Genomic DNA, 72,089 nt, shown 5'->3' on the forward strand with positions numbered 1-72,089 from the left:
TACCCCGTTTCAACTCAATAACTCAAAATCAATTTTAAAATGTAATGTCATCCTGGATCCAATCCAGATGAAATTCGGTAATGAGGTAGAGAGACCCCCCCCCTACATGACTGTCAAATTCCATAAACATCAGTCAATAATCAACCAAGATATTGAGGAACACATTTTGAAGCTCCATTGACGGCAATGTTACCAAAAATCTCAAACTGATCCATAATCCAAAATTGAATCATTTGTTCCGGTTAATATTCACAACATTCCATTAGTCCGGCGGCTTAGCAAAATTATGGGAACACGGCGGATAAAAGCACCAAATTTTTTTTATGTGCTCTACATCACCATAGCTCTCAATTTTTGGTGGGAGCCGCCTCATCAAGATGGCGGAGGGCAGCCATATTGGATTTCCGCCATGTAAAATCTGTAAATGCCAATATCTCGGCTTCCAAGCCACTTAGAAAGTCAAGCTTGGTGTCAAAGAATACATATTCTGAGTCAGGGAATGCATTAAAGCTATTGAGAATACCACTAGATGATTATTTCTGCAGAGATCAAATAAATTATGTTCATTCTGGCAATGTATGCATCGTTTTCAACTGGATTCCTAAGCAGCTGGACATAAATGGATGACATGCATGGATTGAACTTGATTTACTTCACTTTTTAACATAAGTATTATTACATGTATAATCAAATTATCTGTTAGGCCAGGGGTCAGGAACCTCTGGCTCTTTTGATGGTTGCATCTGGCTCGCGGACAAATCTTCAATTATAAAAAATATTTTTTCGTTACACTCCTTTGCGCAAACCGGCGACTAGAAAGCCGGTTCGCTATGAGGCAGTGATCAGAGGAAGTCCGGTTTATATACGGCGTTCTGCTCACTGGGAAAGGGACAAACGCCGATTGATAGCGGGTCGATCTGCGTTCAAAAACAGTCAAACCAGTAATTACATGTTGTTGTGTCTATCTATCTATCTATCTATCGCCTAGGCAACGCAGATGAGGCAGAGACACTGTTCAAGTGGGGCTGCTGTATTTTGCTGTCGAAAATAGCGGTCGATGTGAGCACCTGCAAAAGGGTCCGCACAACGGCTGGTTGTGAGATCAGGAAGTAAACTTCCCTCGTTTTAATCGCGTTGTCGGCTCGCTAATTTTAGAAACCCTTTTGAGAAGATGGCTGAAAGAAAAAAAGACGAGGAGAATCGTACTTTTCACTTTGTAGTCACGAAGCCATCAGCAAAACCACGCAGCACCAGAAGTCGCATTAATGGTAAGAAATATCCATCATTGATTAGCAACAGCATAACAATGTTATTCAAAATAATTCAGAGACTTGTATTTAGTTTTAAACATATTGTAGGGCTCTCACGGAATGACATTTAATAATATGTGGTGTTCATGGCTCTCTCGGCCAAAAAGGTTCCCGACCCCTGTGTTAGACCGTGCTTGTTTTCAGACCCAAATGCACGACACAGGAGGCAGTGGAACAGTTCAAAACCTGGAGGGGATTTAATTAGAAAAGGTGAGGTACAGAAGGGGCAGAGCAAATATCTGAGTTGTGAGACAGGCAAGGGTCAGGAGCCGTAACATTATATGTCACATTTGCAACTGCAAAGCTCTGTGCATTTCCAGTGTGCCTTCCTACATGAGCACCTTGCACCACAGCCACATTTGATCAGTTCAGCGCAGGCTTTTGAAGCCATTGGTAGAATGCTCCACACTGGAAGCCAGACCTGGCTGTCTCCATTCAATGTCCATCCACATCCTTCTGGATTGGGTGTGGCTGCTGGGCCAGTTCAGATGTTGCCCAGATCCCAGACTGGTAGGCAACTCGCTTCAAGTGCTGCAGCATTGAATCCTGTGTTCCATCGTTCTGTTCTTCTGGCAGAACAACTCTGTCCTTGCTTCGTTGACAGATTCTCAGTGGATGCAATCTTCATGGAGAGGAAGGTGAAGAGTTCCTGCTTGTTCCTCGGGTCACGCAGGAAATCTGGCCAATTCCCTGGCAGCTTGTTCTGACCAGCCACCTTCCGTCGTATCCCTTTGCCTCGCTTCTCCCTTATTGACTATTTTATGCTGCTGGTGATGTAAGTGTCCCAAACCACGTCAATGCTTTTGGAGGTCTCCAAGTGCTTCATGATGTGGGGAACAAAGACACACACAACTGGCATATTCGTTGAATGTGGTAATGGACAGGAAGTGCACAACAGTGGCACCGTCGAGTACTTTGACATCCAAAGTACCTGGAGGTTCCTGTTGTGTCTTCTGTGTCAGAACAATTAGCAGATCTGACTTCTTTCCCAGCCGTAGTTTCCCTCTGTCAGATAGAGAGGGAGGGTTTGGATGGTTTTCGTGCTTAAAGAAGGTGCTCATGTCCCCCTCTCTATGTTGCATGGCTGTATATAATTGGGAGAAGAGTGCCTCATCATCCTTCAATATTGATATCTGCCCTGCCTGCTTGGTCTTGATCTTGGGTGTTGGGCATCTAAAGAGAGGCAGTGAGTTCGTTTTGATGGGCTCGTGAATGGAGTGTGTGCAGTCCCTGATCACTGTGTCATGCATTTGGGTCTGAAAACAAGCACGGTCTAACAGATAATTTGATTATACATGTAATAATACTTGTGTTAAAAAGTTAAGCAAATCAAGTTCAATCCATGCATGTTATCCATTTGTCCAGCTGCTTAGGAATCCAGTTGAAAATGATGCATCCATTGCCAGAATGAACATTATTTATTTGATCTCTGCAGAAATAATCATCTAGTGGTATTCTCAATAGCTTTAATGCATTCCCTGACTCAGAAAATGTATACAGTGGTACCTCAGCTTACGAATGTCCCTACATCCGAAATTTTCAGGTTACGAAGTTTCTGAATGGGAAAATATTGCCTCACGTTACGAAGGCGTTTCAGGCTACGAAGTCAAAAATAGCTGCTCGTAGCTGCTCTGCCATTGGCTATCGCCTAACATCTGCCTGGCAACCCGTTGCGTATGCGTGTATCCCAGCACGCTATTCGTGTCCCCCTCGTGTCACCCGGAAAAAGTGTTGACAAGTCGGGCTATTGCTCATTATGATGACGTCTGCCTCGCACATTTCCGACGGATTGTCAAAAGCCGGCAAAAGCAGACGTCATTGGATCAGTTTTTCAAGAAACGCGAGGCAGAAAACACCGCAAAGGACCAGTAAACAAAGAGGACAAAAAGTAACAGCTAACAGGTAGATTAATATTTTAAAAAAATATCATAATGTAGCGTCCGTCGGACGCTGGAATAAGCACACGACGGGTAACTCTCTGTGTGTGTGGGTGCCGCGGGGAGGAGGAGGGGAACGGGAGAGCTGCCGCAGCTCTCCCGTTCCCCTCCTCCTCCCCGCGGCACCCACACACACACACCGCCCCTCCTCCCTGGATGCCTTTGCGGACTCTCTGCAGCGTAGGAATAATGAACACTCCTAAAACATGAACCGTTACAATACTTTTGCGGGGCTTGGAACGGATTAGTGCATTTACATTCAAAACGCGGCTCTACTTACGAAGTTTTCACGTTACGAAGCTAGTCCCGGAACGGATTAAATTCGTAAGCTGAGGTACCACTGTACTTTGACACCAAGATTGACCTTCTAAGTGGCTTGGAAGCCGAGATATTGGCATTTATAGATTTTACATGGCGGAAATCTAATATGGCCGCCATCCGCCATCTTGATGAGGCGGCTCCCACCAAAAATTGAAAGCTATGGTGATGTAGAGCACATAAATTTTTTTTGGTGCTTTTATCCGCCGTGTCCCCATTTTACTCTGGTTCTCAGCCACCGGACTACATGAAGATCAAGATCTTTTTGAGTTCTCTTGCTAGCAGTCGGATGGAAGGACAAATAAACGCCAGCAATTACATGACATTCGCTCGACGGAGTGCAAAGCATTCTGAAAATGATCATATCTTTTCAGATTAGTAAACTTCTCATGAAATATTTTGTCTTATTTTAAGTGTATTTTGTTTTTTTTATAATTTCACTTTTGATTGGTTATAAATAGGGGTGTCAAATTATTGTTTTAATTGCGATTAATTAATTTCAGTCCTATTTAGCGCGTTATGTTTTTTAATCTTGTCTATCAATTTCTTTTCTTTTGAAAAGGCAGTGACACTGAACTGGATGCTGATTGGCTGTCATCCTTTGTAAGAAGGAGTTTGTCTACCACCGAAGCAGCTCAAGTTTAACACATCAACGCAAAGCACCCAGTCGCGAGTGCAGCTGCAGCTAACGTTGGTAGACATTGGCAATTTAGCGTGTTGCAGCAAAGCTCTTCAGTGAAGAGTCTTCACCAAACCAAACTGGAGGAGAACGGCCCGCGTACGAGCAAGTCTGCGACCAACAAGAGGAATGAACTTGCCAGGTGGCTAGCGATGGCCTGCAGGTTAACGGAGGCGTTTCAAACTGCATCCAGTGAGGGTTAGGGTGCAGGAAGGCAGTGATGAACAAAATGAGCAAAAATAAACACATTCTGCAAATACAGCAGATTGTAAATGATCTGTTGAATGGAATTTCCCTCGCGGATTAACAAAGTTTTCTGATTCAAGTGAAACACTAATTGACTTTATCAATCAATCAAATCTTTATTACAGACACAATGGTCCAATCAAAGCAACACAACATTGAGACAAATAAACACAGTAGTACTATAATAAGATCGTGTACCACGTGGCTGGGCGGAGTCAGCAGCCTGATGATGTCATTCCCTGAATCACTCAGCCGACATATAAACCTGTAAGACAAGCGTCTCAGCTGAGCATTAAGGGCGTTAACCCCGACACCACAGAACATCTCACTGGAACTGGACCGTCTTGGCTTCATGAGAAGTATCCGCATGCAGTCATTGTATGGAACCTTTAACTTCTGGAGAAGGCTGCAGTATGGTCCTTTAACTTCTGTAGGCTGGCCTGTTTGTACCTGACCCACAAGGGTGCAGTATGGTCCTTTAACTTCTGTAGGTTGGCCTGTTTGTACCTGACCCACAGGGGTGCAGTATAGACCTTTAACTTCTTAGGTTGGCCTGTTTGTACCTGACCCACAGGGGTGCAGTATAGACCTATAACGTCTTAGGATGGCCTGTTTGTACCTGACCCACAAGGGTGCAGTATAGACCTTTAACTTCTTAGGTTGGCCTGTTTGTACCTGACCCACAAGGGTGCAGTATAGACCTTTAACTTCTGTAGGCTGGCCTGTTTGTACCTGACCCACAAGGCTGCAGTATAGACCTTTAACTTCTTAGGTTGGCCTGTTTGTACCTGACCCACAGGGGTGCAGTATAGACCTATAACGTCTTAGGATGGCCTGTTTGTACCTGACCCACAAGGGTGCAGTATAGACCTTTAACTTCTTAGGTTGGCCTGTTTGTACCTGACCCACAAGGGTGCAGTATAGACCTTTAACTTCTGTAGGCTGGCCTGTTTGTACCTGACCCACAAGGCTGCAGTATAGACCTTTAACTTCTTAGGTTGGCCTGTTTGTACCTGACCCACAAGGGTGCAGTATAGACCTAGAACTTCTTAGGTTGGCCTGTTTGTACCTGACCCACAAGGCTGCAGTATAGACCTTTAACTTCTGTAGGCTGGCCTGTTTGTACCTGACCCACAAGGGTGCAGTATAGACCTTTAACTTCTGTAGGCTGGCCTGTTTGTACCTGACCCACAAGGCTGCAGTATAGACCTTTAACTTCTGTAGGCTGGCCTGTTTGTACCTGACCCACAAGGGTGCAGTATAGACCTTTAACTTCTGTAGGCTGGCCTGTTTGTACCTGACCCACAAGGCTGCAGTATAGACCTATAACTTCTTAGGTTGGTCTGTTTGTACCTGACCCACAAGGGTGCAGTATACAGTGGAGTACAATCAGCCCTGAAGAGGGTGACCTTAACCTTAACCAAATACGACATTTCCTCCTCAGCATGTTGGCCACGCCACTGTCTATACATATGGCGGGCTGGGCCTCAGGATTGGTGGGCCGGCCTCTTGCTCCCCCCTCTCCATCCCAGGGTGTTAATACCCCCCCCCCCCAAATGGCTGGATATGGGTCAGGTTGAGCTGAAGCCCCTGCGTTGCCTACGCCCGTTCCCCAGATGAATAATGGACAAAAGTCCATTATTCTTGGATCTAGATATAAACAGTTATCGATGCAAACTTTGAATCTTCATTTGGAGCGTAAACCTATACAGCAGGTGGACAAGGTCAAATTACGAGGCCTGGAAGTAGATAGTCATTTGTCATGGGTGGAGCACATTGACTCAATCGTTAGGAAAATGGGATATGGTATATCTATGGCAAGAAAATGTCTTTCTTTTGTTCCATCACACGTTCTGGGACAAGTTGTTAAATGTATAATTTTAAGCCACCTGGACTATTGCTCACCTGTCTGGTCATCAGCATCAAAAAGTATTCTGAAGAAATTACAAACAGCCCAAAACAGAACAGCAAGGCTAGTTTTACATTGCCCTACGAGAACGAGCATAGACAGCATGCATCGTAAATTACCATGGTTACCAGTTGAGGAAAGACTTGCAATAAACACAGTTACATTCTTCAGCAACAGCATTTATTCTGGTAAACCTGAGTTTTTACGTAGTCAAGTCATCAATCGTCCACAGTCGTTGTAGTAGAATAGCAGGAGATGGCCAAATCATGTTACCTCACCCAAAATCTAATAATAAATAATGCGTTTATTAAAGAATAACAAAAATATATTTCATAATATTACCTTATTTTACAATTTAATGGCCATATTATATATTTGTATATAAATAATGTGTATACATTTATCAAAATGGTATTTATTTCAAAATTATGTTTTTATTTATTTACATTTATATCTTTTGGGCTTCCAAATTGAACTCATCACAATCGGCCATCTGTCTTGCGAGTCACGGCTTCCTTGAACAAAAGTTTATAGAGTTCTATAATTTCAATAATTCTGGGCGGCTCGGTGGCGCAGTGGTAAGCACATAGAACAGGTGGAGGGAAAGGAGGGAGGGAAGATAACAGACTTTGTAGGGATAGCTGAAAGGGTTGAGGAATTTTATAGGGAACTATTCAGGAAAGAAGAGACAGATGAGGCAAGCACGGAACAGGTTCTAGAGCAGGTGAAAGGTAGGCTGAGCGAGGAACATAGGGTAATGTGTGAGGGGGAGATAGGGACAGGAGAGATAGAGGCAGCGATAGCAGGACTAGGGAGGAATAAGAGTCCAGGGATAGATGGGATAATAGGGGAATTTTATTTAGAATTTAGGGAAGAATTAGTGCCAGTGCTAGATAGGTTGTTTAGGAGGATAGAAGAGCAGGGAGAGATGCCAATTAGCATGACGACAGGGTTAGTAATGATCATTCACAAGAAGGGAAGTAGGGATAAGCTGGAAAACTACAGGCCACTTAGTATGCTAAATGGAGATTATAAGATATTAGCGAGGGTATTGGCGAGCAGGATAAAAAGTGTGATAGGGACAGTGGTGGGGAGCACACAGGCTTATAGCATACTGGGCAGGGATATAGCAGACACGATTAGCAGCATCAGGGACACCATAGACTACACGAAGAGGGACAAAGGAGGGATAGTACTGAGTTTAGATCTGAACAAAGCATTTGATAGAGTAGATCACACATATTTGTACAGGGTGCTAGAACGAGTGGGCTTCGGGCATAGGATGATAGGATGGATAAGGAGGATGTATGATAGGGCAGTGAGCTGTGTAAAGATTAACGGTATAGTGACCAGCACGTTCAGGTTAGAGAGGTCAGTCAGGCAGGGGTGCCCGCTATCGGCTCTGCTGTACTCGCTGTCGGCAGAGCCGCTAGCGGCACTGATGCAGCACAACGATAAGATTAGGGGTGTAGAGCTACCGGGTGGTCAGATTAGTTTATTATATCAGTATGCGGATGACACAACAGTTACAGTGAGGGATACGGAGAGCGTAGTAGAGGTGTTGGAAAGTGTAGAAATGTATGGCAGGGCGTCAGGAGCCAGGGTCAACATAGAAAAGTCAGAAATAATGTATGTAGGGGCAGACAGGATAGGGAGGGTGGACATAGGGCTGAACGAGAGGAAGGATTATTTTAGGGTGTTAGGAGTCAACTTAGGGATAGCGGATAGAGAAGGGAGAGACATGCAGTACGAAGGGATAGTCAACAGCATCAGGAAGTCATTGAGGTTTTGGAAGAGGAGAGGGTTGAAACTGAGGGGGAAAGTGGTTGTGGTGAATGGGTTGGTGATGAGTAAGCTTGTGTATGCGATGGCTGTGTTGGATGTGCCGGAGAGAGTGATGCGAGATGTGGATGAGCTAGTTAAGGATTTTCTATGGGGAGGGAAGGGAGTCAGGATAGCTAGGGAGGTACTGGAAAACGATTATGTGGACGGGGGATTGAAGCTGATTAATTTACGGGATAAGGTGAAGGCACTCAGAGTTAAAACGGTGATTAGATATTTGGATAAGAGTAGGGACCATGGGTGGAAGGTTTTTTTGAGGGAGGCGATAAATAAATGTGGGGGGTGCGGGGAGAGCGGAGTGTACATGGCACTGAAGAAGGCAAGAATGGACGGAGTGAGCGAGTTTTATAAGGAAGTACTGGCAGCATGGGGAGAGTTTGTGAAGCATGTGAAGTATGAGTGTGCGAACGTGAAGCAGGTATGGGAGCAACCACTGTTCTTTAACCCACAAATAACACACGAGGGGAACACAATGTACAACAGGGTCATGTGGAAGGCGGGGTTTAGGAAGATCAGGGATATAGTCTATGAACATGTACCGGGGTTCATGAGGGCACAGGTGATAGTGGATGAGGTGAGGGAAAGGGAGGGAGAGATTTGGCGGGGCACGGCGGAAGGAGTGATGGAGAGAATGAAGAGTGGAATGCCGTGCGAATGGGTGAGAATGATTGAGGAGGAGGCCGGAGCGTGTGAAGGAGAGATCGAGATGTATGTGGGTGAGGGTGAACGGAGGGTGAGGCTGGAGAATGTCAAGACGAGAATGGTGTATAAATGCTTGAGGGCGAATGAGGTGAGGAGACCGGCTGCGGAGAGAGTGTGGGTGAGAGTAGTGAACGAAGTGAGGGTGGAAACAATATGGAAGAACCTGAGGGTGAAATGGAACAGCCATGAATGTGAGGATTTTGATTTTCTTTTATGTCACAATAGGGTGTTCAATAATGTAATAATTAGTAGGTTTGATGCGAATGTGAAGAAAGAATGTGATGTGTGTCGCGTGAGTGTAGAAACGTGTATGCATGAGTTTGTTGAATGTAGAGAGCTTCAGGGGTATTTTGAGAGGATGAGGGAGATGATTGACAGATGCTGGAGAGGACGGTATGTGGTGGAGATGGAGTGGAAGGCGTTGTGGCTGTTCGGAGTGACTGGGAAGAAGAAGGGGGAGAACATCAATCTGCTAAACCTGGTCTTGAGCCATGCAAGGTACGCGGTAAAATTCAGGAGGAATCTGGCCCACTATGACAATAATGTAACGGACGTCTGGAGGTTATTCAGGAACACGGTGAGGAGGACAATAACGACACTTCATAAAAACATTGATCACGAAGACTTTCTGCAGGGGTTTATTGAGGGGAGCACTTTGGTTCAAATGCACGGTGAAGCACTGAAATTTAATTTTGACTGAGTTACTGATGTTTGGTTTTATTGATTTGTTTTGATTTGGTGGGAGGCCAAGTGTCTGTCCACCATTATGTTTCCTGAGTTTATGTGTTTATGATTTGGTGAGAGGCCTCGTGTCTACTCACCCTTATGTTTTGCTGTGTTTATGGTTTTATGATTTCGGTGCCGGTTTGGAGTACGTATGAGTATGCATGTATGGACTGCTGCCACCCGTTTTTATCACTGTATATATTGTAAAATTGTAAATAATATGACATTTTTGATAATAAAAGATAAAAAAAAAAAAAGTAAGCACTGTTGCCTCACAGCGAGATGGTCGCAGGTTCGTCTCCGGCTTGTGGCCATTCTGTGAGGAGTTCGCATGTTCTCTCTGGGTTCTCCCCGTGTCTGCGTGGGTTCTCTCCGGGTTCTCCCCGTGTCTGCGTGGGTTCTCTCTGGGTTCTCCCCGTGTCTGCGTGGGTTCTCTCTGGGTTCTCCCCGTGTCTGCGTGGGTTCTCCCCGTGTCTGCGTGGGTTCTCTCCGGGTTCTCCCCGTGTCTGCGTGGGTTCTCCCCGTGTCTGCGTGGGTTCTCTCTGGGTTCTCCCCGTGTCTGCGTGGGTTCTCTCTGGGTTCTCCCCGTGTCTGCGTGGGTTCTCTCTGGGTTCTCCCCGTGTCTGCGTGGGTTCTCTCTGGGTTCTCCCCGTGTCTGCGTGGGTTCTCTCCGGGTTCTCCCCGTGTCTGCGTGGGTTCTCCCCGTGTCTGCGTGGGTTCTCTCCGGGTTCTCCCCGTGTCTGCGTGGGTTCTCTCCGGGTTCTCCGGCTTCCTCCCACTAGGCTGATTGGTGACGCTAAATTGTCCGTAGGTGTGAGTGTGTGTGTGGCTGATTGTCTGTCTCTGTGTTGCCCTGCGATGAACTGGCGGCTTGTCCAGGGTGTAGCCCCGCCTCTCGCCCATTGACTGCTGGGATTGGCTCCAGCTTGGCCCGCGACCCGATAGCGGAATAAGCGGTTAGAAAATGAAAAAAAAAAAAAGTACCTAATTCTATTTTTATTTTTCATGAAACGTGCTATGACTTTCAGTTTACTACGATGCGGCGGCAGGAGGGAGGGAATTATCTCATGCTTACACGAGTTTGTTTATCTTTGTTCGTCACGTGAGAACACTTTTGATTGGCTGCACGCATTCTTGCTGTGACGTCACCGGTATGGGTCTGCGCTGTTTACTTCTTTACTATCTGGGCTCAACTTAAGTAACTAGGAGGTTTCTGCTCAGATATTATCTCTTTGCCTGTTTTTTCCGCCACATATGACAGCTAGCATAAAGCTAGCACACGGGCGCCATTTTATGAATAGCAGTTTAAATAAGGGGGTTCGCGTAGGTCGGTGTTCAAACCTCTATCGCTCCTCCTCGCGTTCACTCAGTCAGCTGATCTTCTGAGGAAGAGGAGCCCGTCCTCCGTGGAATGACTAACATGTGATGCGTTTAATGACGGGACGAGTCAGACCTAATCCCAGGGAAGAGAATCCGGCTGAAAGGTGAGATGACGGACCCGGAGCGGCCTCTAGCAGCCCCCAAGAAGCTGAGCTACGCGGTGGGACACTTCCTGAACGACCTCTGCGCGTCCATGTGGTTCACCTACCTGCTGGTGTTCTACCACTCAGTCCTGGGCTTCCAGAGCACGCACGCAGGTCTGCCGCCAATCACAAGAGAGATGTTCTAACGCTGCTGGTTTACGGGATGTATCGATATTTCAGTCAGTAATTTAGTGCACGTTAAGTCAGGACAGGATCGCTGCTCTAATCTGTGTCAAATTAGGGTCCTTGAATATAAAATGTGGAATGAATGATTATCACAAAGCCCATGTCTGGATGGTGCAGGTGTGCTGCTGCTGGTCGGGCAGGTAGCCGACGCCATCTCCACGCCGCTCGTCGGCTACGAGTCGGACCAGACCCCTGGCTGTGGCGCCTACGGGAAGAGGAAGTCGTGGCATTTAGTGGGTGAGAGATCGACTCCCGGGCCGCGGGCGGGAGGTGGGAGTCGGAAATAATTTCACCCTAATGGGTGAGGTGTGAATTATTCACAGGTGAAAGCAACACTCACACACCTGTCCTTCATGCTGGTGAGGAAAACGAGACCGATTATATCGAGGAGGCGGGTTGTTGGTTCGGTGCAGACAAAACCAAAATGTGTTTATGAACAGAAGATTGATTGGGAGTTAAAAAACATGAATAATGAAGTCATTAGCGGTGACTAGCGGTGACTAGCGGTGACTAGCGGTGACTCGTGCTGACTAGCGGTGACTCGTGGTGTATGAGGACTCACAGGCCGTTCAATGTAACGACACGTGCACTTTACAGGATTAGCAGGGAGAGACAGAACCCAACCTGACCCACAAGAGCAAGAACTTTGGAGGCAAGGAAGAACTCCCCTTTAACAGGCAGAAACCTTGGACAGAACCTAATGCTCATGGTGGATAGGCTGAAGCTTTTTCAGTATAAAACTAAAATAATGTCATATATTGTTATGAGGGATAATGGTCTGTCCCCCAGAGAGCCGGCAGCAAGGGCGGCTAATGCCTCGGCTAACTAGCTTCCGTGCCGCTTGGACGTCTATTTGGCCCCGCGTGTCGCTCCAGATTCTCCTTCCTCCATGTGAACGATCCCTGAAGGCTGAATCTGAAGCAAATGGAATTCTGCTCATCTTTTTAAGACGTTCCACCTCTTATCCAGAATCCTTGGGTTCTAGCTGGGTGGCGGATGTACACTTATCTGAATAGATATTTAAACTCTTCTTGGGCCGCTCACACAATGCTAATCATTTTAGTTGGATTGTTAGTAAAGCAAACAAAGGACATGTGACTCCAGTTGATTTGGAGATCAAAGAGAGAGGAAGGAAAGATTAGATGCAGGTCTGTAGTTGGCTCGGCTCTCTGGATCTAGAGTGGATTTAATTCCCAGACTATTTCAAGGATTGTGGTACATAGTCTGTTGATAAAGACAGATTAGTCACATCTAATAGAGGTTGTTGGTTTAGATGACGTCGGGTCTATGTGTTCTAGTTTATACCATCACATGACCTCATCAGATAGACTTGTAGTAACGGTGTGTTTCCTGTTTCTACTTGAAGAACTGTAAATGTAGAGCAGGAGTGCTGCACACCTTAACAGATACCAAAGGCTTTCAGATTAGGTGTAATCAGATTAAAGTTTTCATTGATGGTCTCAATACCACTGGAAGCGATGCAGAGTCGTCATTGAAGGTTGAGTATTTCCTGAATTCCGCTTTGGATGGTTGAGCTCATTTCATTTTGGTTCATTCTGAATTGGGAACAAATGTTTATGCTTGTTCTCCAGGTACGCTAAGTGTGCTGCTGTCCTTCGCCTTCGTCTTCAACCAGTGTCTGGGCTGCAGCTCCTCCACCCCTCAGTGGGTCAGCGTGATCTTCTTCGTTCCGTTCATCGTCATCTTTCAGTTCGGCTGGGCCGCTGTTCAGATCTCACACCTGTCTCTGATTCCGGAGCTGGTCACCTGCGAGCATGCTAAAGTTGAACTTACTGCCTACAGGTATGCGTTGTAAACACGCAGACACACGATGCGGCGTTCTACAGACCCCAGTGACCCCCCCCCTGTGTGTGTGCAGGTATGCGTTCACAGTGCTGGCCAACATCACGGTGTACGGAATGGCTTGGCTGCTGTTTCACTTCCAGGCTGGTGAGGATGAAAGCCCAGTTAGTGATGCGCTCGGACCCGCGGACGTCACCGTCTTCAGGGTGAGTTGGGTCACACGGCCCCCGTTCAGGTGCCTCGTGTGAAGAACCCGAGCAGAGAAGCTAGAATAACATGTAAAAACAGTGGAACCGGGCAGCTGGGTGGGGGCGTGGCCCCAGGCCTCGCCACGCAGCACTCTGACGAGCCCCGTGACGGCCATGAAATCAGAAAGAAAAAAATCATCTTAATGTGTCGACTGATGATTTTATTTCTTGACATGTTGTTGATTTTTGACTGATTTAAAAAGTAGAAATGTTTCTACAATGGCCAACAATACATTTCAGAAACTGGAAAGGTCCGTCCACCGTGAGCCTAGGTTCTGTCCAAGGTTTCTGCCTGTTAAAGGGAAGTTTTTCCTTGCCCTTGTGGGTCGGGTTGGGTTCTGTCTCTCCCTGCTGATCCTGTAAAGCCCTTGAGATGACTTCCTGTTCTGATCTGGCGCTGGAGAAATAAAACTGAATGGACTAGAGCAGCACAGATTAGAGCACAGTCCTCTATCAGGGCTGGACGGTCTTACACTGTCCGGCAGCCATTTGGCCCTCTGACCTTTGATGTGCTCGCTAACAGAATCTGGCCTTATTGGTGCTGGGCATCGGCGCGCTCTTCTCCATCGTCTTCCACCTTGGAACCACAGAGAAGAGAATGGATGACGAAGAGAGAGAAGGGGAGCAGGGTCCCCCACTTCTTCGCCCTAAGACCCCAGCAGGTGTTCTGCAGTGGAAGTGTTGGCTGCAGCAACCTTCCTTTTACCAGGTAGGAGGATTCCACAGATGGTCGAGCGTCTCTGCTTCTCCGGCTGATCCGTGAGTGTCTGTCCCCTCTAGATGGCCTTTCTCTACATGCTCACCAGGCTGATCGTCAACCTGTCTCAGACCTACATCTCCATGTATCTTGTGAACACCTTACAGCTGCCGAAGGTAACAGGATCCCCGTTCGCTGTCAGCGCTGCTGCAGGCCCTTCGTTGTTGTTCACCTTTCTCCTCCTCCGTCCAACAGAAATTTATTGCAACGATCCCTTTGGTGATGTGCCTGAGTGGCTTCGTTTTCTCTTTCATCATGAAGCCTCTCAGTAAACTTATTGGGAAAAATGTAAGTAAAAACACAATTGACTGAGCTGGTACCCAAAGGTTCACGTTTGGCCCTCCTGATGAAGAAGACATGAGAGGGCAGGGCTGGCATGCCTTCTTTCACTCTTAATCCGGACCTCACCTGATATCACGCAGAAATAGTACAACGAAAAAAGACACGAACTAGTTCTAGAGCTGTTCCTCACTCAGCTACGGCGTTACGGTCCTGAAGCGGTCTGTCGTTGAAAGCCCCCGTTTATCCTGTACTTACGATGTACTCACTCACTACTCCGCAGCCAGGGCATCCGAGTCGTCGGTGAGCAAGGACCAGCTCGATTTCTTTTACATTTATCTTCACATCCAGCGTTTGATCAGCGCAGCGCTTGCCTCTAAATGACTCTAAGCCAGATCATTGGTTCTATATTGGCAAACTGCAAGAGGAGAATATCTAACATACATGTCCAGTATTTTTTTAAAGATTTCAAAGAGGTGACTGAAGTAGCTCTCCTCTGATTGGTCCAGGTCACCTACTTTGTGGGCCTGTTGCTGATCCTGGCCTTTGCCACCTGGGTGCTGCTGGATGAAAATATGGGTCAGCGGGTGTACGCGGCCGGCGTGCTGCTGGGCGCCGGCTCTGCCACCGTTACGATCATGTCGCTCGCCATGACCGCCGAGCTGATTGGCGATCAGACGGTGAGGAGTCTTGTGTGAGGCGTGTGACGCGCGCTGATCGCACATTGACCCGTTTTCATACCTGTCTGCAGCAAAGTGGAGCATTCGTGTACGGAGCCATGAGTTTCACTGACAAGATGGCCAACGGCGTGGCTGTGATGATCATCCAGGTCCTACATCCTTGCCAGTTAGTATGCAAAAACCCGACTCAGACTCTGATGTGTCTCGGTTCGGTTCGCTGGACCACAAATCTGTTGAAAGGTCAGATAAACAAACAAGGTCAACCAATAAAAAAAGACAATGCCTCAGTTCTGGCAGACAGATAAATATATTCCTATTATATTTATGTAATTATCATAATACTCTTTCTCTGCACCATATGTGTCAAACTCAAGGCCCGGGGGCCAAATGTGGCCCATCCCGTCATTCTTTGCGGCCCGTGAGAGCTGGTGCAGACATTTGTTTTTGTAAAATGCTGCATCTGTCACGTGTTCTCAGCAGCTCGCTTTGCTGGTTGTTCTGCAGTTCTGCCGCTCTCAACTGTGACAAAAGAGCAAAGTGAACTTTTGCCGGATGATATTTTTAGTAATGTGGTTTTCTCAACCCGATGTTACGGAAGCTTATTGCATTCACTGAAAAAAAAAAAAGTTTTGGTTTTCCTGAATTTATGAGAACTTAAAGAAAGAAAAAAAAGTTTCGGTTTTCCTGAATTTATGAGATAACTTCAAGCCCTATTTTCCGAAGAAGCATGTCGATGCTGCATGCAGCCTTCGCCCTCGTTTGCCCACAGATTGGATATTTTGAGCAGTGTAGCAGGTGAACACAAATGCCTAATTGTTTCCTGAGTAACAACAAAGCCATGTTGAAGGCATTTCTGGTGCATCATCTTATATCCATGGAGCATGCCATGTTGATCCATCTGTTCCTGAAGAAACAGCGCAGTATCCAGCAAATCAGAATGGCACTTTCTTCTGAACAACCGCATAGACTTGAGGTGATACGCAAAGTCGATAAACTGAGAACAATCCCTTCAAGGTTACTCAGACAGCAGAGTATTTCCCAGTGTCTTAAACCAAGATGAAAATAAAAGCGAATAGAACAAGCAAGATCTACGGCAGCCATTACTAGACCTAAAATAAATAGGCCTACAGAATTATTTCAACATTTCAGAAAAACTGAAAAAATTACCTTCAAAAACCGGAATAAATTACCGCTAAAAACAGAAAAAAAAATATTTGCTCTAAAAACTGGGAAAAAATTACCTCTAAAAACTGAAAATAATTACCACTAAAAACAGAAAAGAAAAAATTTGCTCTAAAAACCGAAAAATAATTACCACTAAAAACAGAAAAGAAAAAATTTGCTCTAAAAACCGAAAAATAATTACCACTAAAAACAGAAAAGAAAACATTTGCTCTAAAAACCGAAAAATAATTACCACTAAAAACCGGGAAAGAAAATTACCTCTAAAAACAGAAAAATATTACCTCTAATAACATTAAAAAAAAACATTTAGCATTAATTTATCTCATTATTTCAGAAAAACAGAAAAAAATACCTCTAAAAACAGGAAAGAAAGGATTTATCTCATTAATTCAGAAATTCAGGAAAACCGAATTCTTTTTTTTCTTCAGTGAATGCAATGAGCTTCCGTACGGTGTTGATCTTTCTTGCCGAACTTGGTTTCAGTATTTCACCATTCATGATGGCTCTCCTCTTCCTCAGTGCCGTGGCCTGCTGCGCTGCCTGCGTCTGGTTCTATCACGACGCCATGGTCATCGTAACAGGAGGCGTAGCTTTCGTGGCTGCTTTCGCCATGTGCTCCATCTTCATTTGGCCAATCAGGATTAGACCAAGTGAGCCAAATACAATGTTTTGTCTGACTAATTATATCTGCTCGGATCAGGCCCACAACTCAACTCGTTCCTTCTGTGTGTTTAGGAGCTCTTCCAGCCATCGCTGAGGTTGAAGGCAGATTGAATTAACACAACAGTGAAAACGACCTCGGCTGGATGGGAAGTCCAGTTCCTTTTTATTTACTCAGGGAAACGCACGGATGCACAGCACATTTAAAACGTATAAGCTAAGGACTTAGAACGGCCAAAGAATCTGGGGATGGAACATTTTATTTATGTATCTGATAGTTTTCAGTTTTTTCTCATCACTTTCCAAAATGTATGTAATCTGGTGGCTAAGAACCGGGTGAATCGACAATAGGTTCCTGTCAGCGCAGCGATGTGGTCGACAGGTGTCGAGTCCATGTTCCTGAGATGAAAGACTGTCACACGTGTGGCCTTCGCGCCACGTGACCCACATGTCACGGTGCTGGTCTATCCGTTTACCAGGATGGAGAAAGGGAATCAGATCCACGATGAGGTGGAGCCAAGCGATTCATCCCAGGAACAGCAAATGAAGCTTGGCCCATTTTAGGCTCCATCTGCTGACCCCCCAGGAAGCAATCCTTTCTTTCATGGAATGACAGCAGACCAAAGTGTACAGTCCAAAGGGACAGCATCGAGACAGCAATTCATTTTACACTTCAACTTAACTCGGGGTGTATCCAGAGTGTTTTTTTTAGTGCCCGACATTCCTTATGTGGTTTTATTTATTCTCTTTTTACATTGCATTACTTATACTGACGCTGGCTAAGCTGCTCGATGTGAAAGTTATACAAATCACAACAAAATGTGACCAAACTAATCCTAGTATAAACTATTCAAACTCCTTAAAACCAAAAGAAACCCCCAAACAAAAACAAAAAACAACGCATTCCAGAATGCTGATTCAAATCTTGGTTCTGCCTCTCTCTACGCAGATACTTTCAGACTTGAGGGTTATGAGGTGTCATTTGGGGGTCGGGGTGTTCTGGACACGCCACTGGTTGTATCCCAGTGACGTCTCTGGGAGGAACTGTGCGGTGTCCCATACGCGGCCGAGGTTCATGTGGGGTACAGCCCCAACCTCTGTTTTTATGTCATTCATTATATTTCTATTTTAATCAATCACAGGGAGCGGTGCTCTGTGTCTAGCTGTATATACATGTATATATATATGTATATACAGTATACCAATATAAGGGAATCATGCTGGTGAAATACGACGTCGTCTCGTATGTTAATGTGACCTTGACCTTCAACTGTGCTTTTAGTTTTGCTGTCTTTGTAACTTCAATGGATGTGTGTTGGGGCTGTTTTTATAGCGACGTTCATTAAACAGGTTTCATGAGGGAAGTAAAAATGTGTCGAACTTCATGCGGAACGAGCGACGGAGCCGCGAGACGCAGCACGGGACCAGTGGGTGTGTTTACGGCCGTCACACGGCCCGGCCCGCTGGCTGAGCAGAACGGTGCTTTGTGAAGTCGCTGCATGTTGGAGGACGCGAGCACTTTCTCCCGTCCCACGGTCAGACGAGGTTGGATTGTAGATTAACTAGAAAATATAATTAGACGAGGCCGAAGACGAGGTGATTACCGATTGTCTCGTCTCTCATATTGTCCGATTCGAGTGTTTTGAAAGCAGGAAAGCCGATTATCTGGTCAGAACGGTAACCACTGACCTAAACTAGTCCTCGTCCACCTGACTCCGGACATGACGGCGAGTCACGATAGATCAGCCACTGAACGTAACGGCTTCAGGTATAAACCTGCACTCTTCCTCCGGGTTCGGTTCCTCAGTCCGGGTTTAGGCCCGGGTCGAATCCACACGTGTGAACGTGCCACGTCGGCCTCGCTATTCTTAACCGGCGATTCGGCTGTTCATGCAGAAGCCAGACGACGGTTCACCGGGTGTACAGAAACGCAGTCAGGTCCAGGAGGCTGGATCAGCACGAGGAAACATTCTCGGGTTTTATTGGTTACAAAGGACAAGTGCCTTGAAAACCAGTTTCGGTCTCTGCGCAGCGCCAAAGCAGCATGAGACCGAAGCAGCAGTCGTCACGCACGTCTCCCGTCAAGGAGCGCTGGCGTTCATCTTCTCCTGGCAGCCGTCCCAGAAGCTGAGCAGTCTGTTGTCCTTGTTGGCACAGAACTCCGTGACGTCCCTGAGGAGACGATCGGCGAGCCTCTCGTCACCCAACAGTCCCGTCCTCCAGGCCTTGGTCAGCATGGTGTTGTAGGCCCAGTAATACCCGACCCGCTCCTCGCCTCCGAACGGCCCCTGACTGTTGGAGGTGGTGGAGTTCCTGCGTCTGCGCTGCTGGCAGCTCGAGTACTTCCTCTTGGAGTAGGGAAGCTGCAGGAACACTGTGCCTTGGGAGGAGGAGGAGGAAGAGGAGGCGAATGAGAACTATGTTCACATCACAGAGGGGCGGTTTGACTTTTGAGGATGCTGTGATGGGACAAACCTGTTACGTGGATGTACTGGGGTTTATTCTCAGACGGGAAATTAAAGGCAGAAGCAGAGAACTTGTCGTACACAAAGCCAAATCTGCAGACAGAGCACAGCCATAGAATTCAGTCAAAGCTGAGGTAAGATCATCAATGGATAAGCAGCATTTAGTTCAGATATTTTAAAGAACAGAATGAACTCATTTAAGAGCATGCTTCATCCTGTTGGGCGGTGACGATGCCACATGGGAGACGTTTGTCAGGTTCGACAAGCAAAGATCAATATTCAATTCAGCCACCACTAGTTTACAACCTACTATAGTGAAGTAGGAAGCAGCTTCAGTGTAAGAGCTGGTTTATCATCACTTAAACGCAGTAATACCTGTACAGGTGCTGCAAGTTACAAAAATGAAAAGACGGCATTTAATAAAGGCTGCTAAACATTCATTCCACCAACAATGTTAAATTGCATTCAAATAACTTTATTTGTTCAGCAAAAGCAAACAAACTGGAATTAAAGCAGTGACACTGACATGTAGCTATAATTGTTCATTCGAAAAAGGTAAATAGACAAAAAAAACAAATTACAATTAGCTTTGATAGTTTAAAAAATAACTTTGGTTTCCAAGTTCTGTACATAATGTCCCACAGTACCCCCCCCCCCCCCCCCCCCCACACACACACACAGACACTCCAAAGACGACTGTGAAACAAAGGCCACCAAACACCGACCTGTACAGTATGGCCTCCTGAAAGAGCTGCATCCTGTCCCAGTACGTCTCTGGTTCGAATCCTGTTGGAGGGATGCGAGCAAACAGATGTCTGAGCTGCGGGACGCATCCACGCATCAGCAGCCAGAGGAGCTCCGTACCTTCAAACAGGTTGTCGCTGCCGTTCTTCAGCAGACAGTGGACGTTCAGAGGGATGAAGAGCTGGGCCCTCAGTGGATCTCCGTACACGTAGGACGTTAGCGCGAAAGGGACCTCCAGCACGGGGACCAGCAGGAACCCACAGGACGCCGCCTTCCGGTGCCACCCTTGAACCTGAGAGGATTCACAGTAACCGGCGTTCCAAGCATTCATGAGTCGCGTGAAATACGCAAGAAAACTTGAAATAAACGTGTCGTCGTCGGAGAAAAGGAAGCTATCGATGCATCTTTGAAGAAGATCTGCACAACCACGGCCCCGCGAGTGAGTTCCTGTGTCCAGCTACCATCTCAAAGAGCACCGCAGCAGTGACGGCCATCCAATGCAGCTTGATCTCAAAGGCAGCGTTGGGCCAGAAGCTTCCGTGGTAGTAGCAGCTGCACCATTCGGTCCGGTCGCTGCGGTTGTTCACGTCCACGTCCAGAGTCGCCGTCTTCTGCTCTGGGACGGTGGCAGCTGGAGGGTGGGGGGTGGAGAGACAGGAAAGCAAGAAGCACCGGAGGTGAGCGCAGATTGGGATGAGCTGGTTCCAACAGGCTTCAGAATTATGAAACCATCGTCGGACGTCAGAGTTCAGAGGTCAGAGGTCAGCTCCTCTGCAGAAGATCCACTTTATCTGATCTCGCCTCTGAGCCGTAACTCCTATATAAAAGGTATTGATCATGTCTTTCATAATTTCATACATTATCAAAGGACTGATCATGTCAGCGACAGACGGCACAAAAAAAGTAGTACAGGAAAAAAACCAAATTAATAAAGCGTTCATTTACAAGGCTTCCGTAACAGAGGTCGAAGGTGACAACGAAACATTCAGGTGTGGCAGTAAGAACTGGAACATGGACGACAGGTGAGAGAGGCGACCACAGACCCACCACGGACCCACCACAGACCCACCACGGACCCACCACGGACCCACCACAGACCCACCGCAGACCCACCGCAGACTCACCACAGACCCACCACAGACCCAGCACAGACCCACCACGGACCCACCACAGACCCACCACGGACCCACCACGGACCCACCACGGACCCACCACGGACCCACCACGGACCCACCACGGACCCACCACGGACCCACCACGGACCCACCACGGACCCACCACGGACCCACCACGGACCCACCACGGACCCACCACAGACCCACCACGGACCCACCACAGACCCACCACGGACCCACCACGGACCCACCACGGACCCACCACAGACCCACCACGGACCCACCACAGACCCAGCACAGACCCACCACGGACCCACCACGGACCCACCACGGACCCACCACGGACCCACCACAGACCCACCACGGACTCAGCACAGACCCAGCACAGACCCACCACAGACCCACCACAGACTCAGCACAGACCCACCACAGACCCACCACAGACCCACCACAGACCCACCACGGACCCACCACAGACCCACCACGGACCCACCACGGACCCACCACGGACCCACCACAGACCCACCACAGACTCAGCACAGACCCACCACAGACCCACCACAGACCCACCACAGACTCACCACAGACCCACCACAGACCCACCACAGACTCACCACAGACCCACCACAGACCCACCACGGACCCACCACGGACCCACCACGGACCCACCACGGACCCACCACGGACCCACCACGGACCCACCGCGGACCCACCGCGGACCCACCACAGACCCACCACGGACCCACCACGGACCCACCGCGGACCCACCGCGGACCCACCGCGGACCCACCGCAGACCCACCGCAGACCCACCACAGACCCACCACAGACCCACCACAGACCCACCACAGACCCACCACAGACTCACCACAGACCCACCACAGACCCACCACAGACTCACCACAGACCCACCACAGACCCACCACAGACCCACCACAGACCCACCACAGACACACCAGGTTTCACTTCGTCGATCCGTCAAACGGCCAATGGCTGATCAGCCACCGACACACAACCAGCAAACTGGACACCTGGACAGCTCCAAGCATAAATGACCCCCCCCCCCCCCGTCTGAAGAGGTAATAACGTGGACCCGATGCGCCCCCCAGCTGGAGCTTCATCGTCCGGTTTAAAGTGCAGCCGTCATTCTGAAAACAGCAGATATGAAACGGGAGGGCTCATATACCTTTAAATAATCAACCAAACAGTGCGCCCCCCCCGCCCCCGCCCTGTGTGGCAAACCCTGGACTGGATGGACGGGTGGGGGGGGGGCGTACCGAGCAGTGCGGCGGCCTGGCTGCGGCCTCCGAAGCTGCGGCTGAAGGAGCTGTGTCTGCTGGCGTAGGAAGCCGGCCGGCTGGGCAGCCAAGGCAGGAGGAAGGTCGGGAGGTCGCCGAGTCGCTGCTCCTCCAGCATGAAGGAAACCTCAAACCACCTCCTCTGGAAGAGGGCAAAGTCCTCCACGGCTGCAGTCGACCAGCCGCCGGATGCCGCCGGGGGGGGCTGAGATGACGGTCCTGCAGAGAACAGGACATCCAAGAATGTCCCCCGGACCTCTTTCCACGAGTCGCTTTGACAGTGGAACCTCGGTTCCCGACCAAAGCAACGGAGTTCGACCACACGGGTGGAGCCGAGGCGAACCGAAGGAGGCGAACCGAAGGAGTCGAACCGAAGGAGTCGAACCGAAGGAGTCGAACCGAAGGAGTCGAACCGAAGGAGTCGAACCGAAGGAGGCGAACCGAAGGAGTCGAACCGAAGGAGTCGAACCGAAGGAGGCGAACCGAAGGAGTCAAACCGAAGGAGGTGAACCGAAGGAGGCGAACCGAAGGAGGCGAACCGAAGGAGGCGAACCGAAGGAGTCAAACCGAAGGAGGTGAACCGAAGGAGGCGAACCGAAGGAGTCGAACCGAAGGAGGCGAACCGAAGGAGTCGAACCGAAGGAGTCGAACCGAAGGAGGCGAACCGAAGGAGGCGAACCGAAGGAGGCGAACCGAAGGAGTCGAACCGAAGGAGGCGAACCGAAGGAGGCGAACCGAAGGAGGCGAACCGAAGGAGGCGAACCGAAGGAGGCGAACCAAAGGAGTCGAACCGAAGGAGGCGAACCGAAGGAGTCGAACCGAAGGAGTCGAACCAAAGGAGGCGAACCGAAGGAGTCGAACCGAAGGAGGCGAACCGAAGGAGTCGAACCGAAGGAGGCGAACCGAAGGAGGCAAACCGAAGGAGGCAAACCGAAGGAGGCGAACCGAAGGAGTCGAACCGAAGGAGGCGAACCGAAGGAGGCGAACCGAAGGAGTCGAACCGAAGGAGTCGAACCGAAGGAGTCGAACCGAAGGAGTCGAACCGAAGGAGGCAAACCGAAGGAGTCGAACCGAAGGAGGCGAACCAAAGGAGTCGAACCGAAGGAGGCGAACCGAAGGAGGCGAACCGAAGGAGGCGAACAGAAGGAGTCAAACCGAAGGAGTCGAACCGAAGGAGTCGAACCGAAGGAGGCGAACCGAAGGAGTCGAACCGAAGGAGTCGAACCGAAGGATGCGAACCGAAGGAGTCGAACCGAAGGAGTCGAACCGAAGGAGGCGAACCGAAGGAGTCGAACCGAAGGAGTCGAACCGAAGGAGTCGAACCAAAGGAGTCGACCTGCCGCAGGTTGAAGACGGCGCTCGTCTTTCGCTTCCTGTGCCTGTTCTGTCTCTCTGTTCTCTTTAGCTCTTAGTCATGGATCCAAAGAACGGCTGCTGAACTGAAGAGGGAAATGATCGGCGTCTGGGATCTGCTGCAGGACGGGACGGAGTACCGGGACGGAGTACGGGACTGAGTACGGGACGGAGTACCGGGACGGAGTACGGGACGGAGTACCGGGACGGAGTACGGGACGGAGTACGGGACGGAGCACGGGACGGAGTACGGGACGGAGTACCGGTAATCAATGATTTGGCTTTTCTAAAGGAAACTGGGCTACAGAGAAGGACTAACCCCAGGAGGACAGTTAGCCAGCCATTCTATGGAGGAGTAACCCTCCCCCCTCCACGCAGCCAAAACAGAATGTAAATGATACAGAATTGTGCTAAATTAACTGTTATTATACTTGTATGTGTTTTCTGTTGTTTAGATACACGTAGTTACATATTAATATAACTATTTCTCTCCTGCGTAGGAACGGATTCTTCTAGTTCACATTATTTATTATGGGGAATAGAGCTCCCGTTTTCAAACAGTATTACGGCACAACGGCGGTCCCGCTGTTCACTAGAGGTGTGTGTGCACCGGTTATACCGGTTATACCGGTTATACGGGTTATACGGGTTATACGGCCTTTAAATGTACTTCAAAAGTATTCACCCTCCTTCTCCGCTACAATCCTGTAGAAGTAGAATCCGTAGACGAAGGTGCGCATGGCGTCTCCCGAGGCGTGGGCCACCAAACCTTCGTCCAGCATTTTCTGCAAAAACCCAAAAGACACGGGGAATGCAGGGTCGCCTAGCGCCACCTCTGGAGGACATAATTACTACAAGCCACGGGAAGCGTCTCCAGGACTAGCTGATTCATGATTTCACGGTTTTGCTTTGCATTCCATCGATCCATCAAGCTGATCAACGGGACGCTCAACCTGCATGATATCCACCGCCATCCCCTGCGTGGCCACGCCCTCCACGCTGTTGACCAGCCAATGAACGACCTCGGCACTGATGAAGCCGTTGAGCGGCAGCCCCTTCTGCTCTGGGAGCAGCTGCACACCTGTCCTGTGAAGCCAGAGGCGGCGTGGAAAAGCGCTAAATATATCGAATGCGTTCAAACTGTACGCGATGCATTTCAGAGTGTGAACGTTGAGAGGGTACATTACGTGGGATGTTTGATGGCCTCCAGGATCTCCAGGAGTGATGAGGAAGAGGAGAGAGAAAGGGCTCCCGCTGCAGACTGCCCACTGTGAACAGATCTCTGATCAGTTTGAAGCCTGCAGCGCTTCACTATTAACATGAGATCATCCTGATTCTGGCATCTATATAATCTATAATGACATTGGCATCATTATCACACATTTAAACCAACAATCCTGACAAACAAACACAAACAAACACAAAGGCCAAAAATACAAACTACAAACAATTAAACTCATCGTTTTTAATCAGATTCTATTTGTAAAAAAACAAAAGTTTGTCCTAAATTGTTGCCACCACGACAACAAAAGCCCTGAATTGACGTTTGAATGACTTATTGGTGACTTTTTGAAGAGGACAAACAACAAGCCTGCAGCACATGGAGTTGTTACCTGGCGTCTGCGCCGCTGCTGGCTGCGGTCTCTCCTGCAGGGGGCGCTGCAGCTGCGGCTGATGCTTTATCTGCAGCTTCGCTGACTTCATTGGGCAACTAAATGAGCCAGTCCAGGAAGTGTGTTTCAGGGTTTCACCACATAGCAAGCAAACAACAAGTAAACTACGCGTACGGATGGTTTCACCGGTCCGGGGATGGACCAGCTGATGGACCGCCTGATGGACCACCTGATGGACCGCCTGATGGACCACCTGATGGACCAGCTGATGGACCAGCTGATGGACCGCCTGATGGACCACCTGATGGACCGCCTGATGGACCACCTGATGGACCACCTGATGGACCGCCTGATGGACCAGCTGATGGACCGCCTGATGGACCAGCTGATGGACCGCCTGATGGACCGCCTGATGGACCGCCTGATGGACCGCCTGATGGACCGCCTGATGGACCACCTGATGGACCGCCTGATGGACCACCTGATGGACCGCCTGATGGACCGCCTGATGGACCACCTGATGGACCGCCTGATGGACCACCTGATGGACCGCCTGATGGACCACCTGATGGACCGCCTGATGGACCGCCTGATGGACCACCTGATGGACCAGCTGATGGACCACCTGATGGACCAGCTGATGGACCACCTGATGGACCACCTGATGGACCACCTGATGGACCAGCTGATGGACCAGCTGATGGACCACCTGATGGACCACCTGATGGACCGCCTGATGGACCACCTGATGGACCAGCTGATGGACCGCCTGATGGACCAGCTGATGGACCGCCTGATGGACCGCCTGATGGACCGCCTGATGGACCGCCTGATGGACCGCCTGATGGACCGCCTGATGGACCACCTGATGGACCGCCTGATGGACCACCTGATGGACCGCCTGATGGACCACCTGATGGACCACCTGATGGACCACCTGATGGACCGCCTGATGGACCACCTGATGGACCACCTGATGGACCACCTGATGGACCACCTGAGGCACCACCCGAAATCTCCATGGAGACAGCAGCAACGTTAAACCCTTTGAATCACAGCTCGGGGTCGAGACTTTTACATCAGAAATTCAATACTTTGTGTTTTTCCTTGGATTGAAAGTTAACCACTGAAGAATAATAATAGAATAATAGAAGAATAAAATGTAAAAAAAATGTATGGTGGCGCAGTGGTAAGCGCTGTGGCCTCACAGCAAGAAGGTCACAGATTCGAATCTGACGAGGAGTTTGCATGTTCTCCCCGTGTCTGCGTGGGTTCTATCCGTGTTCTCCCCGTGTCTGCGTGGGTTCTCTCCGGGTTCTCCCCGTGTCTGCGTGGGTTCTCTCCGGGTTCTCCCCGTGTCTGCGTGGGTTCTCTCCGTGTTCTCCCCATGTCTGCGTGGGTTCTATCCGTGTTCTCCCCGTGTCTGCGTGGGTTCTCTCCGGGTTCCCCCCGTGTCTGCGTGGGTTCTCTCCGGGTTCTCCCCGTGTCTGCGTGGGTTCTCTCCGGGTTCTCCCCGTGTCTGCGTGGGTTCTCTCCGGGTTCTCCCCGTGTCTGCGTGGGTTCTCTCCGGGTTCTCCCCGTGTCTGCGTGGGTTCTCTCCGGGTTCTCCCCGTGTCTGCGTGGGTTCTCTCCGGGTTCTCCCCGTGTCTGCGTGGGTTCTCTCTGGGTTCTCCCCGTGTCTGCGTGGGTTCTATCCGTGTTCTCCCCGTGTCTGCGTGGGTTCTCTCCGGGTTCTCCCCGTGTCTGCGTGGGTTCTCTCCGGGTTCTCCCCGTGTCTGCGTGGGTTCTCTCCGGGTTCTCCCCGTGTCTGCGTGGGTTCTCTCCGGGTTCTCCCCGTGTCTGCGTGGGTTCTCTCCGGGTTCTCCCCGTGTCTGCGTGGGTTCTCTCCGGGTTCTCCCCGTGTCTGTGTGGGTTCTCTCTGGGTTCTCCGGTTTCCCCCCACCACTAAAAACATGCAGCCTAGGTGTGTGTTTCCCTGCGATGAACTGGCGACTTGTCCCGGGTGTGCCCCACCTCTCGCCCGTTACTGCTGGGATGGGCTCCAGCCCGACTCGGGAACGGATTAAGCGTTTCAGAAGATGAATGGAGATGAATGAATAATAATTTCATGCACAGCTGGGCCACAGCTGGAGACGCCGTCCACTGAACGGGATCGGCTTCAGCTCAAAGCTGCGCCTTCGATTGCGTTAGAGACTAATTATTAGATGATTATATCTTTTGCCCGGTCATTTTGGCAGCTTTTCAAATTGTTAATGTTGTTTATGTGTTGATCATTTTTTGTCTGTTGGTGTTTACAGTTTAATTATTGTGTGCCGATGGTAAAAGAGGCGATCTGTCTGCTTCACCCTGGCCATCAACGCAGAGCATCATTGAACCGAGGGAAAACCTTTCTGTAAAGGCTTTTATTTGATGCGTGATAAAAACGAACGATGAACTTTGATGTATTTCTACTGTCAAACGGCATACGGCCTTCGACCCTGCAGCCTCTCAGGATCACCGAGCAGCAGCATCTAACAGATCAAATGTAAATGATCGCAGACATGTTATCGGTTAAATGAACACGTGCCCCTCAAATACAATAACGAACCATTCAGAAAGGGAATTGATTAAGCTGCAAACTGCCTGAGCCTAGCAGCAGGAACACACACCACACCAATACAACGTAAACGCACAAGCAGCACGCGGGTCCGACGCCGTGAGACAGCGTGAGGAAGTGCTACTGACCTGAGAGTGATTCATGTAGGAGCAGCGAGGGCTACGTATACAGTCCAACATAAAGGCAGCATCCTGTCAGCACACAGGAAGAACACGATCCAGGATCAAGCACCCAAAGCTCAGCAGCAGGGGACAGGGGACAGGGGACAGACAGACAGACAGACAGAAGACCCCCACACCAAAGCAGCAGCACAGAATCATTCATCCCAGCAGTTACAGCTGGCCGTGGTTCTCACCTTGCGGGGGCTGTCGACACATGTAGCAGCACTTGAGGAATCACTGACAGCTGTTAAGGGCTTGGCCTGCTGCTGCTGCTGCTGCTCATCCAGCGCTCTGACAAAGCAAAGGCGCGGCAGGTCAAAGAGCAACGCGACGGCATCCCAGCCTGCAGCCCCGGGAGACACTCACTTCTGGTTTTGCTCCATTTCCAGTAAGACGGACAAGGCCGAAGTGCCTTTCTTGCCTTGTGGGGCTGCCACAGGCTCCGTAGGATACGCGGGGATAGAACCGGCAACCTGCTGTCCTTTCATTGTTGTGCCCTTCTGCTGTGTTACAGAGGAAAATATTCCATTCAGCAGCTAGCTCTAGCTAGCTCTAGCTGCTGAGGGGACACACAGCTCCACACCACACCCACTCGTGGTCATCGTCCGAGCAACACAACACGATGGGTCACGCTGCATCTGCTGATCGTCTTCTGGCAGCATCAGGAAGAAATCCAGAAATGGGTTGCCATATTTAGCTAAAGAACTAAAACCAGTGACATTTGACGTTTAATCCACGAGTCAACGCAGCCATTTGTGCCCAACGTGATGAGATTCACTTGTGGAATTTCTGAGACGTGTTCAAAGGAAAGGGACCAACCATGTAGAAGCAGCCGCCGTCTCCTGCTGCAGCCACAAGGCAAGCACCCGAGTAGTTAGCTAACGACTTTCCACCACAGACACACACAAGGCACTGCTGTTTTGTGCCAATTCTGAACTCGATACAACAAAATGTAGAATTTTAAGAAACAATCGCACTTTTCAAAACGTGTTTCATTTAGAAACACGACGCAAACTAAGTGAGCCTCACCCTGATGATCCTGTCGGAGCGATGGCGACGTCGAATGCGGTTCAGGCCCTCCAGGAAGCGGATGAAGCCATCTAAAAGGACCCAATCCCCGCTGCCACCCATCCCAGCACCTGCCCCCTCCCCATACACATCCCAGTGCCCCTCTCCATCCGCCACCCTCCGAGCTCCTCCGGCAGGCAGCAGGAGGAAACGAGTCCTCCAAAACTTCAGAGAGTCAATCAAACTGTGGGGCAGCAGGAAGAGAGCGTGGTATCGGAGGCTGGTACTCGCATTTATGATATTACCACAACTATATCCTAGTATGTCTAGTGTAAACACGCCCATCTACTTCGTACTTTTAAGTACAAACAACGTGGGAGTATGCGCATGTACCTGAAGTCCTCAGAGCCAGAAGAGCAGATGTACTGGTCTAGGTAGTTCCACTTGTACTCTTCAAGTCTCTCGTGGCAAAACTCCACCCAGCAGGACACAAACTGAGCATCAGAGTGTGGAGGACAAAGGCTGTAGCTGTACTGAATCTGTGCCGACTCGTACGGATACCTAGAGCAGCAACGCACAGCTTTCAGTCGGCTGAAGGCGGAGTCTGTGGAGGACGCTCAAGCCGTCGCACAAAGTGTTTTTAATCTCCTTTTATCGAATACAACTTTAGAAATGAGAAGATGCATCAAGATGGAGGTAAAGAGCAACCCGTTAAAATATATTCACATTTATGTGGGCGAATAAGTGCATTTTAACTTCAAAAGGAAAATGCACACTCATCAGTGAACTCATCTTCACATTGAAGTTCCTGATTCCAGGATAATGCGATGGCTCTTTCAGGAATGTGAAAACCAACCCATAGTAATATTGGACAATGCCCCCCCTTCTACTTAAATTGAAAATACCAGATGATTAGAATCCTAGACGAATGTGGAGATTTAATTTGCTTTCATTATCTGATGAAAATGTATTGAATTTCATGACAGACCAAATTTCTTTATTCCTTGATATCAATATTACGCCTGATATCTTTATTTTAACTGTTTGGGAAGCTCTTACGGCGTATTTCAGAGGTCAGGTTATCGCTTAAATGGGCAAAACAGAAGAAGGATTGCATAATAAAAGGAAAGGAACTGGAAAGACAAATAGCTGATTTAGATAGAAATTTGCAAACTCCTTCTCCAGGTTTGTACGAAGACCGGCTAAAACTTATCTCAGATTATGATGCACTTACATCAAACAGTATTGAACTTTTACTGTTAAAGAATTGTAGCAGTATTTATGAGCATGGGGAGAAAGCAGGAGACGTTTGGGCAAGGCAGTTGAGGTTGAAGGGCGCCAGAGAGAAGCAGTTGATTAACGGTGTGCAATTCCAAAGTGGTTTTTGTTCAAGCTGTTTGGCAGCAGACTATTTTGGTGCACTATATTTTCATATGTGATGCAAAGGCCAAATGATAACGCCGTAGTTGTACTCACTTGGGCAGGTAGCGAGTCACAGTGATTATTTTGTCTTTCAGGCAAACTTTATGAAAGGTCCGTCCCATGCTGAGCCAATAAACAGTCTCCTCCTCCTCCGCCCGACGCATTGACACCAGACCTGAAAACATCAGAGGACACACACAGCCCCTATTGGTTGACGAGCTCTAACAAAATGCCTTTAAAAAAACAAACAGCAGTTTACCAAGAAAATTCACAGCCGAATGATACATTGGAGAAAATCCGGTCGTTTTTCAAAATAAAACACCTTTTAGACGCTAATAATCAATACAACGAAAATTTTATAAATGAGTTATTCTTTCTGTACGACCCGGTAACAAAGCGGTACCGGTACCGGGCCACTGGTGTAAAGCACGCCGCCACTGGACTCTAGAGCAGTGGAGACGTGTTCTCCGGAGTGACGAATCACGCTTCTGTCTGGAAACCCGATGGACGAGTCTGGGTTTGGCAGTTGCCAGGGCAACGGTACTTGTCTGACTGCTTTGTGCCATGTGTAATGTTTGGTGGAGGGGGGATTGTGGTGTTTGGTTGTTGGTCAGGAGTTGGGCTCGCCCCCTTAGTTCCAGCAGCATACCAAGACATTTTGGACAATTTCATGCTCCCAACTTTGTGGGAACCGTTCGGAGATGGCCCCTTCCTGCTCCAACATGACAAAGCGAGGGCCATAGAGACATGGATGTAGCGAGTTTGTTGTGGAAGAACTTGACTGGCCTGCACAGAGTCCTGACCTCAACCCGACAGAACACCTTTGGGGTGAGTTAGAGCGGAGGCACTGCTGGAAGAACGGTCAAACATTCCCATAAACACATCCTGAACTTTGTGGAAAGCCTTCCTGGAAGAGTTGAAGCTGTTATAGCTGAAAGCGGTGAGCCGACATCATATTAAATCTTTTATATAGCATATAATGATCAACTAAGGCACTTAGTTAAGTGAACATGTTTAAATACTGTAAAAAAAAACACAAATGATTTTATTAAAGAAGTAGGTGTTGGCTCTCTGGGCTTGAGTATATCGTAAAGTGGCACGCGTCGTGAAAAAGGTTGCCGATCCCTCTCCTATATTATAATAGTCACTAGAACGCTCTCTCCCTCCGTTTGTCCCTCTTTCTGTCTCTGTCTGCAGGTCCTTCTGTCCGTGGTGCTGCAGAACCTGGACCAGTGGCTGTCGACCCCTAGGTCCCTATCGCTAGCATTAGCATGTATAGCTTTATCTGGCAGCTCTTGTTCATGTTATGTTACGTTATGTTTTTGTCTGCTCTCTGTCTCTCTATCACTCTCTGTTTTTCACTCTCCTCCATGGTCTCTCTGTCTTTCTACCTCTGCCTCTCTCTCGCTCTCTCTCCTTCTCAACTCAGGACAGATGGCCTTGGGTTCTGTCCAAGGTTTCTGCCTGATAAAAGGAAGTTTTTCCTTGCCTCTGTTGCCAAAGTGCTTGCTCTTTTTTAATTTAACCATTATTTGACCAGGTAAAATCAATTGAGAAAAGCTTCTCATCTTCAATGATGACCTGGCAAGAGGCCCCAGCAGACAAAAGATAAAAGCAAAAGAAAAACATATAAAAGGAAACCGTACAGAAGAATCCAAGACTTGCAACCAAGTCAAGACTCTTCTTGTTCGGTCTTTCCCTGCCACACTTGTAAAGTGCCTTGAGATAACTCTATAGAAATACAATTGAATTGAACAATAACAACACGGTTTCAGATATATCTGTAACTTTGAGGTGTCCTGAGACATTATTTGAGCAAATGCAAACACTATTTAGTCCAATATCAGGAATGTATGGACAACCAGAGCAAATCAGAACGGAGTATAGGACGCCTTCATTTACCTCTGGTGTAAAGAGGGCTGCTACCAAGTGGAGTGGCGACTGAGAGCTGCGCTTTCCTGCTGCGTGTTTGGACGATGATCTGGTAGCCCTGCATCAACCTCTGACAGATAAACTCCTCAAACACCTGAGACGCACTCATCACTGGGGCGTCGTCGTCCCTCCTGGGAACAAGAGGAATTCAGAAGTGAGCTGAAGAAGCTTTCCAGGACCGACAGGACATCATTATATGGAATCCTTCCGATATATGAAACAGAAGAAATACATCTAAATTAAGTCATGTCATTGAAAGCTTATTTTAATCTCAAAGTTTAATAAAACCATTACAGTTTTATTTCTAGACCTTTTCAGAAGCTAAATATCAGACACAATTGACATCCAGAAAGGTTTTGCTGTTTGGGATCCTCTGCTAGGACACAATGTGATTAGCTCCATTACACGATAGACGCCACATGTTCTACCTTTCCATGTCGCTGTGCGGCAGCAGGTCGTAGCAGCCCTCCGTGTAGTCGTTCTGTAGAGTCTGGCGATCCGGGAAATAGTCGGTTGTGAGGGGGAGACAGGCGGGCGTGGTCAGAGACTTCCAGTCCACCCCCACTGTGCAGCAAAAGCTGGGCACTGTCGGGGGTGCAGACAGCAGCAGGGCTTCAGGAGCACCAACACCACACGCACACACACACACACACACACACACAAAATCCCCACAGCAAAGACAAATGCATGTATCCAGAATATAGTGGTACATGATTGTGGGAGCAGGGATGGATACAGAAAGGAAGGGGTGATGGGGAAAATTGGGAGGGCAGGAGAAGGTGAAGACAAAAATACAAATACAAAACAGAGCAGAGAGAGGGGAAGAAAACAAATGAGGAAGGTGTTACTTTTACTGGCCTCGTCACCCCTGCTGGTGATTCCTGAGTGGTGCAGCAGTGATCACACATGCAGATTTTGGCCCTGTGGCCGTCAGACTGTGATAACCTTCTCTCACAAACATGGAAAAAGTGTCATTAGCTCAGAATTGGTGATAATTGCACACTTAAATCTAAGCAGAGAAATCACATCATGCAAATATTTAGAAACCCTTAAATCAAAATATTGGGTGAATCACATTTGCTTGATATAAATGCCAATTGCAATTAAACAAAGATAAATCTACATTACACACCACCATGCAGGAATAAGGTGTAGAAAGCTAAATTATTGGAGGGGAGGGAATTCATTAGAGCGCTAATAACGGTCATTTCATTGTGAGAATCAAGAAGAGGCCAAGAGAAAGAAAAGATTTAGGAGAAAGTGTGAATAAAAATGGAGCCAAGAGGAAGCCCCAAACCACACGACCTGGAAGAGCCGTTGATACCTGTAACCATGGAGACAGATGCCCAGTGGAGAAACCTGCTTGCCAAAGCTCAATAAGCCCTCATGCTGCCGGTTTATTGCTCTGATCTGGTGATTCATCCCGTTTCAGTGTTGCTGTAAGGACAAGATGAACTCACTTGGGTCGGCACTGCTGAAGGAAGCGTCTTCAAATGGCGAGCCGCGGTGGGTGGGAGGGCCTGTACGGGCATGGACAATGATTCAATCCGTGAATGTCTGACAGTCCAAATGTATTTCATTGTCACAAAGAAAACACATTTCTGTTCCATTTCAGCATCTTACTGGAGGAATACACAACATACTGAGAGAGAAATGATCTTTTTGCTGTGTGTGGTCGAGTGAGCCGAAGAAACATTACTGCTGGAGAGAACAGATAAAGGTCTCTTTATTATGGGAAGCATCTAGTTTCCATGGATACTATACAATGAACATGTGGAAAGATGCCTTTAAGAATCAAGGATCACTAGTCTGATAATATCAGCACACCCCGAGGCGGGGAACACCTCGGATGCGTCGCCAGCGCATCGCGGAGCCACACAGAGACAAACAACTCGCACACACGCACACACGAAGGACAGTTTGGGGCAGCCAATTGACCTAAATTGCATGTCTTTGGGAGAAACATGCAAACCGGAGAAAACCCACGCGGACACGGGGAGAACGCACGAACGCCGCACGGATGCCCCGGACCCGAATCCCAGTTCCGTTTCCGAGGGATCAAGCCGGCGTTCTTACGATTAGCCCAACAGCTCGCCTTTCTTCCACCGCGCCTCCGCTCCGTAGGTCTCCTGAAACCTGAAACCTGAAACCTGAAGCCGACTGGCTCAGTGAAGCAGGTTTTGTATTTATACGTTGGAGCGTAAGAACTTCTCCTCCTCCTCTAACTCACCTCCTACCTGTGGAGCGTAAGAACTTCTCCTTCTCCTCTAACTCACCTCCTACCTGTGGAGCGTAAGAACTTCTCCTTCTCCTCTAACTCACCTCCTACCTGTGGAGCGTAAGAACTTCTCCTTCTCCTCTAACTCACCTCCTACCTGTGGAGCGTAAGAACTTCTCCTTCTCCTCTAACTCACCTCCTACCTGTGGAGCGTAAGAACTTCTCCTTCTCCTCAAACTCACCTCCTACCTGTGGAGCGTAAGAACTTCTCCTCCTCTAACTCACCTCCTACCTGTGGAGCGTAAGAACTTCTCCTTCTCCTCTAACTCACCTCCTACCTGTGGAGCGTAAGAACTTCTCCTTCTCCTCTAACTCGCCTCCTACCTGTGGAGCGTAAGAACTTCTCCTTCTCCTAACTCACCTCCTACCTGTGGAGCGTAAGAACTTCTCCTTCTAACAGTAATGGAGAATGTATTTCATAATTTACAGAATACTTTGAACTTATTTGGTTTCATCATGCTTTATCCCTGCAGCTAATTGGAATATTTGTGAGTCGTCTCATCACCGCTGTTGCTGCTCCCTGGACTGCCAGTCAACTCTTCCATCCCTCCACCAGTGTAAAGGCCATTCTCTGCAATTTGCCTTGAGATGGTTCGCCTTCAATAAAAAGACAAGCAGACGTACTGAAATCAGAAGGTTCTACACAAGGGACCTTTCTGTGGTGTGGTACATGAGCCTAACCTTCCTGTGGCTTCATGATAGGCCAGCTCCAGCAGCTCCGCTGAAGTGTGGGCAGGATCTCTCAGCTGGTTGCCCTGCAGTTCAGCCATGTTTTGTCTGGTCTGGTGATGGATCTGGATTGCCTCTCCAGATGGACCTGCACAGTAACGGAGACAAATTCAATTCAGTTTTATTTATATTTCAGCATGAGCCATCCCAACAGTGTTTGCTCAAGGGAATAGTTTGAACTGATGGTGGCACTACAGATAACGTCAGCCACAGAAGATGCTCCGTCACACAAAAGTATTTGCAAAGATGGTACAAATGTCAACAATTTTCTACCGTATTAGAACTGAACTGAGTAGAGCACGTAATTCCACAAAGCCCAAACAATCCAATTAAACACACAAAGTCAACACTGAGGTCCAAATTCTTTCTATGGAAATCAGAAGTCTGTGTGTGATCAGGTGAAATATCAAAGAATGTGGAAAGGATTCTGGATCGACCCCCCTTCCAGAGCTGTGCACCATGTAATCCTGCTGACAGCAAGCCAACCGTTGACCAACGACATTCTTGCTAGAATATTTATATTCATATCTGGTCAGTAGTTTATCATGACCAGGTCCAATGTACAGGATAACACAGACCCTTAAATGTTTTTTAACTCCATGCACAGTTAGTCCTGATCATGCACACCTGGCCCTAAAATCTGGATGACACTGGTATCATTATTACCGGTACTTTGAAGGTAGAAAAACCTTATTTCACTAGGGATAGTTTTTTCTTCAGGCAATAAATCAGAAACTAATAAAATTAGACACCAACATGAATCAGTAAACTTCCAGATCTAATCTGATTCAGTTTGTATCAGCATTATTTGTCATCTCCAAAAAATAACTGTGTGCTAACATGCAGACAAACCAACAAACAAAAACATAACACCAGTTACAAGCAAAATGTATGACAGCAAATATTCCAACATTATAGTCTCTATGCTGTCAAACAACTTCGTGAAGCCAGACACCATGCATATGGGTGATAGCGATAGCCTAGCTCTGGTGTTCAGCATCAGGCCATAATGACTTTATTGCTTAACACAATCTTACCACGTGAGACTAAAGAGCACTTTCTACACCTTTGTGGTGCCTAAAGCGCTGCTTTACAATTAAGCCTGACATTCACTCATTTGGGGTTCAGTGTCTTGCCCATGGACACTTTGACATGTGGAAAGTCAGAGCTAGGATTCAAACCACCGACCACTGATCACTGGACGACCCACTCCACCACAGCTCAAGATTGTGTTTCTTTATTTCCAAATTCTGCACATGAATGTTTCCGATTCCATTAATTCACTTAAAAATTGTATTTCAAAAGTATTTTCATACGGCGGCAGTGGCTCAGTGGGTTGGGCCTTGGGCTGGGACGCGGAGAAGTCCACCGGTTGACCGGTTCGAGTCCCAGCCCAGACAAAATGAGGAATGAGTGCTGGTGGCCGGAGAGGAGCCAGTTTTACACTCAGAGCACTGCCGAGGTGCCCTTGAGCAAGGCACCACCCCCTAATTTCTCCGTGTGCCGATCATGGAGGCGCCTTCACCCTATGCGCCCGATGCATTTAATGCGTGGTTGTTTCAAGGGGGTGAAAATGTTATTCAATTGTGCGTTTGCAGTGTAAAAAGTGTGAAAACATAATGCTAAAAGAAAATCTAACCCTATATTGGAAAAAGAAGAAAGTGCAGTTTGCCTGAAAATGTAACCTTTTGCCCCTCCCTGAGCTGCCACCTTATCGTGGTGGAGGGGTTTGCGTGTCCCAATGATCCTAGGAGCTCAGTTGTCGGGGGCTATATGCCCCTGGTAGGGTCACCCTTGACAAACAGGTCCTAGGGGAGGGACCAGACAAAGGGTGGCTCACATAACCCCCCCATGATGAATAAAATAATTGGTCCTGGGCTACTATGTCTCTCGGGATCCCCCCGGAAGAGCTAGAGGAAGTGACCGGCGAGAGGGAAGTCTGGGCTTCCCTGCTTGGGATGATGCCCCCGCGACCCGGCCCCGGATAAGCGGAAGAAGATGGATGGATGGATGAATGGATGAATGGATGTAACCTTTAGAAGACCAATTCCAGACTGGAAACTTGTGAATACTTATTACAGTTCTGGGGACAGAACAGTAAGACAACAACATTGGACTTCCTGGTTTGCTTTGTTCAGTTTATTGCTGCTACTTTAATGTAGACCTGCTGCATCAGCACTATGATCTTATTCTGTGGTGTTGAATTTGAAAAGGTCCATCACCTTCTACAGACGCTTTGTTGTATCCGTGTGTAAAACGTTCCTTCCAAAAACATTGCAATGTGAAAATATAACTTTTTCAAACCCTTTTCAGAGTTTTGCTGTGTATAGAGCCAAAGTGTAGGCAACTATAAATGATACTGCTAAACAGCACAAACTACATCAACTAGACTAATTAAATACACATGATTACACGGCCTACAAAAACATTTCTGGCTGCATGAAGAAGCGTGAAATCTCACCAACAGGAAAGGTGTGCATCCAGCGCCTCCGGTTAGAGGTTAGCTTCATTGGCATCCTGGATGGGGTAAAGGGGTTTATGAGTGCCCTCTGAGGGGCGTAACCTCCTGGGCGGATGTGCAGGGTTGATTCAGCACTCCCAACTGTGAACCTTCCCGGCGCACTGGAATCCCTCTGAGAGTCCATCATCTTCTCCAACAACTCTGGACATCAAACAAGGCAATGGAAAAGCAAACCTCCATCACAAATCCTTTGCATAGATTTCCCCACAGCTGTGGATGAAGGACTTACCTCTGGTGCTAGTGTATCCTAGGGAGCTGCTGACTTCATACTGGGTGGGAGGAATACGGGGTATAAGCAGCATGTTAGACACGGGCCCCAGGCTGTCATCAGAGGCGAGGCTACGCTGCTCCTCCAGACCTCCAGAACGAACAGGGGGGGACACGCCTATGCCTCCGATGACGTCCACCGATCCCCAGCTCTTCCTCCCACCTGTCTCTTTGTCTCGGCCCATCCTGAAAGACACAGTTGGGACTATTAAATGAAATGGAAGATGCATCTGATCTACGTAGGTAAAAGGTGAATGTTCAATCAGATACCTGAAGTTGGAGATCCTGTGAATTCGAGAGGGACCAGGTAATCTGAACACCTGAGCATCATAGGCGTCGTAGTCCACCTGTATAGGCAGGCTGTTCTCAGAGTCCTTTGGAGCACAGAGAGCTGTGCAACGTTGCGAGGAGGGTTGAGGAATAAGAAAAGAATTCTGTCAACTTCCTGCTTAAAGGGAACCGCGACTATAATGACATGTTAACTCTACATGATTTATTTTGCTCTCAGTAAGAGTACAATTTCAAAAATAATTTCCATTTGTTATATTTTTATATAAACTTATTTTTCACGTAGGTCGCCATTGTTGTTTACGTCGCACAGCATTGTGGGTGTGACGTTAAATGGCTGCACCACCCAGCGCACTGGTGTTTTGGAACGTAGCCGTGATCTGTTAGCAGCAATGAGCTCCTCCGTTCAGCCTTTTCAGTTTGAATCACAGCGTCATCAAAGACATGAGGAAAGTGAGAAAGAAGCCAATGATGAAATGGACGGGGGGAATCGAGTTATTGTTATTGTGGGCGGTGTCTCTGTGATAGTGGCGCCACCATGCTGAGAGAGTCTGTGGTAAAGAGCTCCATTTCATTTCTAGCGATGAGATCTGGATCAGACTGACGGCATGGGGGCCGACCATGTTCACTGGAATCTTCAGGTAAAGCAAATCTTCTGAATTAGCATCGCTATCTCCATCCAAGTCGGTGTAATGTTTACCCGAGTAGTTGTGGTCCGTGATTGGTGAGTGCACGTTAGCTTGGTACAGCTACATTGGACGTGCATACCTCAGTCCGAGCGGACACATCTCTCATACGTGGTGAAAACTGTACACTTCCAGACGTCCTGCTTGACAGGCATGTTGTGTTGGTGCCTCTTCCATTGTGAACGCTGAGTCTCTCTCGGTCCCGGACTCCGGTGACTGTGGGTCCTCCGTAGCTGAAGAAGCGGGCTGTACACCGGGTCTTTTTGCCCTGTTGACTCGTCATTTAGGCTCCTTGTGAGGCATTGTGAGATTAGAATAGGGAGCTCGGTGTGTGTGCCCCCCCCCCTGAGTGTGAAGTGAATCCACGGAGCGGCGAGCTGTAACTGGTGCAAGCAGAGACGGCGACCGGGGAAGGTAGAGAGCTAACAGCGGTACCAATTTGCAGCGCGACAATAAAGCCCCCGCCATCTCTTCGGCAGGCCTGGTGTGTTCTTTTAGGATTGTTGCACACTTTGAACCCGGCGTGAAGTTGAGGGGGTTAACCCCGGAGGAAAAGCAGCCTTCAGCCATGGAGGAGACGGATCTCTCCTGTGTCCCCAAACCACAGTCAGGAGACAGGATGGTTAACAGAGGGACTATGGTAGGCACTGCGTTGGATCCTATCCTCCGTTTATAGCCAGGTCCACCGATGAGCTCTCGCACGAGCCGAAGGTGATGAAAGACGAGAGCACAACCGCGGGTCTTCGGGTAGCTGATCGATTGTTGTTGTTGTTATGTTATGGGGGCCAACTAGTTGCTAGAGAGGGTCGTCCAGTGATCAGTGGATATGTAATAGTGCACATCTATAAATCAGTGTTGTGTAGGACACACAAAACTTGCCCATGAAATATGTACGAAGGACTTTCAACGGAAACAAGACCGCAAGGGCTTTTTAGAAATGCTCCTCTTAGACAGGATGTTTGACTGTACTTGTACTGTAATACATGCTACTGTTTGACTGTACTTGTACTGTAATACATACTACTGTTTGGCTGTACTTGTACTGTAATACATTCCATTGTTTGACTACTTGTACTGTAATACATACTACTGTTTGGCTGTACTTGTACTGTAATACATTCCATTGTTTGACTGTACTTGTACTGTAATAAATACTACTGTGTGACTGCATTTGTACTGCTCTAACATTCTATCTAATAATATATTCATCATCATCACCACAGCCTACAGGAAAGCTTCCTTCATGTTTTCTCTGTCAGCAAATGGTTTTCCCTGTTTCTTTATGCAGTGAGAAACGTTATAACTCCCCTATTAAAAACCTGCCTGGTTTTTAATACAAAATATCTTGAAGTTGTTACTTTGATTAGCATATGTGCTAGCTCAAAATAATGCCGCACACTCGATGTCCTCCACTCCACACTTTCACAGCAAAGGGCGCACATCACCCGGTCTCCTCTTGAAATAAATCTGTCCTCCTTTGTCCACCTATGCTGGAAAGAACGACTGGAACTAGGTTTACAGCGCTGCTCAGCAGGCAGACTGAACTCCCAAGCGTGTAATGATTTACACTCCGTGTTAAACAGTTACTACTACTGTACTTTGGGCATGTTCCATGAGGGGTCGCCACAATTAGTACTAAAGAACATTTAGTGCTCCATTTCTTGTGAGGTGTTAAATATGATAAAATACAGGATCTTTTTCGCCTCTGTGCGCAAACGTAAATACCTTTGCGTGTCTCAGCGTTACTATACAGCAGCGCTCGGCAACCTGACAGCTCTGGAAGGCTGCTGATTGATGCGTCCATCCAAAAGGTCACTTCAGCATGCTTACCACATTCCTGATTACCAGTCATCACAATAAGATGATAACTATTTCCATCCAGCCTCCCAGCATGCTAATCATTGCTAACAAGCCCTTAGAACCGTCACAATATTTAAAAGTTCATAAACCATGAAATGATTGTCGCAATCAACTTACTGTGGTCCTTGTGGCTTTTAAGATTCTCAGCATGAAGCTAGAAAGAAAGATGACATCAGTGATAAAAGAAACAGTCATTTAAACCTTCTTCCAGTAAAATAACAGTGCTGCTGGATCATTAAGGTACCTTGTGGCCGGCCAGTTTGATCCGAGGGGTGAAGGAACTACAAGAATTCTGACTTTTGGAGGTGTAGAAACTATGGATATGGAAAATAAAATACATCCAATCATAACAGTTCAACCACTTGAACTTCCTCATATAATCTGAAGCCCATATTTATTCCCATCAATCCCTGCCTTGCCTGTGGTTGATCCAGTGGGGAAGGTTATAGTCATCTCCTACACGAGAGTCTCCAGGGGCCATCCTGCTGTGCAGCTTCAAGCAGAATGATGGTCAGTAACCAAAAGGCACACAGGCACACCTATGGAGACTAAAACCATGTGTGTGTTACCTTGAACAGTGGTACCGCATGCAACGGCTGCTCCCCCATGCACACCAAGTCTACCCCAATACCTGAAGATGAAGAAGTAACACCAGCATCATTACCACAAAGCTTAACTTCCCTGTTAACAAGCAGACCAGTTCACACCGTCACACTCACCGTTGTCGATCATGCGCTGCTTGGTGAGAATCATAAGCAGGCGGTCAACCTCAAACACTCCCACCCCAGGAGTGATGACCACTGACATCTGGCCAGTGCGATCAAAGTTACGGTTGATGTAGTGTTTGTCAAAGACTGAAGGAGAGGGTCATTGTGGGAATCAATCAAAGACACTCGGTATCATCAGGATCATCATTTCTCAAGTCTCCCATGGTTGGGTGGCTCAGCCAAGTCCTAAACTTAGCCTGGAACCTGATGGTAGGTTTACCATTGAAGGAGAGGTTAATGGCCTCCAGGTAGTTTCCTTGAGCAGCAGTTGAGTTGTAACCAACAGGAAACCCATCTGGAAGGAACGTAAATAACCAGACAAACGATTGCGTTACAAAAAGGTACATGATCCAGGCCAAACACTGTGCTCATCACCTACCTTCCTCTTTCAGCCGCACCAGGACAGAATACTGGATGAAAAGTTTCTTAATGGTGACCAATAAAGATGTCCACTCATCCCTTCTCTCATTCTGGGCCACAACCCTAATCCACCCCCCCCCAAAAAAACAGGCAAGAGGCAGCAAATTTAGTCCGTTATTCTAATGAGCAAGATGTCAATAAAAACGAGAACAAACCAATTACCGGTAGAAGTCTTCATAATAACGTCCTTCATGATCCTGTCTGATCGAGTCTCTCAAGATCTCTGGAAATTCCTCTGAGGACAATGTACCAATGGAGATGAACGTATTTGCACACATCATTATTTACTGTGTAGTTAGAGAGGGGGGGGGGGGGACTCACCGATAGTTTTGGCATTGTAGAATGTACGTGAGAAAAGTACAACGGTCACCTCATGACTGCAGTTCTTCTCCTGTTTAAACATTGAACATGAAATCGTTGTAACAACGTCTTACAGCCACAGCTGGAACTAAAACGCCAAATCACAAACCTTCCACTTGGCGAAGAGGTCAGACAGGAAACCATTCACAGCTTTCTCAAAGTAGAGATCACCTGAGAGAAGCATTGATACATAACCGTATCCTCCAGATGTCACCATGACAACAACATGAACAAAGTGAGCGGTTCAACTCACCATAGATGTCAAAGTCCCACATCTCAAAGCTCATCTGGATGAAGATGTACACCATTGCAGATGTGGACCTGAATACAACCTGCGTCACAAGGGATTTAAAAGAAATGGCCGTGAATGAAGACACTTCATACGGTGTCACGGTGTCCCAGTAAAAAGCTCACTGCTCTTACCCTGGTGTCTTCACTGATGTACCCACATGTCACTTTCTCCCCCTTCACCCAGAGTTCGCTGGCCTGGGCTCTGGAGAATGAAACATCATTAGAATACTTAGTGAGACTACAGCTCATGATGATGCACTGAAAAAAGGGGCTGCTGAAATACTGGACATCCTTTACAAAATGCAGGTTATTCCGTCACGCAGGGAAATGTCACCATTAGTGCATTCAAAATCTGTGAAACAAAGTCGAGCATTTGGGTCTTATTTGATAACAATGTGTTGAATTGTGTTAAAAACAATTCAACACATTAGATCTGAGTTAATCTGCATTTAAAGTGAGATTTAGTCCACGTTCAAGTCCCTCAAGCTGACCCATTTCATGGCTGTCACAAACAATTTTATTTTCATTTGGCAAAAGTCCAACTGTGAAAAGTCCAATCTTCTTTTCCCTGCATCTGTCAAATGACTCTCAGATGTAAGCGAGTGCCTTGTAGGCAAGACGTCTGTGTCAACACTGAAATACAAAAATGTAAATGAGACCTGCACCTTTACTCACATCTGGACTGCCACTTATTTATTTTACCTTTACACCAATATAGAGAATTTAACTTTCAAAGAATGCATAGTGGTAATTAAAGAATATTACATTCTGATGGAGCAGAGTGGAAAAACACCAAACATTTGCTTTTTTATTTTTGATAGTCTTTTGTATTTACGTAAATTGTGACATTACCGATTAATAAATGTAAGAAAAATTAAAAAAAGCTCAGTCCATCTACATTTCCTGGATTTAAATTCAGGTCCAGGAGCATCTGTAATTGAATAGCTGTGTTTAGAATGAAATGTATTCTTAGTACCTGATTCCTGCAAACTCCACTTTCTGTGTCACATAAGCGCACGTGCTCACCTGGAATAATAACAATAAGAAGAATGCGTTGGTTTTGTAGAGCGCTTTTCTGGACACTCAAAGACGCTTCACATTGTGCATTATTCATTCACTCCATGCTTGGTGGTGAAGCTACTGTTGTAGATACAGCTGCCCCAGGGCAGATACAGCTGCCCTGGGGCAGACTGACAGGATCATCGGCCTTCCTGACCACCACCGACATTCACTCGCTAACTGCATTCACACAGGCAATGTAGGTGAAGTGCCTTGCCCAAGGACACAACGACAGTGAACACATGTGGGAGCCAGAATTCGATCATAGGACGACCCGCTCAACCACATTGACCCATATCAGGATTGAAACAGTTAGTGCTCATGTGAGCATTCCACTACACATGACAGCCAAAAATAAACGTTAACACGCCCCACCAGACTCTTCTTCAGTCTCCACATATCTCCTCTGCCAATGTACTGGTCCTTGAACGTCAACTCCACCAGGTCTAGAGTTACATCCTGTAAAAAGATCAAATTAAAGAACACTAGAGACGCTGTTGGACTGACAAAAGGCAGAGAAGCCGATGAGTAACACCGACTCTACCTTCGGATCGACGATGCTCACTATGACGTCCTGGTAAGCACGCAGTTTGAAGACTTGTGCTACAGTCTGATCCACACTGATGGTCTCTGCACAAAATAAAATATCTTTCATTAGCAATGAACAGAAAAGAGGTCACAATAGATAAATAAATCAAAATCGCTACCACAGTGCAAGGAAACACTGTAGAAGAGTGTCCTCTACCTTCATAGAGGTGTCCTCTACCTGTCTCAAGAGACGGTGTTTACATCTATGAGTGTGGTATAAACTCAACTCGCCGGGTTCGGAGGGAAGAATGCTGAGTTGCACCCCAAGAACATCAAACCCACCATGAAGCATGGAGGTGGGAACATTGTGCATTGGGGCTGCCATTCTGCAAAGGGGACAGGACGACTGATCCAATCCGAGTCACGGACAGGACGACTGATCCGTATAACGGTCAGGACGACTGATCCGATCCGAGTCGTGGACAGGACGACTGATCCGATCCGAGTCACGGACAGGACGACTGATCCGATCCGAGTCACGGTCAGGACGACTGATCCGATCCGAGTCGTGGACAGGACGACTGATCCGTATAACGGTCAGGACGACTGATCCGATCCGAGTCACGGACAGGACGACTGATCCGATCCGAGTCACGGACAGGACGACTGATCCGTATAACGGTCAGGACGACTGATCCGATCCGAGTCGTGGACAGGACGACTGATCCGATCCGAGTCACGGACAGGACGACTGATCCGATCCGAGTCACGGTCAGGACGACTGATCCGATCCGAGTCGTGGACAGGACGACTGATCCGTATAACGGTCAGGACGACTGATCCGATCCGAGTCACGGACAGGACGACTGATCCGATCCGAGTCACGGACAGGACGACTGATCCGTATAACGGTCAGGACTGATCCGATCCGAGTCGTGGACAGGACGGCTGATCCGAGTCGTGGATAGGACGACTGATCCAATCCGAGTCATGGACAGGACGGCTGATCCGATCCGAGTCGCGGACAGGACGGCTGATCCGATCCGAGTCACGGACAGGACGGCTGATCCGATCCGAGTCACGGACAGGACGGCTGATCCAAGTCGTGGACAGGACGACTGATCCGATCCGAGTCGTGGACAGGACGGCTGATCCGATCCGAGTCACAGACAGGACGACTGATCCGATCCGAGTCACAGACAGGACGACTGATCCGATCCGAGTCACGGACAGGACGACTGATCCGATCCGAGTCGTGGACAGGATGAACGGGGCTACGTATTCTTCCATCAGGAGAGCATTGAAGACGAAACACGGCTGGGTCTTCCATGACAACGACCCCAAACACTCCGTTTGACCTGAGGTTACACTACAAAGTATTGAGTTTCTATTTCGCTCTGCCAAATATTTATTTTATGCACCACTATACCAAGAAATTGTTTTAATATCATTCAATGTCATTTCCTGGACCCCCCCCCCCGCCATCCTTTCAGGTTCCCCGTGCTTTCTCTTCATCCATCTTAAACTCTTGAAATACAGTTAGCATGTGACTTTACCTTTCTGAAGGTCTTCTTTTAGACTTTTCACTTGAAGGAGAAGAGGACTGAGGATTGCAAGAGAAATGCCAGATGTTTCACTCAGTAGAGGATTTCAAAAACCAATAGGAATACGTGATTAAAGTTTTCTGAAAATACCCCCACAGCTCTAACCATTGACGGAAACTCACCTGTATTCATCTGTGGGGTGTGCAATCTCGACTATATCCCGCAGACTAACTTGAGGGAAGACTTTTGGATTGACAACCAACTCATCTGCTCAAAGGAAACATTCACTTGAAATAATCTGACAAAATTCAAATCCTCCTCACTAAAACATCAATTTAATTGCGATAGGGCGGCCCGGTGGAGCAGTGGAGAGCTGTTGCCTCACAGCAAGGAGGTTGCGAGTTCGAATCCGGCTTTCTCGAGGAGTTTGCACGTTCTCCCCGTGTGAGTGTGTGTCTCTCTGTTGCCCTGTGATGAACTGGCGGCTTGTCCAGGGTGTCCCCCGCCGCTCGCTGCTGAGACGGGCTCCAGCTCGGCCGATAACGAACAAATGAATGAATGTATGGAGATATTTGGCTCACCACTTCCACCGAAACCTTTCTTGTGCAGAACGAGTTTGTACGATCTATTCGTTCTCATGTTGAAGGACCTTGGGGGAGAAAATACACTCAATTGTAGCCTCAAACATATGATCATCGATCGGTCTTTCATTGTCTTATCTCAATTCTACAAACGAGTGTAAATGAGATGCGCTTAATTGTTCTGATATTATGTGTTACAGTCTTTAAAAGGTGCATAAATGATGCTTTAAGTGTGTCGGCCGAGCTGAGCTGAGCTAAATAATCCGAGACTCGGATGTAAAGTGGAAAATGATCCAGTAACGACGTTACCCGAGGAAACAGCGTTGGATCGCACAGACAACAACACGTGGATGACGCGTAATACGTCGCGTGACAACTTACCTGTAACAAATAACAGTAGAACAGCAGAAACTATTTCACCGGTTACAATGAATATGTTGACGTGAACCAGCTTTAGCATGTAGCTAACAGGAGAAACTAGCTCTACGGCTCGTGCTAACTGACCCAGAGCCTGAGCTGATGATAACTGTTAAGCAAAGGAACCAACATAATGTCCATATAAGTGAAATATACTGTAACCAGTGTTCCAATATATCTAGCGTATATAGAAAGTAGCTGCTCGCTGCAGAACTAGATGACGCTAGTCGCACTTCCTCGTTAACATGGAGATGTGCGGCGTGATTGGTCCGCAGCGCTTCAAAGAGTATCGTTGCAGTGAAATAGCTCACTTCTGTCATCTCGAGATTCGCTTTTCAGGAGCTTGAAAAGCGCGTTTGTTTTATATGTTTTGTGTCTAAGATATTGCCACAAATGTACCTTGAAAGCCTCCTGCAGTAATGTTTTATATATTGTGAGGATTAAATATGCACACTTTGTTCGGTTAAAGTGCATAAATTATTGGTTTTAATTTGATTTGTCCAGCCCAGGTAAGCGAATCTAAATGAAAATTATAGTAAGAGGTTTATACCTAAATAAGATCACAGTTGAGAAGTGCTGTGTTTTGTCCTGATTCATGAGACATCAACGTAATATTTAAAGGTCCTCAATTCAATTCAATTCAGTTTTATTGATATAGCGCCAGATCAGAACAGGAAGTCATCGAAAGACACTTTACTGGAGTAGCAGGGAGAGACAGAACCCAACTTGACCCACAAGAGCAAGAACTTTGGAGACGGAGGCAAGGAAAAACTTCCCTTTAACAGGCGGGAACCTTGGACAGAACCTAAGAACCAGAACGAATGGTGCTATATAAAACTATAAATGCTAGCGATATGGACATCGGTGTTGAGGGACACAGGTCCAGGTTCTGCAGCACCACGGACAGAAGGACCTGAAAGAGAGAGAGGGACAAACAGAGGGAGAGAGAGCACAAGACTACGGGGAATAGAGAGAGATTACTCACATATATTTATAACATGAATAATCAGATAAAGGGGGAGGAGCTCAGTGTGTCATGATGTTAAGCCACCAGTGCTGCCTAATGACAGCATATTGATTATATTGATTACTGCATCGATTAGTTATAAGCTTATAAACATAAGTTATAAACATAACATACGCAGGCAGAACGAAATATTTAACAGACTGACTGTTCTCATTTACCACGTCAGACATGAAATCATAGACTCGTGTTTCTCTTGTGGCAGGTTTTATTCCCTGAATTCTGTGGCTAATGTGATTTCCTCCTTCCAGTTAGTCAGTATTTGACTGATATGGGGGCAGCACGGTGGCGCAGTGGTAAGCGCTGTGGCCTCACAGCAAGAAGGTCACAGGTTCGAATCTGACGAGGAGTTTGTTCTCCCCGTGTTCTCCCGGTGTCTGCGTGGGTTCTCTCCGTGTCTGTGTGGGTTCTCTCCGGGTTCTCCCCGTGTCTGCGTGGGTTCTCCCCGTGGCTGCGTGGGTTCTCTCCGGGTTCTCCCCGTGTCCACCAACCTGAAAATGTAATTGAATTGGTCCCACTAATTTGCCCATAAGTGTGAGTGTGGTACTGCATCACGGTGTAGTACTGCATCACTGTGTGGTACTGCATTATGGTGTGATACTGCATTACGGTGTGGTACTGCATCACGGTGTGGTACTGCATTACGGTGTAGTACTGCATCACGGTGACGGTGTGGTACTGCATCACGGTGTAGTACTGCATCACGGTGTGATACTGCATCACGGTGTGGTACTGCATCACGGTGTAGTACTGCATCACGGTGTGGTACTGCATCACGGTGTGGTACTGCATTACGGTGTAGTACTGTATCACGGTGTGGTACTGCATCACGGTGTAGTACTGCATCACGGTGTGGTACTGCATCACGGTGTAGTACTGCATCACGGTGTGGTACTGCATCACGGTGTGGTACTGCATTACGGTGTAGTACTGCATTACGGTGTAGTACTGCATCACGGTGACGGTGTGGTACTGCATCACGGTGTAGTACTGCATCACGGTGTGATACTGCATCACGGTGTGGTACTGCATTACGGTGTAGTACTGCATTACGGTGTAGTACTGCATCACGGTGTGGTACTGCATCACGGTGTGGTACTGCATTACGGTGTAGTACTGCATCACGGTGTGGTACTGCATCACGGTGTGTGGTACTGCATCACGGTGTGGTACTGCATCACGGTGTGGTACTGCATTACGGTGTAGTACTGCATTACGGTGTAGTACTGCATCACGGTGACGGTGTGGTACTGCATCACGGTGTAGTACTGCATCACGGTGTGATACTGCATCACGGTGTGGTACTGCATCACGGTGTGGTACTGCATTACGGTGTAGTACTGCATTACGGTGTAGTACTGCATCACGGTGTGGTACTGCATCACGGTGTAGTACTGCATCACGGTGTGGTACTGCATCACTGTGTGGTACTGCATCACGGTGTGGTACTGCATCACGGTGTAGTACTGCATCACGGTGTAGTACTGCATCACGGTGTGATACTGCATCACGGTGTGGTACTGCATCACGGTGTGGTACTGCATTACGGTGTAGTACTGCATCACGGTGACGGTGTGGTACTGCATCACGGTGTAGTACTGCATCACGGTGTGATACTGCATCACGGTGTGGTACTGCATCACGGTGTGGTACTGCATTACGGTGTAGTACTGCATTACGGTGTAGTACTGCATCACGGTGTGGTACTGCATCACGGTGTGGTACTGCATTACGGTGTAGTACTGCATCACGGTGTGGTACTGCATCACGGTGTAGTACTGCATCACGGTGTGGTACTGCATCACTGTGTGGTACTGCATCACGGTGTGGTACTGCATCACGGTGTAGTACTGCATCACGGTGTAGTACTGCATCACGGTGTGATACTGCATCACGGTGTGGTACTGCATCACGGTGTGGTACTGCATCACGGTGTAGTACTGCATCACGGTGTAGTACTGCATCACGGTGTAGTACTGCATCACGGTGTGGTACTGCATCACGGTGTGGTACTGCATCACGGTGTAGTACTGCATCACGGTGTAGTACTGCATCACGGTGTGGTACTGCATCACTGTGTGGTACTGCATCACGGTGTGGTACTGCATCACGGTGTAGTACTGCATCACGGTGTAGTACTGCATCACGGTGTGATACTGCATCACGGTGTGGTACTGCATCACGGTGTGGTACTGCATCACGGTGTAGTACTGCATCACGGTGTAGTACTGCATCACGGTGTAGTACTGCATCACGGTGTGGTACTGCATCACGGTGTGGTACTGCATCACGGTGTGGTACTGCATCACGGTGTGGTGTGTGCGTGAATGATGTCTGTGTGGCCCTGCGACGAACTCGCGGCTAATCCAGGGTGTACCCCGCCTCTTGACTGCTGGGATAGGCTCCAGCACGACCTACGACCCAGTAACGGACAAAGCGGTTTGGAAGATGAATGAATGAATATCTGATTTCAACTTTGTGAAAACAACTCTGAGACATCCTAATGGGATTAACATAAAATGCTGGCTAGAGTCTGGAATGGGTTATTAATTATATTTTGGGAATCTACTTGAGGATGGATGAAAGGAGATTACTGCAGATAATGCAATGATTGTCTCATTACAGTAATAATATTTGAGTGGGCAATGGGAGATCATCAATGTGTATAGGAGTACCCTCAATCCCTGCATACCTGAATAAACACCTCCACAGATTTAGTGACACCCACAGCCACAACACTAGAGGGAGCTCAAACAACAACCTGATTACCCCCTCCTATAAGACAAACATGGGTAAATCATCTTTTTACAATACTGCCCCCCAAGGGTGGAACTGCCCCCCCTTTTTGGTACACCTACGTTGTACATATTATGTGTCTTTAATTTATTGTTATTTTGCATCTGTGGAGTAATTTATTTTTTATTTATTTGTATAGTTAAATGTCGATGATTTATGTACGAAGGACTTTCAATGAAATGCTCCTCTTAGACAGGATGTTTGACTGTACTTGTACTGTAATACATACTACTGTTTGAGTGTACTTGTACTGTAATACATACTACTGTTGACTGTACCTGTACTCTAACATTCTATCTAATAAATATATTCATCATCGTCAGCAGCAGTATGGCTTTATGCAGAGGAAGAGTACCACAATGTTAGCCTTGAGGCTAGCAATGGAAGAGCCGCTGCCACATAATCTACGACGGATTCAACATCAACTGTCAGTAACTTTGCACGCCTTTAGGTCCCTGACCTCTCGGCAATCCACAGCCCTGAACCCGGGACATCAAACAAATCAGATTTATTATTAAACTGATTATTAATTTGACCAAAAGATTTGATTGACGTCTCTCTCTCAGCTCACTCAATGACGATATTCTTACCAGGCCTGTAGGAGGCCATTTCTGTGTTGGGAACTCGTACCGGCGACCGAAGGAGTCGGCAATGAGCGGTCCTCACTCTATTTTGTAGACCTGGCGGCCCTTCATTGCTCGCTACCGTCTCCAAGGTGACCAAATAGAGATCCCACACCAAATTGTCTTTTGTCTTATTTTATTGAATTAGTAATTAATCAAAGCAGCTTTGGGCACATGTCGCGAGAAGCGCATGGTGGTTGCATGAGTGTGCATTGAAAGTATGCAGTATTTATACAAAATGCGTAGACACGTGGATCTCAGCATAAGTGAGAAGGGGGGTAAGTGAGAGGTTAGGTCCGGGCAAAGATAAAAACATTTCTATTCCGTCAGAAACAAAACATGCTCTCAAAGTTTGTCGGGGAAGCATATCTGAGGAGACAGGCCACAGGGAATGTTTAGCAAACAATAATTCAGAGAACATTTTGTGCGAGACCACATGAAGCATTAATTGTGTCAAAGAAGAGCAACATAATTCACACAAGTGAAGACAAGTACCTTAAAGGTGACATATTCTACCCTTTCTCCACAAGTTAATGCAGTACTCAGGCACTATGAAATATCTGAGCCAGTCTTTGGTCAAAATACCAAACGATGCTGCAGGACAGCGTCCCTCATTTCTGTCTCAAACAGATGCTGAAGCACAGCGTCCCTCATTTCTGTCTCAAACAGATGCTGAAGCACAGCGTCCCTCATTTCTGTCTCAAACAGATGCTGAAGCACAGCGTCCCTCATTTATGTCTCTAACAGATGCTGCAGGACAGCGTCCCTCATTTATGTCTCTAACAGATGCTGCAGGACAGCGTCCCTCTTTTCTGTCTCAAACAGATGCTGCAGGACAGCGTCCCCCTTGTCTGTCTCAAACAGATGCTGCAGGACAGCGTCCCTCATTTCTGTCTCAAACAGATGCTGCAGGACAGCGTCCCTAATTTCTGTCTCAAACAGATGCTGCAGGACAGCGTCCCCCTTGTCTGTCTCAAACAGATGCTGCAGGACAGCGTCCCTCATTTCTGTCTCAAACAGATGCTGCAGGACAGCGTCCCTCATTTCTGTATCAAACAGATGCTGCAGGACAGCGTCCCTCATTTCTGTCTCAAACAGATGCTGCAGGACAGCGTCCCTCTTTTCTGTCTCACAGATGCTGCAGGACAGCGTCCCTCATTTCTGTCTCAAACAGATGCTGCAGGACAGCGTCCCTCTTTTCTGTCTCACAGATGCTGCAGGACAGCGTCCCTCATTTCTGTCTCAAACAGATGCTGCAGGACAGCGTCCCTCATTTCTGTCTCAAACAGATGCTGCAGGACAGCGTCCCTCTTTTCTGTCTCAAACAGATGCTGCAGGACAGCGTCCCTCATTTCTGTCTCAAACAGATGCAGCAGGACAGCGTCCCTCTTTTCTGTCTCAAACAGATGCTGCAGGACAGCGTCCCTCATTTCTGTCTCAAACAGATGCTGCAGGACAGCGTCCCTCATTTCTGTCTCAAACAGATGCTGCAGGACAGCGTCCCTCATTTCTGTCTCAAACAGATGCTGCAGGACAGCGTCCCTCTTTTCTGTCTCAAACAGATGCTGCAGGACAGCGTCCCTCATTTCTGTCTCAAACAGATGCTGCAGGACAGCGTCCCTCATTTCTGTCTCAAACAGATGCTGCAGGACAGCGTCCCTCTTTTCTGTCTCAAACAGATGCTGCAGGACAGCGTCCCTCATTTCTGTCTCAAACAGATGCTGCAGGACAGCGTCCCTCTTTTCTGTCTCAAACAGATGCTGCAGGACAGCGTCCCTCATTTCTGTCTCAAACAGATGCTGCAGGACAGCGTCCCTCATTTCTGTCTCAAACAGATGCTGCAGGACAGCGTCCCTCTTGTCTGTCTCAAACCGCTCTGTCAGGAATGCTCTAAACCTGGAAGCAAAAGTACGTTCACAGCGAGCACGTGTGCAGCAGTGCTACCATGGTAACCGTGAGGGACGTTTTCAGCACACACAAAAACATTTTGTGCAATTTTCGCTGGAACATTACCACAAAAAATGTACTTCATCCACTCTCCTCTTCTTCGACTCCTGCAGGAGACAGGGAGAGCGTTGATGTGCGGAGCGGGGAAGAGAGAGCCTGTGTGTGCACGCGCACGTGCACGCTCCCTCAGAGCGCCGCGCCGCGCTCTGAGGGAGCGTCTCGCACCGGTGCCGCTTTTATGCGCGACCGTGTTCTTTGGTCACTCCCCAAAGCTCGTTACCTCCGGTGAGGGTAGGAACGGAGATCGACCGGTAAATGGAGAGCTTCGCCTTTCAGCTCAGCTTCCTCGTCACCATGACGGTGCAGAGAGCGCAGACACAGTAATCACGCACGGTGATTACTGACCTACCCAAACTACGAAGGATTGACTGTGTGAGGGTCGTGTCGGTGTGCGTTGTTCATTTTCCTTTTCATCACACCCGTTTCTGTTTGTCAAACCAGGACCTGCGGCGTGCGGATTGGCTGCGGTCACCCCGGACGCACCTGAGACGGTTTGAGACAATCACCACCAGCCCTCGTAGCCTCTGCTCCGCCCGCTGTTCCCCGTCGGACTATTGTGTGGTTTTCGCCTGGTTCTGCTGGCCGTCTCTAGCCCACTTCCCGTCTCTGTTTCCGTCTCTAGCGCACTTCCCGTCTCTGTTCCCGTCTCTGTTCCCGTCTCTAGCCCACTTCCCGTCTCTAGCCCACTTCCCGTCTCTGTTCCCGTCTCTGTTTCCGTCTCTAGCCCACTTCCCGTCTCTGTTCCCGTCTCTGTTCCCGTCTCTAGCCCACTTCCCGTCTCTGTTCCCGTCTCTGTTCCCGTCTCTGTTCCCGTCTCTAGCCCACTTCCCGTCTCTGTTCCCGTCTCTGTTCTCGTCTCTGTTCCCGTCTCTGTTCCCGTCTCTAGCCCACTTCCCGTCTCTGTTCCCGTCTCTGTTCCCGTCTCTGTTCCCGTCTCTAGCCCACTTCCCGTCTCTGTTCCCGTCTCTGTTCCCGTCTCTGTTCCCGTCTCTAGCCCACTTCCCGTCTCTGTTCCCGTCTCTGTTCTCGTCTCTGTTCCCGTCTCTGTTCCCGTCTCTAGCCCACTTCCCGTCTCTGTTCCCGTCTCTGTTCCCGTCTCTAGCCCACTTCCCGTCTCTGTTCCCGTCTCTGTTCCTGTCTCTGTTCCCGTCTCTAGCCCACTTCCCGTCTCTGTTCCCGTCTCTGTTCCCGTCTCTAGCCCACTTCCCGTCTCTGTTCCCGTCTCTAGCCCACTTCCCGTCTCTGTTCCCGTCTCTGTTCCCGTCTCTAGCCCACTTCCCGTCTCTGTTCCCGTCTCTGTTCCCGTCTCTAGCCCACTTCCCGTCTCTGTTCCCGTCTCTAGCCCACTTCCCGTCTCTGTTCCCGTCTCTGTTCCCGTCTCTGTTCCCGTCTCTGTTCCCGTCTCGCCCGTGTCGACCGCAGCCAGTCTGTTCTCCCGGTTGTGTTTCGTTTGTTGTTTCGTTTGTTGTGATCAGATTGTTCACGTGTGGCTGGACCTTATGTTCCTGTTTTCTTTACGGCACCAGCCAGTCGCCCCTTGTTAGTAGATCTTGCTTTTTGGTTTTTCTCTCGGCTGTGTATTTTTTGTTCTTTAGATTACGTTGGGCTCCAGCCGACCCTCATCCTGTGTGCAGCTCCAGGTTGTTTTTTGTATGTTGAATTTATCAGTAAAGGATAATTCAACTGTTGCTACCATCTCCATTCTCTGCTTTCTGGGGTCCGCTCACGTTAGTCCGCAACAGACTGGATGGTTTATTTTGCTGTTTTGTGGTTGAAAAGGATCCAAAATCACCATAATACCATAATAGTGTAGAAACATGGGGAAAGTGAGTTTTTCATCATATGTCCCCTTTAAACTTACATTTTGCCACCACAAGGCAAAAGGAGTGGAGTTTTACTTTTTTTGCCTCCGACGAAAGCACGGAAGCATCTGAAATATGCTCATGTCATGAAACCGGTGATAAAAGCTCTTAATTATATATTCGCTCCAAAGCCCTGTGGCACCGGCAGCTTCAACAGTTTCTACTCGACATCCAGGCTGAATCGGGAGATTTGGTGCGTCAACGACGCATGATGGCTCCGTTGGGGGGCTGCAGTGACGCGCTTCTCCTCTCTTAGGGAAGAAATCAGACAATTCTTGGCAAAAATGGGACAACCGATGCCAGACTTATCTGATCCTGATTCGCTGGCTCCTTTTGAAGACGACATCGTCTTCTGAGGTAAATGAATTCTAAAATCTCAGTGAACAAATCCAGTAGTATTCCTGTTTAGTCCTGGTTGCTGTTCAGAGCTCTGATGGCTCTCAGGAAAAAACTGTCCCTGAGTCTGTTGGTCCTGCTTTTGTTCAACCTGTAGCGCCGTCCGGAGGGCAACAAGGTGTGTCCGGGGGGGGGGGTCTCTGACAATGTTTGTAGCTCTGCTGAGGTAGCGAGAGCCGGCGATACAGTCCAGGGGGGGGGGGCAGAGAGCAGCCGGTGATCTTCTGGGCTGTGTTGATCACTCTCTGCAGGGTTTTCCTCTCCGCTGCTGTGCATGCGGCGTACCACACCGTGATGCAGTACTACACCGTGATGCAGTACCTCACCGTGATGCAGTACCACACCGTGATGCAGTACCTCACCGTGATGCAGTACTACACCGTGATGCAGTACCTCACCGTGATGCAGTACCACACCGTGATGCAGTACCACACCGTGATGCAGTACTACACCGTGATGCAGTACCACACCGTGATGCAGTACCACACCGTGATGCAGTACCACACCGTGATGCAGTACCCAGGGTGCTCTCCAGGGGGCTCTGTAGAAGGCCACCAGCAGCTTCTCCTCCAGGTGGTTCCTCCTGAGCACCCTCAGGAAGTGGAGTCGCTGCTGGGCCTTCTTCACCACCGCCGTGGTGTTAGCAGACCAGGACAGGTCAGAAACGGCCTTTTTCGTTTTTGATATCCGATTCAAAATCAAATAGCATATTTTTGTACATATGGCCCTCAATGTTTTGTGCTGAATAAGATAAGTGTTAGTGTTATTTTCCAATTCAAATGTTTTGAATTTCGAAGTTTACATTAAGTATTTAATAGTGAATAATATGCAATGTTTCAAATGAACCTAAATATGTTTAATCTTCCCGAAAGTTTGTTTTTCCAGACAGATATTTCTTCATTTGATGTGGTCTTCAGTGATTTTTGGTAAAAACTTGTTTTGATTTATTTGTGTACTGTGTGAAGAAATGCCATTTGCAATAAAAAATAAATAAATCATAAAATACTTCATTTGATGTTAATGGTTCAAAGAATGTCAGGCTGAATGGTCGGCCACCACACATTTCCACACCCCTGTCACCGGGCATAGATTTACACGATGGTGTCTGTTCTGACAATGGTCTCATAGATTTTGTTTTTCTCTTCTTCTTTTTCTGTATGGCTGTTTTGAGGTATTTCTGTCCCACAACTACCCTATTTTTCTTATTTGCTTGTGGTAAATGAGCTCTAGAAACAATGATTCTGCAGGCACTAGAATAACATTTGCAACATGGAATGTCAGGGGTTTGGGAAAACATTCAAAAATTCACCAAGTCCTTCTTCCTCTTAGAAATGTGGATGTAAAAGTGGCTTTTATCCAAGAGACTCACTTAAATGAATTAAACATTAATACATTGCAACCCCCCCGTCTGTCTCACGGTTGTATCATTCATCATGTAATAGGAATGCACGCTGAGTTGCCATTCTCATTCATCACTTTGTTCCATTTATATCTGGAGATGTGCTGACAGACCATAATATATATCGATAACGCGACTCTCACCTTGGCAGATGTCTGCACACCTGACACGGATGATGATGACTTTCATTTCTCATTATTGGAGGAGACTTTAATTGTTGTTTGAATGTGCGTAGCTCTTCCTCAGTAATCAACTCTTTCATCCATGATTATGGAGTAACTGATATTTGCACATGATCAACCCAAATAGACATGATTTGTATTTATTTTCCTCTGCTTAGCACACAGTTTCCCAGCTTGATTATTTTTGGTAGATGGTAACTTATTTCTGATCACTCACCACTAACTATGGACGTCGTCTGCCCAACTTTTGTTTTTCCTCTAAATACTCGACACTCATCCATCTCAGATTTCTTAACAACACTTGAGCAACAAATGTCTTTCTTTCTTAGTAATAACTGTACTGACATCAGTCACAGTGTCCTATGGAATCTTTGAAATCTGATTTGAGAGGTCAGATTATTTCATACCTCTTGAAAGGAAAAAACATATGTCGGTTATTAAAAGCATTACAATCAGGATTTCAGAGATTGACCACTTATATTCTACTACCGACTACTCCATCAGACGAAGTCTACAAAGACAGACTTATTCCACTATTGGTAGTGGAATAAGTCTGTCTATAAGTCTAACTATTCCACAGTCAAAGCAGAAGAGATGTTCTTGAATGCCTGCAACTCCGTATTATGTAATAATTATGTAATAACACAGCATTATGTAATTTAGTACATTTTCACATAATTATGTATTAAGACCGCATTTTGTAATAAATGTTTTTCTCAAATTAAGACATCAGTTTTGGTGGTTTATTACATAATGCACCAAATTATTACATTTTCTTCATAAAAGAAAGTTTAACATCTGCATTTTGTAATAACCGGTGCAATATGTAACAACTTATTACAAAATGCTGCAAGTTATTACAAAATGTGGTGTTATTACTTATTGATAATAATAACAATTCGATGCTACAATGCTTTCTATAAAATTGAAGATAAACCGGGTCGGCTGCTTAGGAAGTTCATGGCATCTAAACTCATACATGAAATTCAGGTGGGTGACACACTAACCTTTGACCCCGTGCAAAGTAATAATGCATTCCTATCATTTTATAAATCCCTATATTTGACAGATTACAAATTACAACATCAGGGAATTACAAAGTTTATTTGATGACCTACAAATTCCCCACATTCATACTAATTCAGCGCTGATACTAGACCGCCCCATTACTCTGAATGAAATTAAAAAAGCTATTTCTAATATTCAATTCAGTTTTCAGTTTTATTTATATAGCGCCAGATCACAACATAAAGTCATCTTAAGGCACTTTACAGGATTAGCAGGGAAAGACCTGCAGGGAAACACAGAACCCAACTTGACCCACAAGAGCAACGGAGGCAAGGAAAAACTTCCCTTTAACAGGCAGAAACCTTGGACAGAACCTAGGCTCATGGTGGACGGCCATCTGTCTGGCCGGCTGGGTTGAGAGAGAGAGAGAGAGAGAGAGAGAGAGAGAATGGCAGGTCAGAGACGAGTCAAGGAGATGGATAGGGAAGTGATAGTGAGACAATATGCAGATTAGTAAAAGTCCAGGTGATGTGATATATCTGTGCACTCATATCACATACAGACACTTTCATATGCTAGATTAATATTTTTTTTTGCTCTACACTCAAAGCAGATATTAACACTCATCACACTTTTAAACGGCACCAATATATTGAACATCACGTCTTTTAACAAAAACCTGGCAGAGGTGTGTAGTTATTGGTTGTATTGCCACTATTATTCTCTGTGATGTCTCTGATGTTATTAGAGGAGGCCCCCATGATGAAATTGTTTAATATCCTGCAGTCACCTGATACATGATTAAAACATAAAGGGCCGTTAGCACTAATGACTGCGCTCCAGCTGAGCAGGCTCAACCACTTCTCACCTCTAGAGACAGAAAGAGACGGTTGGGAGTGGAGAAGTCGAATGTTGAAAATGCATTTATTTATATGAGCCATATAGAATATATAGAAGCTATATTGCACGCACAACCCATTTTCAAATTACAAATAGGGACATAATTCATTTGGACTGCCCTTGTATAGCACTGTTACCTCCCGTGAGGTTGTCCAGGGTATGAAGGGAGAAAAACAAAAGAAAATTGTGTGTGAAAATAATAATCGTTTATTAATTTATTCCCAAATGAGAACACTGGTCAAAACCATGAACCAGGACGCCGCCATACTGGGGGGGGGGGGGGCAAGATACAGGATGAAATACCAACTAAAGACGCCACCACACCTGCGGGGGGGAACAATTGCAAACAATACACCGTCTTTTCTCACCAGAAAAGAGTACCGGTAAGTCACACAATCTCTTTTTAATAATATAATATAACCATTAAACCATTGGTTTAGTCGTCAGATGGCCCTCCCCTGTGAGCATTAGGTTCTGTCCAAGGTTTCTGCCTGTTAAAGGGAAGTTTTTCCTTGCCTCCGTCTCCAAAGTTCTTGCTCTTGTGGGTCAGGTTGGGTTCTGTCTCTCCCTGCTGATTCTGTAAAGTGCCTTGAGACGACTTCCTGTTGTGATCTGGTGCTAGAGAAATAAAACTGAATTGAAAATGTAATTGCCATAACTGCTAGTCCGTCTTCACACATGCAGTTTTAATTTTTATTTATTTATTAGGCCCGAGCGCCTATCCTAGGCGTAAGGGGCTATTGCTTTTGCAACGCAGAAGACGACAACCCTCGTCAACCCTCGGCATCCAACTTTGCCATGCTGTTGAGGACGACCAACACACTCACGCACACACACCGACACTAAACAACACACAAGCTGTACACCAAGGGTCACCAAACTTTTTCCTGTGAGGGCCACATAACGTCTCCCTTCTCTGATGGGGGGGGGGCCGGGGTCAGTTTGTACAGGAAAAGTGTGACGATGGCAGGGGGGCCTAAACATTTATTGTTTTCCAGACAGCCACCAAATAACCCTTTATTCACAGAAAAGAAGTCAAGAAATAAATAATAACACTATTAATAATATAAATAATAACACTATTAATAAAATAAATAATAACTAAATAACCCTTTCCGGGTTCATCACAGAAAAAACAACCGTGGAACATTAACTTTCTGGTCGTATGTGATCATTAAAAGTGTCCCAAACAAAGGGAAGAATGCTTTTCTTCAGAATATTAATATATTATCCACTATCAATATTATTTTTAGGAAACAAAAGACCGAATTAATGATGATAATGGATAAAAGGGGGGGGGGGATTGATCCGCAGAGAGTCGTGATCGCCTCAGGGAGTCCATGTTTACAGCAACGTGCTGCTAACGCTACGCATGTGATGAAAGATTCTCCATCAGTCTGTAACCATGGCGATAAGGGTCCGAAGCTTCCAGCCGGAGCATTGAAAAAATCGTATAAAATGTACTTAATTATTGTAGTCAGCCAATGAATTGTAAATTATTGGGTAAATTATACACGCTACCCATTTGTTAACAGTAAAAACTGTTACAGAGGAAATAGGGTAAATAAACCCGAACCGCCTGATTACTGTGCTTCAAATCGCGCATGCGCGAAAGCGCGTTTTTCAAATTTTGACTTCACGTTAAGTTCGCCAAGCGTCCGCCTCTCGCTGCAGACCGACACCGAAATGCGAAATGGAGGGTAAGTTATTACACAACACAACAACATGTCGTCTGAAAAGCCGCACACGAAGTTATTGATTTACGTCTATGCAGCATGTCCGTAGGTACTGCACCCACGCCCACACACACACACCCCGACACTAAACAACACACACATACACAAACACGAGTTGACGAGCGCAACTCGTGTTTGTGCCCCCACAGACGCGTAGCCCTCGTCGAGACCATTCCAAAAATGTATTTTGTGTAGAAATCGCGCACTCAGAAAAAAAGTTATATTGTTTTTGCAAAAATTCTTTATTAGGCCCGAGCGCCTATCCTAGGCGTAATTAGGCCCGAGCGCCTATCCTAGGCGTAATTAGGCCCGAGCGCCTATCCTAGGCGTAAGGGGCTATTGCTTTTGCAACGCAGAAGACAAGTTGACGAGCGTAGCGAGTCAACCCTCGACAAAGTTGACGAGCGCAGCTTGTCAACCCTCGGCATCCAACTTTGCCATGCTGTTGAGGACGACCAACACACCCACGCACACACACACCGACACTCAACAGCACACACACACACACCCCGACACTAAACAACACAGACACACAGACACACACACAAACACGAGTTGACGAGCGAAGCTCGTCAACTCGTGTTTGTGTGCCCCCACAGGCGCGTAGCCCTCGTCGAGACCATTCCAAAAACGTATTTTGTGTAGAAATCGCATACTCAGAAAAAAAGTTATATTGTTTTTGCAAAAATTCTTTATTAGGCCCGAGCGCCTATTCTAGGCGTAAGGGGCTATTGCTTTTGCAACGCAGAAGACGACAAGTTGACGAGCGCAGCTCGTCAACTCTCGACAAAGTTGACGAGCGCAGCTCGTCAACCCTCGGCATCCAACACACTCACGCACACACACACCGACACTCAACAGCACACACACACACACACCGACACTCAACAACACACACGCACACACACAGACATCGACAAACACAGTTGACGAGCGCAGCGAGTCAACTGTGTTTGTAACTGTCTTCCGATGGTTGACGAGCGCAGCGAGTCAACCATCGGGCGACCAACACACCCACGCCCACACCCACGACACTCAACAGCACACACACACCGACACTCAACACACACGCACATACACAGACATCGACAAACACAGTTGACGAGCGCAGCGAGTCAACTGTGTTTGTAACTGTCTTCCGATGGTTGACTCGCTGCGCTCGTCAACCATCGGGCGACCAACACACCCACGCCCACACCCACGACACTCAACAGCACACACACACACACCCCGACACTAAACAACACACACATACAGACACACACAAACACGAGTTGACGAGCGCAGCGAGTCAACTCGTGTTTGTGTGTGTCTGTGTGCCCCCACAGACGCGTAGCCCTCGTCGAGACCATTCCGAAAATGTATTTTGTGTAAAAATCGCATACTCACAAAAAAAGTTATATTGTTTTTGCAAAAATTCTTTATTAGGCCCGAGCGCCTATCCTAGGCGTAAGGGGCTATTGCTTTTGCAACGCAGAAGACGACAAGTTGACGAGCGCAGCGAGTCAACCCTCGACAAAGTTGACGAGCGTCAACCCTCGGCATCCAACGTTGCCATGCTGTTGAGGATGACCAACACACTCACGCACACACACACTGACACTCAACAGCACACACACACACCCCGACACTAAACAACACACACGCACACACACAGAGATCCACAAACACGAGTTGACGAGCGCAGCGAGTCAACTCGTGTTTGTAACTGTCTTGTGTCAAACACACACTCCAATCAAAACCAAATTTTAAACACTTATTGACCCTTCCTACCTGGACACTAGGGAAACTTTGACAATCGGCCTTACAGCGCCCCCTAGAGAACGATAACAAAAATTGAATCGGAATTTATAAAATAGTTTGCCAGAAATGATTAAAATTTTCCAGAAAATTCCCTCATGTGGTCCCGATCAAAAACCACAATTGTAACCATGTTGTTGTTTTTACGGTGTTGCCGTGGCAATGGCCGGCATTCCACAGGTTTATCAAATGAGTGCGACACAAAACAATCACCAATCTTATGAAAATGACATATTAGCATGGAAACGTCCCAAATTTGCCACATACATTCTCACACACATGCCGGTTGAAAAGGCAATAAAAGGTGACTTTATTTGTACCCGAAAGTAGATTTGGTTTACAGCAGTTACACTCTGCCGCTGGTCGCAGCGTGCGCATGCGCCCGGGCAATGTGGGTGAAGTGTCTTGCCTAAGGACACAACACCCAGGACACCCAGGCTGCATTTTTTACGCTGTTGCCATGGCGATGGCAACCCCTCCTATGGGGAGGGGTCCGACGCCAACCTTGTCCAACAGCCACGAAATTCGGTACAGACATGCGTCATGTCGGGGCAAAAAAAAAAAGTATTATGGCCACGCCCCCAGACACACAGGAAGGCGGCCATATTGGATTGAAACTTAAAAACTCCTGATGGCAGATGGCCATATAATCCAAATAACGATTTGACTAAACTGTGAGCTACTAATGCAGCTCAAATCTAAACACTTGCGAAGCACTCAGGACAAAAGCGGCGTGCGTCGGCGGGTCAGCTCAACGGCCTGTCGGCCGGCGAGGGCCTACAACGCCGCTTGCGGCTTTAATTTATCTTTACATTTTATTTGGAACTTTATGCCAGAATAGTTAGTCAGGAATTTCAAATAGTGTTTACTCACCAAACCACTCTTGGGCATATTTGGATAAGAACACTGTAGATCTCTTAATGTGAGGCAAACTGAAGGATGGAGATGCAAAAACAAGTGTGACCTTGACCCGTACGTGTGTGTGGGATGTAAGTTCTTTATTACACAAGTTTCTTGTTGGTCTATCTTCACTCATGTGTGTGTTTGTGTATGTGGGAGGGACAGAGTTGTACTTTGCCCGGGGTATGTTCCCATCTCATGTACGATAGATCACAGTGTGGGTCTGAAATAAGAAGCACGGAACACGAAACACGGAGAGCGTTCAAACCGCAGTCTCCCCGAGAAGCAACAAGCCCCTCCTGATTTAAAACTCACAATGGGACTTCTGGAGCTGGAAAACCAGCCTCTTGGTTGGATCTGAAATCTCATCAGTACCATCATTAGGTTGATGTTTATTCAAGACAAAATATAATTCACTAATAATGATTTTCTTTCTAATGTAGACCAGTAAGTGTTGTGGCTGAATCAGCACCGTCTCCGTTACAACTTGATGTCAACTGTAAGATTGTCGTGTGTTTATCCATCCGTCGTCTCGTCTTGCTGGTCACTGCTGGAGTCTCTCAGCTGAGAAGCGGTACACCCTGGATGAGACGCCTGTTCGTTGTGAAGCCACATGAAAGACAAACAACCATGCACGCTTACACACACACCTACGGACAGCTTGGTGCGACCAATTCACCTGAGTTGCATGTTGGAAGTGGGAGGAAGCCAGAGAGAACCCATGCCGCTTTCATGTGTTTAAATCTGGAATATTACTTGGATCCTGGTCATATTTTGATGTGTGGTAGATCTTCTGGAGATGTTAGTGCAGAATAGGTAAAAATCCATATCAATATTACAAACAATGGCATTGTCAATCCTACTTTTCAATTTCCATTTAAATTTAGTTTTTTAGTTTTCTCACTTACGCAGGATTGACTGGATGGTTTATTTCTCTGTTTTTGCGTTGGTAACGATCCAAACACTCCATAATAGTGTAGAAACATGGGGAGAGTTAGTTTCTCATCATGTGGGACCTTTAATGATATTTTCACATCTTATTTTATTTTATCTCATCTCATCTTGTCCTGCATTATCTCTTATCTTATCTTGTCTTATTTTACCTTGCTTTACCTCGTCTCGCCTCGCCTCATCTCAGCTCATCTTTGCTTATCTAATCTTATCTTGAAAACATTTGGAGTTTGGGCCATAGCCTAAAATGCATTCACAATTTTGTTAGCAATCCTGATAATGGAAGAAAAACAATATGTGTACAAATGTGCAAGTAGTAAAACAAAGTGAGTAAACATGGCGTGCCGGACTTCAGCCAGGGGCGTGAAGGGAGCCCCATAGGGGGGGGTAAACAGAGTAAATGAGCCTTAGCTCCCCAGTGGAGTTACGGCTCATCGGCTTGGCAGGATGCGGCTGAAACAGCACTGTCTGCAGCGGAGCGGCCACCACGGTGGAGGAGGAGGAATCAAATAAAGCTGGATGATGACATCACAGCAGTGCAACGCAACCGCAAGCAGCATCACCATCAGATTATAGCAGCCATGCAGACGTCACCAAGCCAGAGCCATCATTGGATCTCGTTCTTTCACTTTGCCCAATGCAATTAGTACGAAGCCCCCAGAAGCGGAAATGTGAGAATTCATGATGGGCCTGCAAGAAATAAAGAGGCTTTGCTTCATTTACTCATTTTGTTTAGCATTACCTCATATTTGGGAGGCTACAGCAGATCTTCTAACACAGTGGTCCCCAACCACCGGGCCGCAGCCCGGTACCGGTCCGTGAGGCATTTGTTTTTTTGTTGTTTTTTTTCCTTTCTTTTTACCTTGTCTGCATTCGTGCTCCACAGTGACGGACATAACGTCAGTCACTGCTGGAGTTCTATGCAATTTTTATTCTTATAGTGATTGTGACCGTCACCTGCCCTCTTGGCAGCCTAGCCTATTCCTATTTTATTGATTTTATTACCTGCTTACCGCCGTAGAGGGCTGTGCACACCGCAGTGAACATACAACATGGACAAACACAAAGTGACAAATACACAGTGTTCTGAGAAGAAAGTGCAATGGATTTATTTGTGCCCCTTAATTCTACCCCTTCCATCCAATCATCACCAAGAGTTGTCCCAATACACCAGGTTCACATTCGTCTCTAGAGGAAAGTATGGATCACCAAGTTCTCAGATCTGAGGAAAAAGAGAGAGAGCATAGTGAGAGCCACAAGCACTGACCCAGCAACCTCCACTAACTCAGAGATCTGTGTGCGGGGTTGACTCTCTAAACGAGTTTTAATAGGTGCTGGAGTGGTGGATCTGGCATGCGTGAAACCTCCACCTAAGAACGGGGCAGCCATCCCAGACCCAACAATGGCAACATGAGCCCCCAGATCACCCCAAGCAGCTACAGCAACCCAAGAACGACCCCCGGGGCCCCCCCAGAGCCACACGCAGAAGAACCAGTCCAGGGCCCGGGGGCGACTTACACCAACACAGCCGACGAAACCTAGGCCAGCGCAGCGGCACGGGGCACAGCGGGCCGGCCTGGCGCCCCACCAGCACCCAACACCACGCCCCCCACAACCACCCGCCCCCCTCCCAGCACCCTCCACCCATCCCCCACACCCCCCCACAGTCCCCCAGCCCCCCCCACGGCCCAGTCCCCGTGGGGGAGTAATAAGAGTAATAATACTCTCCTTGGGAGGAGAGTATTATTCCCTGGGATGGAGAGTAGGGAGCAGGAGGCCGGACCACCGTCCCACCCCAAGCCCAGCCCGCTAAGGCCCCACATGCCGCGCCAAGGCCAAAAATAAATAAATTGATTGTGAACCCCCCCCCCCATACCCTGTCTATATGGCTCCCCAGATCCCAGACTGGGGAACCCTCCCAACACCGTGAATGTGTGGACACCCAGGTGCTATATACACATGTATGTAGTGCGTTAAAATTTGGGGCAGGAGGGGCCAGACGGGGGATGCGGAGGAGGGCAACGGCGCACTCCTGCCCTGCGCCCTCCCCCTTATCTCCCCGCCTAGCACCCACGTAACCCCATGTGGTGCATTAAAATGGGGGGGGGGGGTTGCAGAGGGACGCTCGGTGAACGCCCCCCAGCACCAGGCCCCCCAGGTGCATGTACCCTATGTGTATATTTACAAATGTGTTGTGCTAAGGTGGTGAGTTAAGAGGCGCAGCACATGAGGCCCCAGCCAACCAGGCGGGGGGAGGAGGGAGCCCGACCATAGTCCCCAGCCTCACCCATCCCACCCACATGTGTCAGAGGGCCCAACCATGCACAGGGCCTGGATCGAGCGCCGCCCCCGACGCATCCCGCCCATCCCCCATAATCAAGCCCCCAGGAAGGAGGGAGCCGCGAGGCCCCGGCGGGAGGCAGGATGCCGTAAGAGGAGATGCGGGGAGAGAGGGGAAGGGGGAGACCACGAGGGGAGAGGAAGGGAGGCGAAGGAGAGGGGAGAGGGGCGAGGGGGAGGCAGGACAGGAGACGAGACCAAGGAGAAGAGGGCGAGCAGGGGACGGGGAGGGTGGAGGAGAGAGGTCAGGGAGGAGGGAGGGGAGGTGAGGGGGCCATGGCCACGCCAGGTCACCAGCCGGACCCCGGCCGCTACTACCAGCAGAGGAGTGACAGACTGCGCCAGCTCAGTGCCATCCCAAACGCATAGGCCAGCACCCCCGCATGGCAGCCTAGCGGAACACCGGCGGCCGCCCGAGAAGCATGCACCACCCAGCAGAGACCCGAGGAGCCGGGTTGCACATATCAAGCCACGGGGACAGCCCCTGAAGAGTTAGCCCAGCATGCCAACAGCCCCGGAGATCAACCATCCTTGTGTGAAGAACATTGAGCTGGAGACTGGAGCTGAAACATAGAAAGTCAGAATGGCTGGGCGGCGATGTATTTCTGAGGTCCACTCGGTCCTGGATACAGAAAACAGAAACAAGCAGCATTACCATTTACATCGTTGTGGTGGCTTTCGCTAGCAGGCAGAATCAGGTTGTAATATTTATATTTAATGATTTAATAAAAGGAGACCAACTTTCTGTAAAATATTTCAAATATTTTTTATTTATTTTTTTGGAAGCAGAGATTTTCTCCATTGATATGTGTTCTATGAGGAGATTCAACCAATGATTGATGTTTAAAGACTGTTTATTTTTCCAGTTAACGAGGATTGTTTTCTTGGCGATGGCGAGGGCTGCGAGTGTGGGGTGCGTATGTTTCTTAGAAATAACAATTTCTGCCAAGTCACCGAGTAGACAAGTGATCGGAGATAAAGGGAACGTACAATCTAAGATGGACGACAGTCTATGTGATACTGCGACCCAGAAATCCTGGACGGGTGAGCACAACCATAGGGCATGGAAATAAGTGTCAGCAGTATTTTGGGAGCATTGAGAACAGATGTCAGATTCAGAGAAGCCCATTTTCTTCATCATATATTGAGTAATGTGTGTTCTATGAAGGATCTTATACTGGATGAGTTGAAGATTTCTGTGTTTTGTCATTTTAAATACATTTTCACAGATTTGTGTCCAAAAGTCATGATCTAAGGTTAGTGACAGATCCGTCTCCCATTTTGAGATGGGAAGAAGTAACGTATCTGTGCTTGAGAGGAGTTTATAAATCTTAGAAAGGCATTTTCCGTGAGGCATTTGTTACCGGGCCGCACAGAAAGAATATCTAATTTATACAATTTCCATTGTATTGATTATTAGCGACTAAAAGGTCTCCAATGTAACATTCGCTTGTGAATTTTCTTGGTCGCGTGATACGTTACTAAAAAAACAGCTGTAAACTAGCGAAAATTAATAAAAACAAACAAACAAACGTCTTTGGAGAGCTTCTTTGCTAAAGGGAAAAGTCGAACTGAGGAGGAAGAAGAAAAGAAAAATTATTTTAACAGACAAAGCAGGAGTCAGACTTAAAACACGGGTTAATCAACAACGGCTGATTAGCTTCATTAACGAGGCAAGGAAGGGTTCAAAACGGCTTCGGCACAGAGACCAAGAACCCTGGAGTAAAAAACAAGAACTCTGGATTAAAAAACAAGAACCCTGTATTAAAAAACAAGAATGTGGAATTTATGAAACAAAAACATGACCATGAAGGACAGAAGTGATTATTGAGACCACAGCTAATAGTGAGTAGATGTTGGTGTAATACTTGTTTTATAGTTATTGCAAGTGCATAATATAAAGTTTATTGGTAAGATTATATTCCTCTTTTTTATTTAATTACCCCTCTAATTAATTCATTAGAGAAAAAGACTACAAGACGTCTCTGAATGGTTAGTTATTGACTTTCTGTTATTACAAGTTATTATTACAAGGACAGCTACTAACTCGGTTTATTTATTAAAACTGACACTGATAGCAGTTAAGTAAAAGACAGCAATGCGAAAGTGTTTAATCTACGCCTGTTATAACAATGATATAACAGTGTAACAGTATCAAGCAACCCTAACCCAAGCAAATGATGGGGCGACTCATGCATGAGCAACAGGTGGAGCGTGGACATGCGCTGCGCAGACACGGGGAGTGTGCACAGTGCACACACATCTTGTGAACGCCCCGCCCCGTTGTGATATCACAAACGAAAAGACTGCTGCCAGACATTTTTCAATATTGATTACAGAGTTACACAAGGTACACAGGATTGACTGGATGGTTTAATTTGAACGTTTTTGGGTTGGTAAAGACCCGAAACCACCAAATATGAGTGTAGAAACATGGGAAAAGTGAGTTTTTCATTATATGTCCCCTTTAAAAACCAGCCTGAAGAACCAAAGAAAGACTTTGTACAAAACCAACAGTAACAACCTTGATTTTCGTTGCTCAGTGATAAACTGATATGTTACCGCACTAAACCGAGCAGAGGCGCTTTCATGAGTCAGCCGCTTGCATTTTCCGTCAGATGAGTAAATGTGTGTGTGTAAATGTCAGAGCATCCCCAGGATGCACATATAACGGACATATAGCAAAGGATGTTTGATAAGGGCACCAAAAAAAAACCAATCGCAATTTCACTGGGAAATCCCCGGGGATGGTGTGTGTCAGGTGAGAAGACCGATGACACACACGCATGCAATATAGCCAAACGCAGGCCACAGAAATCATTATTGGATGTTCAGAAGTCCCTCGGGTTGCGTGTTTGTGTGTGTCTGTGGAAAAGAAAGGTGTATTTTTATCTGCAGTCATCAGAGCCATTGACGTCTGGGCTCTGGCTTATTAAGACAGAGACCAACCCACGAACACGCTCAGATCAAACATGTGTAGACCCGGGAGGCGCTGCTCCATGAGAGGGGGAGAGGAATCCACTTAGAAACAGAGCGCCTCTGCTGCTGCCGTGGTCCATGTTGACTCAGACCTTTCTTCCACTTTTTAATGACAAATTCTTTCATTTCCACTGATTAGATCGTCCAGCCAGTGTGTGGCAGAGGGCCTATACTCTGGAGACGTGATTACCTTTGGCATTTAGGCTGTTCCGGGTAGTTGTTCTCAAAGGACGTTGTGCAGCCTAACATTGCACCTCATAAAGCTCCGTTTCCTTTGCCATTCAGCGATGGAGGAGCATTTGTGGCAGGATGTGGCAGATTAGCCAGAACTGATAACTGATTAATTAAGATACAGATCCCCTGTGCACAGGGAAATTCTGGCAATTGCTGAATAATGAATTGGGTTTTTTCCTGAATAAATAATACTAAGGGATACCCAATTTTATAAATAATGGTTTATTCAGGAATTCCGAAGAGAATGCAAAAATTGAGAGACTGACATGAAAAAGAGACTGATGGAGATATATGGTGAGAAATCAATGTAGCAATACCCAGAGTTCTTAAGGACAGGGGGGGGGGGGGCATATATCCATAAAGGTATAGCTCAGGAGTCCCCAAACTACGGCCCAGAGACCAGAGACCCAAAATAAAATGTACTTATTTTCCTTTCCATACAACATGAGTAGCCTCCCTTTAATTTTTAATGATGGTCACATACGGCCAGAAAGTTAATGTTCCAATGTTCTGTAATATCAACTTACTACATAGTAATTACTTTGTAATAACAGGGCAGGTTTCCTCACCTCCACGGTGGCATAGTTGGCAGCACTGTAGAGGGGGGCAAAATGGCCCTGGTATCAAATCCCACTACGGGAATGAGATGGCGCAGGGGCAACAGGGTAGGTTCAGGGCACACCTGAGCGGAGTGGAGTGGACCAGTGGTCCAGTTCACTCCGCCCAGGTAAGGCCCTAGGCCTACCCTGCCTTTATTGCGTGTGTGACACTCGATTCATGTCACTGTGTGTAGTTGTGATGGTGAGATGAAGCCTAAACTACAGCCTGCCTCTGCATTTGGCCCCTAAATGTTTAGGCACCCCTGCCATCATCACACTTTTCCTGTACAAACTGACCCCGGCCCTCCATCAGAGAAGGGAAAAGTGATGTGGCCCTCACAGGAAAAGTTTGGGGACCCCTGGTATAGCTAATCAATAACAGTGGGGGCTTTAGCCCCATGAGTCCACTGCTGCAAATGAACCACGTGGAGCACAACAGTCATCATCAATGAAATGTGTCATGTGGGGACGGTTTCATCGATTCTTTCATTGACCGAAAACAAAGAATCTGTTGTGTTTTCTGCTCAATCGACCACACAGTCATCAATACTTGGTTTGAAAGCTTTGTGTGCGCTTTAAGAGAAACGTCTTGTTGTGTTGTGGGGCGACTAGTGGAAGGTGCTGACCTTGGTGCTGAATGCGTGGAAGGCGTTGACCTTGGTGCTGACCTTGGCGCTGGCCTTGGTGCTGAATGCGTGGAAGGCGCTGGCCTTGGTGCTGAATGCGTGGAAGGCACTGACCTTGGTGCTGACCTTGGCGCTGGCCTTGGTGCTGAATGCTTGGAAGGCGCTGGCCTTGGTTCTGAATGCGTGGAAGGCGCTGGCCTTGGTTCTGAATGCGTGGAAGGCGCTGGCCTTGGTTCTGAATGCGTGGAAGGCGCTGGCCTTGGTTCTAAATGCGTGGAAGGCGCTGGCCTTGGTGCTGACCTTGGCGCTGACCTTGGTGCTGAATGCTTGGAAGGCGCTGGCCTTGGTTCTAAATGCGTGGAAGGCGCTGGCCTTGGTGCTGACCTTGGTGCTGACCTTGGTGCTGAATGCTTGGAAGGCGCTGGCCTTGGTTCT

At 47.5% G+C, this 72,089-nt stretch overlaps 2 protein-coding genes across 2 annotated transcripts; one reads left to right on the forward strand and one right to left on the reverse strand.

Annotated features, from left to right (window-relative positions):
• Nucleotides 1-11,158: 11,158 nt before the first annotated feature.
• On the forward strand, nt 11,159-17,127 carry LOC137904911 (major facilitator superfamily domain-containing protein 12-like). The gene is made up of 11 exons (XM_068749128.1): nt 11,159-11,306; nt 11,496-11,615; nt 12,971-13,181; nt 13,258-13,387; nt 13,953-14,138; nt 14,210-14,302; nt 14,382-14,474; nt 14,975-15,145; nt 15,217-15,311; nt 16,850-16,980; nt 17,066-17,127. Exons 1-11 carry the CDS (start codon nt 11,159-11,161, stop codon nt 17,107-17,109), a joined length of 1,422 nt encoding a protein of 473 aa, XP_068605229.1. The 3' UTR covers nt 17,110-17,127.
• Nucleotides 17,128-18,952: 1,825 nt separating this feature from the next.
• On the reverse strand, nt 18,953-46,933 carry depdc5 (DEP domain containing 5, GATOR1 subcomplex subunit). The gene is made up of 42 exons (XM_068748468.1): nt 46,876-46,933; nt 46,477-46,564; nt 46,307-46,353; nt 44,767-44,852; nt 44,598-44,681; nt 44,140-44,189; nt 43,296-43,365; nt 43,126-43,204; nt 42,982-43,043; nt 42,834-42,903; nt 42,675-42,747; nt 42,472-42,575; nt 42,313-42,387; nt 42,045-42,179; nt 41,895-41,956; nt 41,745-41,818; nt 41,570-41,639; nt 41,443-41,479; nt 38,762-38,882; nt 38,454-38,677; nt 38,165-38,365; nt 35,656-35,791; nt 35,480-35,571; nt 34,157-34,216; nt 33,125-33,308; nt 32,667-32,827; nt 30,819-30,939; nt 29,736-29,903; nt 29,364-29,586; nt 28,701-28,837; nt 28,529-28,625; nt 28,302-28,364; nt 25,578-25,675; nt 25,152-25,232; nt 24,918-25,050; nt 24,650-24,749; nt 22,591-22,830; nt 20,661-20,830; nt 20,320-20,491; nt 20,181-20,241; nt 19,466-19,548; nt 18,953-19,370 (listed from the first exon to the last, which is right to left on the reverse strand). The coding sequence occupies exons 1-42, from the start codon at nt 46,931-46,933 to the stop codon at nt 19,072-19,074; spliced, it is 4,749 nt and encodes a 1,582-aa protein (XP_068604569.1). The 3' UTR covers nt 18,953-19,071.
• Between the last annotated feature and the right edge of the window lie 25,156 nt (nt 46,934-72,089).

Source organism: Brachionichthys hirsutus, chromosome 15 (genome assembly GCF_040956055.1).
Source record: "Brachionichthys hirsutus isolate HB-005 chromosome 15, CSIRO-AGI_Bhir_v1, whole genome shotgun sequence".
Classification (NCBI taxonomy): domain Eukaryota; kingdom Metazoa; phylum Chordata; class Actinopteri; order Lophiiformes; family Brachionichthyidae; genus Brachionichthys; species Brachionichthys hirsutus.

Excerpts from the sequence above, each read along its gene's own strand:
- LOC137904911 (XM_068749128.1), top strand. The coding sequence starts at position 11,159 with ATGACGGACCCGGAGCGGCCTCTAGCAGCCCCCAAGAAGCTGAGCTAC. Across the intron at positions 11,307-11,495 it reads CTTCCAGAGCACGCACGCAG|GTGTGCTGCTGCTGGTCGGG; the intron begins GTCTGCCGCCAA and ends TGGATGGTGCAG. Across the intron at positions 11,616-12,970 it reads GAAGTCGTGGCATTTAGTGG|GTACGCTAAGTGTGCTGCTG; the intron begins GTGAGAGATCGA and ends CTTGTTCTCCAG.
- depdc5 (XM_068748468.1), bottom strand. The coding sequence starts at position 46,933 with ATGAGAACGAATAGATCGTACAAACTCGTTCTGCACAAGAAAGGTTTC. Across the intron at positions 38,883-41,442 it reads TAAAAGCCACAAGGACCACA|CTCTCTGTGCTCCAAAGGAC; the intron begins GTAAGTTGATTG and ends AACGTTGCACAG. Across the intron at positions 25,051-25,151 it reads GAGGCCATCAAACATCCCAC|GACAGGTGTGCAGCTGCTCC; the intron begins GTAATGTACCCT and ends CTGGCTTCACAG.